This window comes from Cynocephalus volans, chromosome 1 (genome assembly GCF_027409185.1).
Source record: "Cynocephalus volans isolate mCynVol1 chromosome 1, mCynVol1.pri, whole genome shotgun sequence".
In the NCBI taxonomy this organism is placed as follows: Eukaryota; Metazoa; Chordata; class Mammalia; order Dermoptera; family Cynocephalidae; genus Cynocephalus; species Cynocephalus volans.
Genome location: NC_084460.1, coordinates 132,863,489 through 132,931,258, shown reverse-complemented (window position 1 = coordinate 132,931,258; position 67,770 = coordinate 132,863,489). Strand labels below are relative to the sequence as shown.

At 40.5% G+C, this 67,770-nt stretch overlaps 1 protein-coding gene across 1 annotated transcript; it reads left to right on the top strand.

Moving 5' to 3' along the window:
- Positions 1 to 7,470: 7,470 nt before the first annotated feature.
- On the top strand, positions 7,471 to 44,582 carry PLCXD2 (phosphatidylinositol specific phospholipase C X domain containing 2). Its single transcript, XM_063114925.1, has 4 exons — positions 7,471 to 7,788; positions 31,947 to 32,407; positions 37,458 to 37,699; positions 43,866 to 44,582. The coding sequence occupies exons 1-4, from the start codon at positions 7,617 to 7,619 to the stop codon at positions 44,023 to 44,025; spliced, it is 1,035 nt and encodes a 344-aa protein (XP_062970995.1). The 5' UTR covers positions 7,471 to 7,616; the 3' UTR covers positions 44,026 to 44,582.
- The last annotated feature ends 23,188 nt before the right edge of the window (positions 44,583 to 67,770 follow it).

Below are 67,770 nucleotides of genomic sequence, written 5' to 3'. Positions count from 1 at the left end.
ACTTTGTCTCCTGATGACCTCAAGAGCAGAGAGTTAAGCCTTAGGTGGGAAGTCTTCTGTCCTCCACTTTCTTTTAGGAGATGGTCATATTTCTTATGGCAAGAGAAATTTGGTCCATATCCCCATCCTGCTTCTCCGGCTGCTGTTGCCTCAGTTGCCTATGGCTTGGGCAAATGGACACTATTTCAAGCTCTGGCCTCAAATCCACCTGTAGTCTTCTACCTTACTGAACTGGGTTGGACCATGAGTGAACCAAGAGTTTCTTGTGCCTAAATTATTAGAGCCTTTCCCCCAGACCTGGGACTTTCATATCAGGGGACATAAATACCCAAGGATATGGGCTCGTGCCAGGAGGGACTTAAAGCCACAGGACAGACATAGCACATCTAGAATATCAACTATATCCAATTGTAACATATATATTACAAGTGTAATATATATTTATATTTATAACAAAATTTGAATGAGTTTGTAAAAACAAACAATGCCACTTGGAAGAAATGTTGTGATCAGTGCTTGTCATGTAGGGCTCTGAGCAGTGTGCATTTACTCTTCTCTACGTTTCGGGTGTCTCTGTTGGAAGAGTTGAGAATTCTGCCCTAGGGCCACACACCCACCAGTCCTCCCGCTGTGAAGGTGCTGGGAGCAGCAAAGGTGACTCCCATCCAGGCCATTCACACTCCTCCTCTGAGAGCTTCACTTAAGTGTTTTCTGAAGCTAGCTTCCTGAGGTCAGAATGTCTCATCCTGGGTGCTGAATGCAGGGAGGGGGTAGAGAAAATTTTGAACTGTTTCCAGAGGTTAGAATGTGTGACCAATATAAAGGCTTTATTAGAAAACTACTCCCCAAACCATAATGTCAAGATTTTGCCTATAGCAGCATGATTTTAGAATACCAGGTCCATATTTATATATAAGAAGTAATAGTAGTCCCAGTTACAGCAAAAGAATTCAAAGATTTGAGTGAAGGAAGGTAACAGAGGAGAGGAAGGAAAGTCTTAACTGTGTCAAGGTAAAAGCTGGCAGAGAGAAAAAACAGAGTATGGTTGGAGAGACCATAAGTCTCAACTAGTTAAATCTTCCACCAAATGCTTCAACCTCTGCTACCACATTACTGTCCTCTTGTTGTCCAGCGTGGCTTGGATGCTTCCACTCATAGGGATTCACTTCCTTCTTTCCTTCTTTATATTGCCCAACTCCAACTTCTAGAACATTCTTCATTATATGTGGCTGAAACAGAAAAATGTGTGAGATAAACTTGACTTTCTCTTTCACTTCTGCACTCAAAAAAAAAGAAAAAAAAAAAGAGGAAGCTGCAGGCAGATAGACTAAGATAAACCACCACTTCCCCCTGAGCAACTTCAGCAGTTTAGGAGAGGTGGGCGAGACCTGTGGCTGAATTGGGTTAGCTGCAGAGACTGAAGCGGACAAGAATCCTCTGAAACCAAAATCATCAAAAGGCCAAGAAACATATACTAAGGGCTTTTGACTACAGCCTAACATTCAGAGTTAGTTGATCAGGAAAAACACTAAACATTTATTATTTTTATTTTCATTAAAGTTTATTTACTTTGTTAAAAAAAAAAAAAAAGAACTATTAAAGTTGTTTGCACAAACTTGTAATTTTCATATTTAAAAAGTTGGGAAAGAATGCTAATATTTGTTCTCAATTACCCCGATATTTACTCTGTAGACAGTGTAGCATCATGCTATTTCCAACTGATGGCAGCAACCGAAAAATGCAGAGTCAGTTCGTTAAAAAGAAAGCATTCCTTTCTAAGATTAAATTTGCTAAATGATAATAAACATACAAAGGTCATTCTAATTGTGACCGAAGTTCAAAGGATTACTAATGCATTCATTAATATAACAAGGTCTCCTAATAATTGATGTAAGTCTCATAATTCCAGGAACCTCGGGGTGGGGCATCTTGGAGGAAAAAAAAAGGTAAGGGGGTCAGAGCAGTTGGTTTTCCTGCCAGTTAAGTCTAGGTCAACTATTCCTGCTAAAATACTCTTCTTTAATTGCATAAATTTATATACAACATGGATAAGAATTGCTTACTCTGCCATCTACTATTCTTTAAAAAAAAAAAAATTATTTGATATTTCAAAGACTTGATCTCAAACATTTGAGACATAAAAATCCTCTGGGGGATCTTATTTAAAAGGGAAAAAGGGCACCATTCCTAGAGGATCTGATTCAGTAGGGTTGATATTTGACCCAGGAATCGATATTTTGCTTCTAGTTGTTCCTAGTGCTGGTGATCTACATTTTTAGGGCAGTTGAAACTGAAAGGAAACGTTGTGTGTGCCTGAAATATGACTTCAGTACCAGCAGGTGGCTCTATAACATCTCAAATCAGGGACTTTGCCGCTAACTGGCTAACTAGCTGGAAAATCAAGGCTCTGAGGCCTTGATTTTCTCTCAAGTTACCTATTTTGGAAGTTAGAGGTGGGGTGTGAAGGGGGAATGGAAGAGGGTGCAGGAATGTGGTGTGGTAGAAGGAGTAAATGGATATTAAAACAAATTTTATAACCATCACTTGTTAGTCGCACCTCTCAAAAGTACTATAGTAACACTGCGCTATTATCAAAGAAAATTTGCTTTAAAGTATACCAGAAAAATTTCATGTCCAGTTAATTTAAAATACAGAGAGGCTCTTAGGGTCTTCTTGAACACCAAGATTTCAAATTTGGGAGCAACAATCTCATGGCTGGTCACTGCTGCCATTCACTCTTGTTTCATTACAGAATCCCAATTTTGAGCCATAAATGTCAGGTGGGCGTGAGGTAATATCGATATCACTATTTCTTGCTTCAGCTTCTGCTTCCCTCTTACCTGGTTTCTCAAGGACATACCACTTGGGTAGAATCAGAGAATGAGTCATAACAGCAATGACAAAATAATGGTCTTTGGCTCTAGCTGTGATCAACAGAATAACTGGATTCCAATCCCCTGACTCTGCCTCCTGATATCAGGAATGTGTATGGTGCATGATGTGATCACAAGACAGTGTGCCTCAGTACCTCCCTTAACTCAGAGGCTCCTGAAGGTCCTCAGTTGCAGCAACGATGTCAGTCTTCCTGGAGGTAATTGCTACTATTGTCATCATGTCCCCAGCACCACCCATGTTGGTGACATTTCTTCATTTCTACTCTGATCCTTATCACACAATGTTTTGGTTTGAATTGGGAGAGGGAAGTTAGAGTAACTAGAAATAACCTCTGCTGATATGAGGCCACAAAACAAAGAATGTTTTACTCCATCCCATCTTTTATTTACCTGGTTCCTCATTTCAGACCCTTACCCCCACCCATCACCCCACTTCCCAGCCAGGAAAAAAAAAAAAAAAAATTATGGATGAGACATCACTGTGGAACTAGAAGCATTACATAGCCTCACTCATCTTCAGACAATGTCTCTGGACCAGACATGTGCCCGGATCCTGATGCTGTTTGGGTTCTGTTTCTTTTCCATCTAGCACACAGCCTGGGAGTTAAGACTGCACAGGATCTTAGCTCTGGGACCAGAGACAGCCCCAGCCCAAACATCATGAAATCAGTAGGTTTCCTCTGAGGTTTTGTAGATGCCTTCAATCAAGTGAAGTCCAGGCCAGCTTATCCTGCCAACTAAAAATGCCCGTGCTGTAAGCTGTTTAGGCACTTGTTCTGGGACCCTCACTATTCATTAATGACATAAATCCAAACAAAATAAACAATTTTCAAAATATAGATACTTCGAAATATAATGTAGTCTCCAAGGATAGGGCAAAGGCTGTAGCCCACTCTTCAGGAATTCAGTAGGGTCCTTGATCAAGTAATGGAGGTACAATTTTCCAGAAAAGAAAACAAAATTGGGGTTGGTCATTTAGGTCAGTTAGGTCAGTAACACCAAGGTCCAGGGTACTATTTTTGTAGTGGTCAGCCACCAAAAAAAAAAGAAAAGAAAAGAAAAGAAAAAAGAAAAATTTGTAGATATATTCATAGAAATTGGTTTGGTTGTATATAATAAACATGGATGAAAAGTTTGAAGAGGCTTTGAAGTGATGAAAAATAGTTTCAGAGATAGTCAGGCTATCCACTCAGGTCCCTGAATTACAGGTCCTTGGAGGTGAGGAGTGAGGATGGGAGGCAAGCACCAGAGTTAAGAAAAGCCGTGCAGTTGGTCTGTGTGTGCAAGGCCTTCTCACTTTCTTGCTTAAATAATTGATTTCGGTGATTCACCTGAAAGACTTTTCTTTCCCCAACCATTCTCCATTCTGCCATAGTTACCTTCCTAAAGCACAGTGTGAATCATTTTACTCCCCTTCTGAAAAACCTGCAATGGCCTCTTCTGTCAATAGGAAAAAAAAAAAAAAAAGAAATCCAAACTTTTTAATACACTTTGGTCAGAAACAGCCTTTACCAGCCTTACAACTAAACTGGGTAACATATAATGGGAAGCCCCTGCACAGTGATGGAGAGACTTGGAGTCACAGCTCAGCCAGTAACTAGCTATGAGATCTAAACCTCTAAACCTCAGTGTCCTTTGTAAAATGGGAACAGTAATAATACCTACTCACTGGGCTCTTGTGAAGGTTAAATGAGAGTAAAAGAGTTGTATTTCTCACTTTTCCCACATGCCACTCTAATGTATTTTCTGTTTCTAACACCTACCATTCATTGTCATAGCTTTGCTTATGCTCTCTTAGCTACACATCCCTCTCCCATACCAAAACCTGTTGGGCCCATTTTTAGGAGCAAACATTATCTGTGAGCCACATGGTGCCTATGGGTGGAGGGTGAAGATGGCGCCCATGAGGCGTAACCCAAGATAGCTCCAAAAGGTTTTTATTGGTCCTCCAGTATTTCCGCACTCGTGAACCCTGCGTGATCGCTATGCTCAACATGTTAGTACAAAATGCATGCCCATGTGATCCTTTAATTGATTGGTTAGTTCATGGAAAGCCCCTACTTGCTTGCTTATATAAATTGCAGTGTAATGGCAATAAAGTGGAACTGCCCTGACAGAACCCCTGCCGCTTCTGAGTGTCTCTTTCACGGGGCTGGGTTGGCGGGCAGCAGGCTCACTTTTCCCCAAGATCCCTCGGTCCCAACACTGGGGGTAATCCTGTCGGCTCCTTCTCCTTCTGGGTCTGCCGGCGGACCCCATGCGCGCCCCCACAAAAACCCTTCACCCATTTTCCACAAGCAGAAACTTTTCTCAGGATTCAAGACCTGGCTTGAATGCCACCTTCTCTAGTAATGCATCCCTTAGCCTTGTCTGCGTCAAAATATGTACCCCTTTATCGTCTACACATGTGCCTCTCATATCCCTTCACTCAGCCTCACATTACAGTTTGTAATTCACATATTTGACTCTCTTTTCAACTAGATTGTATATTATCTGAGGATCATTAACTTTTCTTCCATTCCTGGTATCTACCAGAATGATTCTATTAGTCCGTTTCTTTTACTTATAACAAAATACTTAGAACTGGATACTTTGCAAGAAAATGAAATTTATTGCTTACATTTTAGGAGGCTGGGAAGTCCAAAGTCCAGGGAACACATTGAGGGTATTCTTTGGTGGTGGCTTTACAGCAATGCAGAGAGAGGTCTCACATGGCAGAAAATGACAGAGCAGAGAGAAACTCTCACGTGCTCTCCTTTAAAGTCCTCAGAACCACACCTCTGACCACCATTTTAATCCATTCACTATGGCATGGTCCTTCAATCTAATCACCTCTTCAAGGCCCCACTTTTTTCTTTTTTTTAAAAGATGACAGGTAAGGGGGTCTTAACCCTTGACTTGCTGTTGTCAGCACCACGCTCTCCCAAGTGAGATAACCAGCCATCCCTATATGGGATCCAAACCCGTGGCCTTGGTGTTATCAGCACCACACTCTGCCAAGTGAGCAACGGGCTGGCCCAAGGCCCCACTTTTCAACTACTATAATAGGATTTCCCACCCTCTCAACACTGTCACAGTGGGGGCCAAGTTGCCAATACCTGGAACTTTGGGGGACACAATTTAAGCTTCAGTGAGTTGGGTGGGGGTGGGGAAAACAGCATATATGATAAGCTCTATTCGTTCTGGCCTGAAGCTCTCCGGTTTCCCACCCTCACGGTCAGGGTGTTTTTCTTGATTTGCCTGTTTGCCAAGATTCGCTGTGATTTTCGACTTGTAAAGCCCTGATATCAGCCGGGACCGTACAGTTTTCCAACATAGGAAAGTATCATTTGAAAAAGCAGGGGACATTGCAGAAAGCAGGGAAATAGGGTTGTGTGCCTACAAGCTTCCGGGCTAGAGGGCCTCATTCCAAAATGGGATTTCCAAATAGTGCCACCACATGAACTGCTTCCTGAATGCTCCCAGACTTCAATTTCGTCTATTAAAGGGAATCAAATCAGCAACTCTCCCTGCCTTGTGGGGATACTGTGAATAGCAAATGGGACAAAGAATTTGAAAGAGGGTTCCAAACAATAGGACAACACAAACGTAAAGTGCCATTATTCCCTCTTCTGTAAAATGGAAATAATCACACCGAACTGCTGCGAAGGGGTGTGCAGGTGAATCTTAATCATGTGATGCTTGAAACAAACCTCCCTTGACTTTGTCATCCAAATATGAGATGTGGCTCCTTTCTCAGCGTCTTTACCTCTCATATATCTGCTGCTTCTGTGGTTTACGGGAAATGTAAGGCTTTCTGTGTAACTGTCACCGAGTGTGTGTGTGTGTGTGTGCGCGAGAGAGAGAGAAGAAAAGAAGCATTTGTGGTCGCGATGAACATCTGAGTGCCGACTGCGTGAAAGGCTGGAGGAAAGAAGACCTACGGACGGACCGTCCAAAGCTTGCACACTCCCATGTCTGCAGCGGCTGCAGCTGCTGCAGCTGCGTCTGTCTACACACAGGAAGGCGGGAGTAACGGAGGGAGGAGACTGGGGAGCGGGGGAGGCGTGGGAGCGGGGCAGAGGGACAGCCCGCGGGGACGCCGGCCAATCGGAGCGCGCTCCGCCAACGGCCAATCACGGGCCGCCTAGCCCGGCGAATCTGCCCGGCAGTGAGGGGCGGGGCTGCCGCGCCGCGGTGCCGGGGGTTAGACTTGTGAGTGCCTTTCAGGAAGCCACGGGCGGGGGGCGTCTGCGCGGAGACGCCGGCGGAGTGAGTAGCAGGCAGGCCCCGCTTATGTACCAGCCCAGTGACATATCGAGAAGCAGAAATCAGGCTAGAGACGGTGCGCCCGGGCGCGCACAAGAGTGTAGACCCACAGGCATGTCTTTATGCCCTGCGGGCACCTGTCGTGTGAGTGGCTGCGGGCGTGGCTGCCCCTCGGACGTTCAGTTTCTGTAAGATTTATCTCTAGGGGCCTATCTTCCCCATCTCCAGAGGGGAACATAAGAAGTTTAGCGGAGCTGGGACTGAGCAGATTAAGAGAGTGGAGCAGTGGCTGGGCCGGAGAGGGTGGGGACTGCGGGTGCTGGGGGTAGGGAACCACCTATTTGTCCCGTCTCCCAGTCAGAAAGGCATTTTGGAAAGACTGGCGTGACAAAGGTGTCCCTGAAATGTCTACAGAGCGCAAGCAGTAATGATCACTGAGTGAGTGGCCCTGGGCTGAGCCTGCCCAGTTTGTTAATGAAAATGATGCTAGCAGTTAGGAAGGCAAGAAGGAAACTCAGAATGGGGACCATCTGCTCCCCCAACCCCAACGGGACAAAGACATCATCGGAGGTCTGCAATGCCGACTGGATGGCCTCGCTCCCCCCTCGCCTCCACAACCTTCCCCTTTCCAATCTGGCAATCCCAGGTATTTTTCTATTCCTACTTGTTCCCACTGTGTTTAATTCTGCCATTTTAGTGTTGTTAATGGGTTGGGTTGCTTTTCTATTGTACTGAGAAAATAATTATCAGTGACTGCTTCTTATTTCCAAACTAAAAACTTAACGCTGAAGCAGCTGCTTTAAAGAGATTTAAGTACACTGCATCAATGGCAAAAAGGGACTCATAAGAATGGAAGCACCGTTGTTTTTATTTGCGTGGTTTTTTTGTTTGTTTATTTGTTTTGTTTGTAGTTGATATCCTCATTTTAAGAATATTAACCTTCCTAATGTTGGAACCAGGATATGTGAGGGGTGCATTTACTTGAGTCACTTAAAGGAAAAAGGAGAGATCAAGGGTAATGAATAAAAAAGTCATTGACGATTTTATATCTGGATGAAAACTAAAACTGAAAAATATTTCCTTTCTCACTTATCTGAGCTTGTTTATTGGAGAAAGAAACAAAAAATAGATAGGCATTAGAGAACAGGTTTAGAATCAAGACTGAGTATAAAGACACATATTTTTGTTGTTGGAAAAGCCAGAAATAGAGAATGCAAGCTCTCATCACAGGCAGTCATTAGGTGTGATGAGCTAGTGGTGTTTGAAGCTCTGTCTATATATACACAGGTGTCTGCCTGACTGATCTAGAACTGCAATCTTGAAAAGCACTTCTCCAGCCACTGTCTCTCTGTGGGAGATTTTAAACCTTGACATCACTGTCATTAGATTTGTTAAATGTGCCCTCTTCTTTCCACTCCAAAGGTGGTTAAAGCTTGGTTTCTAGAGAAGGATGTTTGGACGGTGAGCTTGGCCTAGTGTGCTGAGCAAAGTCCTACGATGCTGATACTTGGAAAGCACTCCCAGGAGCAGAAGATGGACTACTGCCAGTCCTTCTCTCACTTGGAGACATAGCAACTGAAGCTCACCCTGAGACTACCAAACTCTCAAGCATTCCCTGGATCAGTCAGTCTGCCTTTTTGGTAGCTGAAAAGATGACCTCATGCAACCCCTGATCTTTGCTTTCTATGCATGAGAAAGAGCAGCGCTGGCTTCAAATGCAGGCTTTTCCTTACTGGCCTCTTCCTTTGGAGGTCTTCCAGGTTTGCTGTCCTCATGGGACCTTGCTGCTTTTGAGCAAGGAATGGACTACTAAATTTCTTTATAGTTACCATCACCTGTGTTTTATCAGTCATTGACTGCAGCTTCTTGGGAAATGCCAGATGGTCATGCTTCAGAACAGGTCTTTTCCATGTTTAATTGACGCCTGTGGAGTCATTGCCAAAACGATGCATGGGCCACTTTTAACATTAGTCATTTGCCTTCAGGCTTTCTAATGGAATTATGTTGTTGAGTGACACGACAGGTAGTGTTTGTTTGTAAACACAATGGCATCTTAGGCAGGCCCTAAATGGCTTTGTCATTCAGGGCGTGTCCAAAGTAGGTTGAGGCTTCCTCCTTTTCTGTTGTACTTTGGAAAGCTCAAACTATTAACAGCGGCTCTGCTAGAGGCTTGGCTGTGTATTCTGTATCCATGACTAGAAAGGAGTGGGGCATTTGTTCTGTGATCTATGGGGTATCCCACAGTTACTAGAAATGCTGGGGGAGCAAACAGCTGGGCCCTACTGCTGTAACTGGAAATTCTTTAGCCACCATTGGGGACAAAGGGATTTGTTCACCCTGCTTTGTGAAGTCTGGTCCTACAAAGCAAAAAGAAAATAAACGATGGCCTTGACTCCTCAAAAGATGCTGAATTTACTTCTATGAAATGCCCTATTCCCAGCAGTAGAAGGGACATATGCATATTAAATGTAAGCTCAAGACAGGACAATCACATATTAAGTGCTAGCCATTTTTGGATTGCCCCCTGCTAGTTCTCTTTACTCTACCTCGAGCTTAGTGCTCCCTGGATAAAGGCTGGCAGTCAAGTCCTATCAAGCCTTGCTGAGAAATTCTGAAACATAAAATGCATTCAGGAAGTAGGCACCACCATCTTCCTCCCCATCCTCTCTTCCTCTTCCCCCTTAGGTCACCTTCCTCATAATAGCTATTATTTACTGAGCACTACCATGCAGCACCTGTTGGCGTGCATTACCTCAAATCCTTACACCTCCATGCAGTAACTATTAATATCCTCATTTCAGAAGTGAGGAAATTACTGTTCAGAGAGATTAAGTAATTCTCTAAAGATAACACAAATATTAAGTGGCAGAACTAGTATTTAAGCCCCTGTGTAGCTATGTAGCTACATATCACTGTGAAGATATAGATAGATACATACATGTGTACAAATTTTGAATCTAAGAGATATATATATATATATATGTATATATATATATATGGATATATATATATGTATATATATATATATATATATATATGGATATATATATGTATGTATGTGTTTAGAATTGGAACCCAGTAAGTTTTAAATTCAAATTTAGTGCTCTGACTTGTGTGTTTGTGTGCATGTGTGCTCATGAGCCTGATCTGGTATGTCTGTAAGACTTAGTCAGATCTGTCAGGATGGGAGTGGGGCAGTGGTAACATGGGAAAGGGCAGGGAAAAGGCAGGGTTTCTGACAATAGTAGCAAAAACAGGATGGAGTGAACTGTCAGATTTAAGTGCACCTGCTGCATTTGCCCAAGCCATGATGGGAGAGAACATGTGTGAATGTGCACCTCTCAGAAGGGCCTTGATGTATTATTTTACTTCCGCAACTGTTAAGAACACCTGTTAATGAACTGTGTCACCCAAGCATATTGAAAAATCTTGGAAAAGAACCTCAGAATAATTGTCATTGCTAACTGTATAGAAGCTTTTGATATCTGAGGGGTAAAAAGTCTAGAAATTACAAAAGTCAGATTTTTAAATTAAAACTTTAAACTGTACAAACATTTTCATTGATGTTAGTGAAAGCATGATATTCAGTGTGGACAAATGGACTGATAGAAAAAATACTTTTCTGTAATATACTGCTTTTCAATGAATTCTTTTTCTCTGTATGTTTTAATGCCTTTTTTTTTTTTTTTTTTTTTTTTTTTTTTTTTACTATGCTCTTTCTTTTTTATTAAAGGTAAACACTTTGGTCTATTGGGAAGACCTTGAACTTGAGGGTCTCAGAATTTGTTGTTGATTCTGGCTGTGTGATATTGAAGAAGTATCTGGACTTCTCAGGACTTAGTGTCTTCATTTGTTTTTAAGATGTTGGATGAAATGAAATATAGAGTCCTTTCCAGATTAAAATTATTTGATTAATTTGAGGGTTTTGTTTTGTTTTGTTTTGTGCTTGTTCTTTGTCCAAATGTAGAAAGAGATGGCAAGAATGTTTGGGTCATTTTAGGTCTAATGGCCATTTTTTTAATGCCTCTTCAAAATAAGAAATTATTTTTGGCATGTGCAAACAAGGACTCACAATTGCCAGAATGAAGCAGAGTCTACTTTAGCATTCTAAAAGGAGCTTCAGATTAGTTGATCTAAATGAACTTTTACCTCATTAGACCCTGAGTGCATTTTAAGAAACCTCCATGCTCAGACCTCTGGGATACCCAAAGATGAATTGGACATCAACCCTACTGTCAAAAAAGTTTATGACCGGGCTGGCCCGTGGCTCACTGGGGAGAGTGCGATGCTGATAACACTAAGGCCACGAGTTCGGATCCCATTTGGGGATGGCCGGTTGGCTCACTGGCTGAGCGTGGTGCTGACAAAACCAAGTCAAGGGTTAAGATCCCCTTACCGATCATCTTTTTAAAAAAAAAAAAAAGAAGAAGTTTATGACCTAGTGAGATAGGTATACATATATCTTCACCATACATAGTTTTTTTTAAAAAGAACTCACTGGGATGAATGTTAAAACAGTGATATAAATAATGTGTTACAGAAGCGCACAGAATGGAAAGATTAGTTCCAACTTTTAAGATTGGGAATTACTTTAAGAAAATGACATTTGACCCAAGGTTTGAAGAATGGTCAGGATTTCAAGGAATGTGATTTGGGGATCAGAGTTGAGAAGGGGGTTTTTCAGGTGAAATACACCAGTTGAGCTAAAGAATGGGAGTATATGTGGGAAATGGCTGGAGGACGCCCTCCCTGCACCTCCAAATCCCTTGTTAATACCCTTGCCATAGCCCTTCTCAACACATTGTTATTTTTTAACTGTCTGCCTTTCTTTTTTTTTTTTAAAGATGACCAGTAAGGGGATCTCAACCCTTGGCTTGGTGTTGTCAGCACCACGCTCAGCCAGTGAGCAAACCGGCCATCCCTATATAGGATCCGAACCCATGGCCTTGGTGTTATCAGCACCGCACTCTACCGAGTGAGCCACGGGGTGGCCTTTAACTGTCTGTCTTTCCCAGGGTCTGTGAATGACTTGTCAACAGTGAATACGACTTATTTCCCTTTGTAATCCTAAATCTTGGTAGAAGGTAGCAGTTAAGTCACTGTGACTGTTGAGTGAATAATTTAATGCATGGAAACATGGCTTGCAGCCACCATCATTTTCCATGATGATCAGAACTAAACTGAATAGATTGGGTAGATTCACCTTTCATAAATAGCCACATGAAGCCAGATGAAGATTTTCCATTGCATTCCTTAGTAAAGCCCTGGATAAGGCTCGTCACTGAGCCTCATTAGAAATGAAAGTTTTGAGACAGAGTGAAGTGGACAGAAGAGTAAGAAGCAGAACTTGGGTGTAACTGCTGTCCTAGGAATGACCTTTTTGCCCAGCATCTTTTCTGCGTTCCTTCTTCCCTTGTCAAATTTGAGCTTCTCGTCTTCCTACCTGGCTGCTGCCTCTCCCTCTCTCATTTCTTGTTTCCCTCTTCACCTTCCTTCCACTGACCTGGCCTGTCCCCGGCCTTGCATTCTAGGGTCAACCCTTCGCTCCCCCCTGCTCTCGAATTCCCAGACCATTCTCTGTTCTCATGTTGCTGGTGATCACTCCCTTGTCTTCTCTTCTACTTTTCTGGAACCCTGTCCTTTACCTCTGCAGTTTTGCTCTTAAACACTGGATGATTTCTATAGCTCTTCTCCCTGTGGCCCTACATTCTCTTTCCACGTGTGACATGGAGACGAAATCACTAGGGGGAGCAGGATGAAGGGGTCATTACTCAAATCCCACTTCTGGAAATTGGATCAGGTCTGGTATAACTAAAAGAGATTTGGGAACCACCCCAAAAGGGTGTAAAATAAATTGTATGACAAGAAGTTAGGATAGCATGAGCCATGAGTTGGCCCTAGAACAAGTTAATTCTCCTACAGGATTTGAGGTTGTAGAAAACTAAGCACCAAGCTGAATCTACCATAGCTGACTCAATCAAGAAAAAAAAAGAATTGTAGGAGATCAAACTGGTCTCTCAAACAGGAATGGTTTATTTCTGTTTTGTTTCTCATTTTTTCTCTGGGTAGTCATGGAGAAGTAGAAAAAGAGGCTATGACCTTGGTGTTCCCATTAGTAGGTTTCTCTCCTAAGAAAGCTCATACTTCCCTAGCCCTCCTCCCCTCACCTCAAATCACACAAAAACCACAAAGAATTCAGGAATTACACATATCTGTAAGAAGAAGATTCATGAATTGGTTAAGAATATGAATGCTAGAGCCAGACTGTCTAGATTTGAATCCCAACTCTGCCCCTCACAAGCAGTGTAACCTTGGGCAAGTTACTTAAGTTCTATGTGCTTCAGTGAACAGAGATAATAATAATAGCACTACCTCATTTGCTTGGTGTGAGAATTAAATAAATTAATTCATACAGTTTGCTTTATGGCACAAAATAGGTATTATATTATAATAATAACTATTATGTTGATGTATCTTTTAAAAAATCAATCACAACATTCATTTACTGAAAGCCTGTGCCTGGAATGGACAACAAAAAAGAGCTGCAAAATGCAATTTATACCCTCAGGTAATTTACAGTCTAGTAAAGGAGCTGGCTGTCCAATTAAAACCTGTGACGCAGTGTTCTCTGTCTGATCAGATTAGGGTAATTTGAAGGGTCACCCCCTCAAAGGGGCTTTAGAGTTAAGGGAAGGATACAGAGAGTGTCCCCAGGATGTACCAGGGGAGTCTTAAGTGGAGGGCAGTTAATCAAGAAATCCAGAAAATCCTCTTCATTTATTTACTCTATTCTGTTCACTCCATTCTGTTCAAATTACCTTAGTCCCAAATTCAACTGTCAAACTTTGTCATCTCCAGACATGCAGTGCCTTTGGGAGAATCTAGCTGTCTGTGACAGGCCCATATTGTTACCTCTGCTTCTGCTCTCCTTTCCCCATCACCTGCTCTCCTAACTCAGTCGTTTTGTTCCCAGCTCAAGAGTGAGAATATTACAAAATGCTTTCCTCTGAACTAATCATTACACATATTTTATAACTCCTTCCCCAGCTATTGGAATAGCTTTATCATCCGTCCAAAAACATGCATCACCCACACACACACACAAACACACATGCACCACCACCACCACCATCCAACACACACATGTGCACACACTCTTAACTATGACCTTAGCCTCACTCTCAAGAGGGCCAAATTCTGTTATTGTTTCCTCTTCATAAATATCCTGCCAAACATGCCCACTGACATTTAGATCCTAGGTGCACGCTGCTTTCTCCTGCATGTTCCTCTTTCAGACTCACTTCCGAAGCTGAGGACTTGATTTCCAACCCATGATCTGCCCTGACCTCCACTAGATGTGGCACGATGTTTCTCCATCTCCCTCCTGCTCTAGGAGCTTATGAGCGCAGGCACACTAAAGGTAACGTTAGTGAAATGCTTTAGCATCCTATAACTTTGCCTTTGGGAAAATTGAAAACCACTTTGCAAATGCTGACTAACCCTAATTAGAGTTTTAAACCAGGCCTGCAGAGGAGGGATTATTTATAGACATTATAATACATGAGTGTATTTGTGTGTGTGAAAAGAATTTGAACACATATCAAGAACCAAATTTAGGTGGAGGAGATGTGTGACTAAATCTGTTTGAGTATTTACATGCATGGTTAAGCAGGAGTCCTTCCACCTTCTCACTTGTGTTGTTAAACATCTGTAGGAATTTGGATTATATTGCCAAATACCCGTGAGAGTATGTAGGAGGATTACATTAGTAGATCTCCAGGTAACTCCAAGATAAAATAGGTTAGTCCACAGAGGCCTGCATTGCTATAAGAAGGATGGCCAGGTTGTATCATCTATTAAACACTGGCAGTCTTTCAAGGATTCATTGTCTCTTAAGCAGTTGAAAGTTTCTAAGAAAATGTTTTTGTTTTGTTTTTTTTTTAAATTCCAATTATTCTAGAACTGTTGGCTGTGAAGTATCATTTCTTCTCAGAGAATATTTTATCAGTGTTTTTTTCTGTACAGACCTGACAATATCAAAATAAAGGAGGAAACAGGACATGTTGTACCTGGTGATTCAGTGAGGATCAATACAGACATGGTCCCTGCCTTCAGAGAGCTTACAGTCTATATGGAGAAATGGACACTTAATCAAGCAACTGTAACACAATGTGCTAGGTAGGATGGTTGGAGAGGTATAGGTTACTGCAAGAAGAAACATATAGCAGGGGCCTTTTAACAAATGGGAGTCCAGGGAGGCCTCCTGGAGGAAGTGACAAATGAACTAAACTCTAAAGAATATATAAGAATTAGCCCTCAGAATAAGAGGAACAGGGTAAGTGTTTTCTAGGAGAGGAAACAATATGGGTGAAGACCTTGAATAGAGGGAATGGCCCATTTAACTAACCAAAATACCGCATTATAGTTGTACAATAGGTTGCAAGGAGGAAAGTGGCAAGGAGTAAAGTGGCAAGACACTCAGAGGTCTAATAAAGCATGTTAAGTTATTTAACTGTACCTTAACACTAGAAAGGGTTTTAAGCAGGTAAATCACAAGGTCAACTTTGTGTTTCGGAAAGATCACTCTGGCTGCAGCACAAAATGCATTGGAACTGGGAAGTACTGTCACCAAAGGGACCAGTTAGGTTGTTGATGAGGTCATCTAAGTGGGAGGTGAGGCTGACCTGAGGAGAGTGACAGTACAGACAGAGGCAAAGGGACAGACTCAGGAGATATTTAGGAGGAAGTATCAACAGGACTTGGGAATTAATTGGAGAGAGAAAGAGAAGGTGTAACTAGTTTGGGTGATGGCATTTCCAGAAACATGAATACAGGAGAAGGAGTAGGTGGAGGGGTGGTGGAGGGAAGCAGATATGCTTAGTCGGGGGCATGCTGAGTTTGAGGTCCTTGTGGGACATTTCAGCATCGGGAGAAGGGCATAGGTAGCAGCCAGCAGAGATGATTTCAGAGCTAAATCTTACATTTCACAACTTGCTCTCACCCACAGCTACTATTATAATCCAATATCAGATGGTTTGAGTTTAAAGCTGATATCCTTTTTTTTTTTATATTTCCACTAAGAGTGTACCTCTTTCAGGAAAGCTGAATTTCTAATCCCAGAGAGTTGACGCTTTCATGTGCTCATCCTAGTATTCTGCCTGTTCTGCATGAATTCTATCATTTCTTGTTTGCCTGTTTCCCCAACCATATTGGCAGCTCGGGGGTGGGTGTGGGGGTTTGCTGTGTGCATTACACCACAAACCAGCTATTAAATGGAAACTTTTAGTTACTTTGCCATAATCATCAAACCCCATTTATTTCACACACTGACATCCAGGGTTGCACCAAGAGACTCAATGAAAGCAGGCAAATTCTGTAGTAGAATATTTAATTAATATAACTTTTTCTCCTACCCTAAACATTTTCCTCGTTTCTCTAAACCTGAGTATTATTCTTCCTTTTGTGTTAAAAACTAAAATGTTTTAAAGAAAATATGATGATCTCGGAGCTGGGAAGGCTTATCAGGGGATGACCAAGTGCTCCTTGCAAGGGGTTACTTTACAAAAGTGATGCCATCTGTTTGGAGATAGAACAGGATGCACGTTAGCAGAATAGAGGAAGAATTTCTTATTAATGAATTATTCATACCATCTTATTTGGGGGTGAGGTCTGGGGTCTATTGGACACTTGAGGAAGAGAAAATCTTCCGAAAGAGAATAGAGACCCATTCATATGTACAGGGCTTTAAGATGCCTCCCATACATGGGATTGAAAACCCTTTACTCCCATAAATCATAGGATGTTGGAGCTGATTTGGAGAATATCTAGGACAGCAGAATACCCATAGTGCCCCCTGCAGAGCCCTGGGGAGGTTTGGTGCCCCCCTTGGTGCCTATTAGGACACCTCATTTATGTGTTTTTTATATAAATACTTCATTTGAAAATATTCCAGATCTGAAAAGTCCCCTGAAAACCTCTGATGTACTCCATTTCTTTCTAACCCATGCAGCCAGTTGGAGGCAGACCGGGACTGGCTCTCTTGATTCTCAGGCCGATGTCTGTCCTCAGACAATGGGATGCCCCTTTGGCTTCTCAGCACATAAAAAATAAGTTGATCAACATCCACTGCTTCTAAGTGTTCTGCCTCACACAGTTGCTTTGTTGCATTGTGAATAATTATGAATTCAGTAGGCAACTGGTTGAAAATTAAATTGGCCACATGGCCCTCTCAGATTATGCTGGTAGTTTGATGGTTATTAACTTTCTCCCACATGCCTCACAGAAAAAAATCAAGTCTGATAGGTGAAGTTTATCCTTTTGAGTTGGCAAGAAGTTAAAGATGTTATTCTTTGGTTTGGGAGACTCCTAAATGGTCCCCTTGATCTTAAATCTTGGACTCATGTTGGCTGATTTTGTATGAGGGTACTTCAAAAAGTTCGTGGAAAGATTCATATTATCTTTTAATTTTATTTTTCCATGAACTTTTTGAAGTATGCCTGCATATCCTAAAGATGCTTCAGCCTTTCTGCACTTGTTAATATGGAGTCAAGTTCCCTACAAATATTGCGTTTTTCCCAAGGGCCTAATTCAAGTGTGTGATATGGGAGGCCCCAAGGAGCTGTTATTAGAAGATAATTTATGCAAGCATTAGTTGCAAGAAATCTACTCTCTGGGACTTTTCTTTTTAAATTGTTCAATGAACTATTTTATTGTCGCTGCTCCTTAAGTCAGCCTTTCTGGTTTATTTTTGTCCTCTACATTTTCTGATACATTCCTCTTCATTGACCCAGATAACTCAATTTAGAAGGACAAATGGAGATAAATGGAGCTGAGGGTAAACAGGTGCTAGAGGTGAAAAGGTACAAAGTGTAAACTCTACCTGTTTGAAGAAGATGGATATGACCAAAGAGAAGTTCGGAAAAGGATCATGAGACCTAGGCTTACCTGCCTTAGGCAACTCTTTAAACATCTGTTCATTCAGGTATTCAGTGTACGTGTATTTGATACCTACTATATGGCAGAAACTTACTAAGTATGGAGATATGGGCATGAATTAGACGTAATCCTGCTTTCAAAGACTTACAGTCAGGTGGCAGAGACAGATATGGGGATAATTACCTCCCAGTGTCCTAAGTTCCTCAAGTTTAAACTGAATGCCATGGAAGCACTGAGGAGGAAAGAGCAGTTAAGTCTTCTAGGTGGAGTCAGGTAACTCACAGACTAGTGATTGTGAGTTGGGTCAAATACGAGGAATTAAATTGGTAAGGCACAAGATGATAAGATTGTCCCCAAGGACAGTAAGGGTTTTTTGGTTTTTTTTAAACCAATCTCTTGCTATATTCAATAATCATAAAGTCCACTTCTCATACATAACTTTGTAAATTAATATATTCTTATCTCAGGCCCCAGAAATATTTTAACATGCAAAACTATGATCTGTTCATATCAAACTTTTTGTAATATTAGTAGAGATTATATACCTGAGTTGCAGTACAAAATGGTTTTCTATAAAAGCTGCCTTAAATGTCATCAGCATTTAAAGACACATGTTTATTGTTATGTGTATTCTCACTATTTTTTATCTTATTTCTGTCTTCAATTTTTATTCACTTAAGAGGTAGCATAGAGAAGTAACTCAAACTGTGGTTTTTGTTGTTAATGCATGTGGGATCAAATCCTAGTTACTCATTACATGACCTTGAGTAAAAAGCTTAACCTCTCTGTCCCTTAGCATTCTTATCTGTGAAATGGAGATAATGGTGGTATTTACTTCACAGGTGTGAAGTTAGAGGAAGTGCAGTCCACAAGACTACCCTCACTCTGACATTAGTAACAAGTTTGAGGATCCTCAAGATCACACTTAAGGACTCACAAAACTCACTGAAAGCTGTTATATTCATGGTTACTGTTTATTACCATAGAAAGCTATAGATTAAAATCAGCTAAGGGAAGAGGTACATAGGGCAGAGTCCAGGAAGGTTCTGAATGTGGAGCTTCCAGTTGTCCTGTCCCCATGGAGTAATGGTCAGTGTTCCTTTCCTGACACTGATGTGTGACAATACCCATGATGTGTTGTCAGCCAGGGAAGCTCACCTGAACTTTGGTGTCCAGGGTTTTTATTGGGCCTCCTTATGGCTGAATTCAGTCTCCTGTCCCTCCAGAGGTTAAGTCTATACCTGTGTGACTCAAAGCCTCCACTATAAATCACATCCTTAGCCTTTCTCGTGTTGCCCCAAAGCCCACAGGTAAACAAAGATACTTTTATCAGGCAGGACATTCCAAGGGCTTTAAGGGATTCCTCTCAGGGGCCAAGGGCAAAAACCAGACCTCTCTTTGGGTAAGGTTAAATTCTTTACTACACACAAAGTTGTTTAAGAATTAAATAAGATAATATATGCAATGTGATTAGAACATTGCTTAGCACAAAACAACCATAATTTTTTATGTATAGCTAGTATAATTAAACCTCCTTTTTCCTTACCTAATATGTACTAGTATCATAGTAGATACTGTAAGAAAAATTTTTTAAATGAACAAGATGTAGTTCATACATCTTGTAGGAGATATACAAGAGTTCAAACAAAGCCAATAAAAGCAGAATAAGGTGAGTGCCATAGTAAAGAAATAATCAAGCTGCATTAGGGACCTGGAAAAGGGAGGGCTTACTTCTAGATGGGGGTTAGAGAACAGCTTCACTGAGAAGGGTACCTGTGAGCTGGACTGTGAAAGATGGGTAGGATTTTGACATGAGGAGGAAGAGCATTCCACACAGAGGGAAGCAAGTAAGCAAAATTAGAAGTGGGAAAACGAAGTCACCTTCAGGGAACAGAGAGGGGCTGCTGTGGCCAACTTACAGAAGTGACAGGAGAAAGAAATTGAAAAGGTCGGGAAATATAGACTTAAGCCAGACTGAGAGAGGTTTTCAACACTGTGCTGGGCACTTTACGCTTTGTTTTGTAGACTATAGGGAGCCAGTGACAATTTAGGGCCTGAAGAAAACCCTGAAAGAGAATATTCTGTCCATTTTTTGACTCCAGTCTTTGAATATGCTCTTTCCTTTGCCATAACACCCTCCCTTCCAATACCCACCCCCTTGGGTGATTACAATTCATCTTGCAAGAAACAGCATAGGTATGACGTGTGTCCATGACTTCTGTCCATTATAGGATACAACATACCCCACTGGGACTATTTCCCGGTCTCTCTGCCATACACTACTGTGTTTTGTCATCTCTATACTTGGTGTATGGCTCAAATAAGCATCTTATGGAAAAAGTGAAGGGAGGGAAGGAGGAGGAGAGAGACATAGAATCTTGAATTATCTACAAAGAATGTAATCATAAAGAACAGATGTTTCTAGTTAACTTAAGGAGAAACTAGGGCATGCAGGAAGCAAGTAATAATGCTGCCTAGGGTAAGACAAAATCTTATAACTGCATTGCAAAGTCTTCTCAAGGCATCCCAGGGCTTTAAAAATAAGAACAATTAATAATAATAATAGAAGCAAAAGAAGAATAGCTTTCTTATATAACATTTACAAAGCACTTACTAGATCCCCAATATTGCTCTACCTGATTTATATAAATCCAGTTAATGTTTACAACAATTCAGTGATATAGGTACTTATTACTGCCATTTTACAGATAAAGAAATTGAGACACATAGAGGTTAAGCAGATTGAAGAAAGAAAAAAAAAGTCCTCATAATAATACTAAAATTATAAGAACTAGTTCTTGCCAAATTCACTTAATTGCATTTGAATAAAAGGCATTAATAGAGTTGGAGATTGACCCAGTGTGGGGCTGTACCTTCAATTCCTTTTGTTGGTTGTAATAAAGGGTAGTTTCTTCTTATATCTGAGGCCATTTGTTTCCATGGCGAACTCTAATGCATGAGCACCCATGAGGATGGTTATGTTTGAAGGGTTGCCTGCTGACTTGTTCCAGCTGAACAAGTTGCTTTTTTAAAAAAAAAAAAAAGACGAGACATTTAGGAGACTTTTTATTGATTCAGAATAAAAGTAGCCAAGTGGTTTAAGCAGTCTGTGTAGTAATCACCCAGCAAGCCTCCAGCAGAGAAAAAATCTTTCTGCCTCTTCGTGGAGAGACCAGCATGAGGCTTTAGCAGGTGTATAAGCTCCTCAGAACACTCGTCTTCCAGGGTGGGGTGTGTTTTCATTCACTTTCCCCGCTGTGTGTAATGTACAAATTTCTTTTAAACCCATCATTTTGTGTAATTTAGACCTACTTATTGGATTTTCCCTCTTTCTTTTTCTTTTTCCTCTGTCAGAGCACAGGAAAGAGAAAAGACCCTTTCTTGTCCTTGAGAGGATTTAGCTAAGAAGCTTCCCTGTATCTCAGTCATTGTTCAATTTTTCAAATGAATTTTAAAATAACTGCCCTGTGAAACATTCCAGCCAAGCTAGGTGACTATGAAGGTCTTTTTCTCCCAGAGTTCCCACAATAAATCTCATACGAATGCCCGCAAAAGCAATGAAACACCAGCCTTTTGAGTAAAGAGAACTCTCAGGTAAACAGCAAACAGGAAGTGAACTACCAGCTAATGTGTTCAATGTAGCACAGACCCAGCCACCCGACAGGAAGTTGGTCCCTGTGAATCTGTGTAAGGAGAGAGAATTTCTTTAGCAATTTGATGGAATTCTCAGATGAGCCAAAAAGAAATAAATACCACCTCCAGCCTGGAATGATTTGCTTTTTGTGAATATGATGAGTTTAATTTATAAGCACATTTTCTGTTTAAGTATAGTTAAATATGAAAGAAACGTATTATTTCTTTGCAATGATTAATAGTCCTTGATTTAAAAAAGGTCATAAATTCTGTTAATGAACTGCCGGTAAGTGGAATCATTCAATTCTTAAGATAGAAGAGACCCTAAGGCTCATTTCACCCACCTTTCTAAGTTTGCAAATGGATAAACTGTACTCAGAGGATGAACTTATAAGCCCAAGTTCACACAAGTAATCAGCAGAACCAGCACTGAGATTCAAGGCTTTGGAATTACAAAGAAATTGTTTCCTCAACTGAGAGAAGGTTAGAGTGCCCTCGTGTGTCCCTACATAGAAATTTTTTAGGTCTTTACGAAATTTAAAACCATTTTAATCTCTCCATCAACATTTCTGCTTTGAGGTGAGGGCCATATATTAAGTTCTAATGACAAACCCTGTGATTACCATGTTATCGGAAGTAAATGAGCAATGAATTTAATATCATCCATGAGGTATCTTTTGTGGACTCAGGTCTGATAGAAATGGGTTTCTATCCCAGGCAGCCACATACAATCTTTGCAACCCTGAACTAATTGCAAAACCAGCCTGAGCCTCAGTTTCCTCATTTGTAAAGTGCAGGTCATCACTGCCCTGCAGGATTGTGGGAGAGGTCAAATGAGATCAGATAAGTAAAATGCTCAGCGTGGCATTCTAGTACCTAATAAGCACTCAGTCAATTGAAGTTGGTTAGTTATTTTCAGACAAGAGCCTCTGCCAGAGATCACCAACAAGTTGAAGATGAAGGTGCTAAGTTAAAAATACTGAGGAGGCAAACAGTGTCTTTAAGATGCTTTTGGTTTTTGGATGAAAAGGTTTCCATGAGCTCTGGAGGCAGAGAGATAATTAAAAATAAACAAATAAATAATGCATACTGAATATGGGATTCCTCCAAAATAAATTTATCCTTCAGATGGGGAAATTCAAATGGAGCTAAGCCAAATGGCTTTCCCACAAATGGAAACTCCTTCAGAGGTAACACCTGGTTTCAGGCACTAAGGGTCCAGAGAGGAAAGAAAAAGAAAAATAACCTCTATTATGAAGGAAAATATTTTAAAACTGGATCCTATTTATGTCATTGATCCAGTTCTTTTAGAGCTCTCTATTTATTGAGAGGCTTACCATATTAAAATCAATAGAGAACAGAGGTGAAAAACAATGGCTGGACTCATCCTTTGATTTTAATTTTCTTCAACTTTTTATGAAACAGGGCATATCGGCTAAAATGTTCAGCAAAATTGCAGTAAATCAAGTCCTTGTGCCCCAGTGAATTTTCACGGGCTCCCTCCTCCCCCCAATAATTCTCACAGCTATGCTTTTCAGACGCCTGCGAGGGAGGAGGTATCATTATTTATGATACAGGGAGACTTGACCTTTAAATGTCAGTGCAAGTGTATAGAGTCTGGCCATCCTGTCTGCATCTGCCACTAGCTTATTGGAGAATTAAGGAAAATAGCCCAGTAGTGTGTACATGGGGAAGAGGGAATGGGGAAAGGAACACATCATCTATGCCTCCATCTTTTTGTTATATAACCTGGAAAAAGTAAAGGACGGATTGGGCTGGTCTCTTTTATCTAAATACTTACTCTGGATAGAACAATCATTGGGAGGTTTATGTAGACTATGGTATTGCAAGAGCAGGTAAAAGGCTCTCAGAGCTTGCAAGCCTTGCGTCTGAGCCCCCTGGGGCTTGCTCACACTCTCTGGCAATCTGTTACCTTTAAATAAGGCAAAGGCAGCACATGAGGCTGAAGCATTTATTATTTATAGAAGTTCCTCATCAGACTTATCTATGGTTGTGGAGGAACAGAGTTGGAGCCTTTGGAGCCTTGGCAGTGACAACCTGCTGTGTTCTACGTGATTGCAGTGCTATTCTGAGCCACGTGGAGCTTAAGCCGGACTCTCTTTGTGGTCATGAATCTTTGTTGCTTTGCCTCCCATGGATTTGTCACTCCTTTGCCCCTGGGTGACAGAGCCGCCAAAGATTACTGAAAGCCCATCTCTTCTGAGCAGTGAGAAGCCCCGAAAAGGGGTTAATCTCCCGGAACCCTCAAGAGAGAGGCATTCCTTCCATTTGGGAAGTTAACCACGAATTGGGATTCTCTTCCCGCATTTATTCTCCAGACCAGGAAGTTACAGGAAGAGAACATAGGTGGGGTTTTTCCTAAGTATAGTTTAATAAGTTTAACAATAGAAGCTGGTAACATTCAGTAAGAAAAGCAAGGTGACACTCTATAATGCAGTTTTCAAAAAGTTATGTTGATCCACCAACAAAAGCTTGATCTTAGCAAACATTCTCTCTCTCTCTTTTTTTTTTTTTTTTTTTGTGACCGGTAAGGGGATCACAACACTTGGTGTGGTGTCGCCCGCACCGCGCTCAGCCATTGAGCACACCGGCCATTCCTATATAGGATCTGAACCCGCGGCGGGAGTGCCGCCGCGCTCCCAAGCGCCGCACTCTCCCGAGTGCGCCACGGGGCTGGCCCAAACATTCTCTTCTTACAGCAATTTCCCGGTATCTTTACACATCAATCAGTACACTCTATTCGTGGTATTTTTCTGATTTCTTACTTTTGTGCTTTTATAAATCATTTTTTTCCTTAGAAGGCCCCCCAAACCTATATATTTTGCTTAATGATGCTTATATTGCTAGCCCTTGCAATACGGTTTTAATTCCAGTATGCCAAGAAAAAGAATTGTTCATAAAGGGTTCTTTCTTAAGGGGTCCATCTCAATCAGAGAGAAGCCTCCTCTTATACTTTTCCACTTCTCCTCCCCTTTGTATGGCATCGCTCCGCTCCCCTGCTAGATCTGCCCCTGACTGGGCGCTCTGTTCCAGATGCTAGGTGAGATGAAGCCAAGAAGGTCCCACAGAGCAGAGCCCCTGGTGGGATGGAGCCTCAAAACAGCATTGGGCCTCTGGGATCTCCTCTTTCTTCCCCTTTGATTCTCAGCCTCCTCAGCCTTTGCTTCTAACCCCTCAACCTCTCTCCCCTTTGTTGGCAGAGCAATTGAGGTCTTTCCAAGCTTCTGCTACCTCCAAACCTGCATACCCCCACCCACTGCTTAAAACTGCTTCAAGTATGTCAAAAGCCATTAATGCCAGAGATGAATATTTTAGTTTTGCTTAGCAAACAGAGATGCAACAGTTGCCAGGACTCACTCTGCTTAGAAGAGAGTAAGAATTAAAAAGGACTTGTTTTTTCATATCACGTGTTCATGTTCAAGGTAGAGTTTACTATATGCATTGGAGAGAGCTTTTTTTTTTTTTAATATCTTGCCCATTTTGTAAGGAGTCACCGGTGAAACCGCATCAACTGGCACCACATTTGCAGTGTATCCCAGCAATGCTTTAACGTCCCAAGTAGACTGGTCCCTTGGGTCTCTGCTCTGCTGGCGTGCCCCTCGACATGGCTGTACCTGGAAGCCCACAGTGCTGACAAAGCTGACTGCTGTCATGAGTCGGGAAGATGCTGAAAAGGGGAGTGAGCTGGTGATGGCCTCCAAGGGAAGTCAGAGCCGCACAGTAGGGGATCTGAGACCACAGTAGGGACCAGAGAAGTGTCCCTGTATATTCCTTGTCACTGGTTGAGTCTGAGAGGGAATGAGCAGTTTCTAAATGGCTCTTCTGGAAACTTGGCCTTGCTGATAAGCTCCATGTGCATATTGAGACATAAGTTTTTAGTCATTTTTAAAATTAAGTGGTGGTCTCTCCAAACCTTAGCAAAATATCCAGAATTTTTAATGAAATGATCTTGAGTGGGAATATTTTGACTGCCTTCATTTTAGAAGGTTTTAAATTTTTTTTGAATTGGCTTAAAAATCACAGGTCAGTAAAATGCAAGCACTGTTTCTGAGATAACATGTCGGGGGGCCTAAATGTTATTTCTTAGCTAATTTTTTAAAAAATTGAGAGATTTCTTCATAGAAACTCTTTAAAGACAGAGTCTTCTAGGCTTTATGTAAATCAAAGCTTAAAATTCTTTTATTGTCTCAGAAAAAATCCAGTGCTTTAAAATTGCTTAACCAGTCACCAGGGCATCATCTCTGAAATTCAAAGATGGACTGACAGTATGAGGAGGAGCTACTATTTATCTAGGCCTCTCAGTTTGATCCCAGTTCCACTTGGGGTTTATTCTCTCTTCCTTTCCTCTTTAAGAGATGAGAGCAAATTACTCTTTCTTTGGCTTAAATGCTGTTTCTTTTCTCTCTGTCATCATAAGCATGATACTGCTCTCTGCTTTCAGTTGCACTGTCTTCTGACCTAGGTGAGCATTTAGTGCTATCCAGACACCTTCTGGTAGCTAGCATCATATGAACAACTTTATTAAGATAAAGTGTGAGTAGGTTTTTGGTCTTTTGTGTTTGGGTACCTTTAAAATCCTTTTGTTGTTGTTGTTGTTTTGGGACAGGGAATGGTCTTTGCAGCTAAGATCTTCTTAATTTGTCCAGAACATTTTGGGGGGTGTGTGTATTTTATATTAATTTATAAGATAAATTTGACATTCAATGCAATTTTATGCAGCAGCAGCTCCAGAGAGTAACTGAGAAGATGGCTGCACGTTTTTTTTTTTTTTTTTTTTTTTTGCAAACTGCCTGCATTACTCTGGCCTCAATTGACAGGGTAGAGGTTAATTGGGGAAGGAATATTCAAAGTACAAATTATATGACCTAAAATTTAGACTGAGATAAAACAGACAAGCCATAATTGAACACTCTGACTATTCCTAATAGAAAATACATACACATTCAGTATATGTTTTCAGCCCAAGCTTGCAATGGCCCAGACTGGAGTTTAGGATTCTCTTCCATATGGCTGCAAACCAGTACTTCAAACTCATCTCCCCCAGCCCCTCCATGTGGCCTGGCATCTGCTGGTATGCAATAGATGTAGATAGGCAGGACTCTTTCTGGACTCTGTTCATCTTCTTTTGCTGATACCTTCTGTGAAATATTCTCTCACCCATGTCTGTCTATAACATCTTAGTTTTGATAGAACTAATGGGATGAACTCCTGATAAAAATTTGGAGTTTAGATGACTCTTTCAAAGATTAACTCAAAATAATATTTGTCTTTAAAATAAATTTTGAAGAATTATTATTAATATCTGTTAAGAACTCTCTACTAATATTAGTAATAATATTTCAGTGAATTAGTAGACTTTTTTCAATTTTTTAAACATACTTTTCCAAATAAATGAAAGGTGGTTTTATTTTTCCCCCTGAATAAGAAAAGAGTTTTTTCTGGATTTCATTTCAGATGGGCCAGTTTTAGTGTCAACATATACAGAGATGTGCACATAAATACTTTGGTAACTGAGAGGACATTAGTTCTCTAGGACATTAGTAATTCACTAGAGGACACCTCTACAGATATCCCTTACTATCCGAACTCTTGTTATCTAAACATTTGCTGGAACAACTTATAAGATTTGTTTTTCCTGGAATACCCTATCTGAATCAAAAATCCCATTAGAGTGAATTCACACGCATGAACTAGCAAAACCATTTAAGCTGCAGGTACATCCAGACGAGAGGATAGCTCAGCCACTCTCCAAATAGGCTCGAGTGTGTGCATTAGTGCTCTCAACTTACCACATTATTGAGTGAAAATGTCTTCCTCAAGAAGCGAACAGCCTGTCAATAAAATGGGCAAACTCAAGCCTAAAAAGCCCTTAGATTTAAAGAAAAATGGGAGGCGATGAAACATGTTGAGAGAGGCGCGCTGACAAACATAGCCATGCTCATGTGCCTAAGAATTACGTGTTCTTATTTTCAATGTGTTGGAAGATACAGGAAATGTAAATGTTAAAATATTTTAGGGAGAGATTCTTTGTGGATGATAATATAGATGTTCGAGTGTTTTACTGATATTTGCTAAATCTGATAGGATTTTTTTGATACATTGGGAAGCCAGTATTGTTTTTTCTGTTTCAAATAACGGATAATATAGGCTTTCATGTTCCAAAAATCTGCTATCCAACATGTTTTTATCATCATAAAGAGAGGAAAAAGAAACATTACTAGTACCTGTTGATTGTTTAAGAAAGCAGGAAGAGACAAGAGTCATAATTGTGGGGGGAAGAAAAAAGGATTGCAGAAAACTAAGTTTCTAGAAACTGGAGGAAAACTCCTCCCCTTTCTAAGAGCTAAAATTAGTCCCAGGAGTATAGACATTAAAGAGGGATTTGTATGTACATATTTCCTGCTGTGTTGGAAACAATCTTGAGATGACAGCAAAATTCCCTGTCCAGAGAAGTCTGAAAACAGTCATCTAATTTTGATGCCAATTGTTTTCTAAAACCTTATTGGGTCTACTCTATAAACGGAAAATATTGGAGAGGAGGAAAAAAACATTGTTAGTCAAAAAGTATGTTAGAAAATATCATATTATTTCTATGTGCATTTGGGGGCTGTACACGTTTTGCAACTATAGACAGTGTGCCTCAACAGTGATCCTAACAGCTTTCAGATAGTTATAATTAATAATTCTACAGGTGAAGGTGACAAGTTAAAGACCTGGGATATAGCTGAAGGATGAAGTAGAGGCAGGGCTAGGGTCTCAGATTGGGGGGAAATGTGGAAGTCCAATTTCAATGAGGCAGAAGAAAATTTAACTTGTGATCAGAACATAGGAAGTTGAATTTTAAGATAATAGAAGTGGGTGATGACAAAGCTTAGGCTGTGACCAACAGAGTGGAAGCCAAGCTGTCATCTGCATGCCAGCCAATAAGATGGAGAGGAACAAGATTCAGGTACAGAAAAGAAAATCTTCCAGACACTTGGTATTTAAGATAAGGAGCTTCAGTTAATAAGCTTGTCACCCTCTGGTTTCTAACTAATAAAGAATGGATAATAATAACAATAATAATAGTTTAGCACTTACTAGGTGTCAGCATTATACTATGCACTTCGCATACATTTCAACATTCACAACAATTTTGTAGCAATATGTACTGTTGTACCCATTATACAGATAAGGAAACTGAGATATAGAGTAAGAAACTTACTCGATATGGGTTATAAATGCTGTGGAGAAGGTATAGACAGACATGGGTGAGAGAATATTTCATAGAAGGTATCAGCAAAAGAAGATGAACAGAGTCCAGAAAGAGTCCTGCCTATCTACATCTATTGCATACCAGCAGATGCCAGGCCACATGGAGGGGCTGGGAGAGATGAGTTTGAAGTACTGGTTTGCAGCCATATGGAAGAGAATCCTAAACTCCAGTCTCAGTGCTCAGAGTTTGAACCTGATTCAAGAGGTGGGAAGAAAGTGTCGTAATCAAAACTGTATCTTAAGATGACTACTTTTTTTGTATGAGCAAATTAGAAAGAGGCTGGAGTGAAAGGACAAAGGTTAGGGGTTTTTTGGTCCTGATTGTTTGACAAGTAGTGAGTGTATCAATGGGAAGAGTGGCAGTTGGAGGTTAAAGAAACAGATTTGACATATGTTGCAAAGGACAAATGTAAAGTTTTGGTAACTGATTGGATAAAGGGTGTGGGAGTGAGGGAAGCATTTTAATAATGTCCCAGGATAAGGCAGGGCCAGCGGAATGAAAAGAAGCAAAGATGTAAAGAGAGATTGTATTCCCAGGAAATGTGCATGCTTCCCTCTTCTCTAGGATGCGCTCTGTAACATGTGTGTCCCCTTATATTCAGAATGTTCCCTGTGGTCCCATCACAGCCACATTTCTGCACAGTCCTCAAATATGGAGAAAAGTGTTGGAGGTTGTTAGCACGTCTCCCTCTGGAGATGCAACTGGGCTTAGCACCAGCAAGACAACACCAGAGGGGATTGGTCTTTCCTCCATGCTTGGATAATGGCTATTCCCAGATGCCTGGGGAAGAGCTGAGTTCATTATGTGCCTTGCACTATACTATGCACGCAATCGTGAACAGCTGAGCTGTTTGTGCAATTTAAAAAGATGAGGGAACTGGCTGTTCACAATCTATATGTAATGAATTCATAATAAATCTCTCAATGAGCAGGTATAAAAATTTCCTGTTTTTGTACAGTCAAAGCAGATCATTAGGCAACTATCAAGTGAGTCTCATTAACAGAGATAACGAATGTGGAAAATCCAGTGAGACTTGCTCCACATTTCTCTTAATAATGGCAATTTTTTTAAACCTGAAATATGCTGGTAATTTTCTCACTTGCAAAATTCAATTTGCCTAAGATTAATAAATATGCTTTTTCTTAATACTTGAAAGAAAGTAAGCTGAGATGCCGGGTATGGTTCAAGCTTTGTTAAAGAAAGAAATCTGCTGGGCTGTGCTCAAAGTAGCAGGCAGTCCAGGGCTGCCCTGAAAAGGGGACAGCACCAGGTGTGCTGGTGGTAGAGCTTATATAGTGCGCCAAGGGCTGGCTGATACCATCAAGGAGGGTCATTATGCTAATATGGATCAGGGTGGAGAACTGCATCCTTGCAGAAGCAAAAGGGGTTTCTGTTTAAGTCAGGAGGCTTCTGGTAAAAGGAAGAGAGGAGGGGATGGGAGGAGGTGGGCGGTGCCATTTTGTACTTGGGCTTGTCTAAAGTGGTGCTGGTTATGTTGCAGATCTATTGATACTTACTGAATATCTTCCATGTTCAAGATGCTACATAAAAATATCATTTGTCACCTTTTTTCTTTTTTCCACTTTATTTCTGAAAATGTAAAATAGTAAAGCCATCACAGAATGATTTGTTTTCAAGAAAATGGGAATAATATAACATAAAACAGTAAAGTTTTGTAAAATCATATATTATGTGTGAAATGCCTACTTTAAAATTTAGTAAAATGGAAAATGGGTGACAATGAACTAGTATGAGTACAAGAATTTTGATTGTAATATGGGTGGTAGTGGTTAAGAACAAGGTTAATAGTGTCAGAACAGGGGCATTTTCCTCCTATATTTTGCTTGAAAAATACTCCACTTCTGTGGAGTCCCCAGCCTCAGAGCCAGTCACAGAACTAATCAAGTTAGCCTGCTGCATGCGTTGGTGGATAATAAATATAGTAATGATTGACACCAGATAGAAAACAATAACCAAATGAAAGATAATTGTTAAAGATAATTTTCACCTAAAAATAGATACTATTGAAATATTTTCTCACTATAGTTAGAAATATGCCTATTGTGGTCAATCATACTTCATAACAAGATAATCTCTGTGTCTAGGAGGATACTTACCCTCTCATTCTTTAAGGCAGAGAAATGAAACATGCATTTGGATCATTTAATAGCAGTTTTGGCTCATTAAGACATGAATTCAAAAAGAAGGATGTATAACTTACCTATGTTGAGCCCATCAAAATTTTTATCTGATCTGTCAAAAAATCATTCCTCCTGACTCAGATTTTCACAATATAAAAATAGTATATACAATTACTATTTTTAAATTTTTATTATTTTTGTATTTTAAAAGCATAAAAAGAGGCAAGTGGGGGGTTTTTTTGTTTTGTTTTGATTTTTAATTACACCTCTCTAGAATTTAAATGCCTATCCCAGCCTTATTGGGTCGGACACAGTGTTTTCACACCCTTTGATTCAATGATTGTGTGAATTCAGTGGATATGCCACAATTAAACCTTCTTCTGTGAGGGACCCTGATGCGACCTCCAGTTTGTCTCTATTAGGAATATTCTTCAGCAAACATCTTTGGTTTTCCAAACATCAGTGTTCATTTCCTCAGAATAGCTTTCCTCAAATGAAATTACTAGATCAAATGGTATGAATATTTTAAAGCTCCTATTTCCAAGCATATTTCTAAATAGCTTCCAAAGGAAGCTATTTAGAAATATTAATTTACCTTACACTAGCAATATATGAGAATTACAGTATTACCCCAGGCTTAACAAGCTGCTAATAAGACTACATTATTTTTATTAGTGTTTATTTTATTCCAGCAAGCTTGAAAATTTTTGCAACTATTCATTTAAAAAATTTTTGTGTGTTTGGTTCCTTTTCTTTTTTACCTTATCAGTTGGCAGCTCCTGTCTCATCTGCTTTCCTCACCTCTGTTCCATTGTATAGGCTCCCACGATTCATTCAGCTACTGGGTAGATGAAAAGTCCCCAGTAGGGCCTGACCAAACCCCAACTATCAAACGCCTTGCCAGGATCTCCTTGGTGAAGAAGCTGATGAAGAAATGGTCTGTGACTCAGAACCTGACATTCCGAGAACAGCTAGAAGCTGGGATCCGCTACTTTGACCTGCGTGTGTCTTCCAAACCAGGGGATGCTGACCAGGAGATCTACTTCATCCACGGGCTTTTTGGCATCAAGGTCCGGGATGGGCTGATGGAGATCGACTCGTTTCTTACACAGCACCCGCAAGAGATCGTCTTCCTGGATTTCAACCATTTCTATGCCATGGATGAGACCCATCACAAATGCCTGATTCTCCGGATTCAGGAGGCCTTTGGAAACAAGCTGTGCCCGGCATGCTCTGTGGAAAGCATGACACTGCGAACCCTGTGGGAAAAGAGGTGCCAGGTAAGAGGGAATTAGAGATGGCTTTCAAAGGCAAGAACTTAACTCTTTCTGCTTTTCCTGTATCGCCAGCTCTAAAATAGCTCCATACAGGGTTCTTAAGCTAGAAGGCATGGATTGTTTGGAACATTAAACATGTGCAAACTGGTTCCTGGGCTCTGGGATTAACATCTGCCTAATATTTAATCCTTGTCCCAGCTACCTGTTTGACATCTAAATTGACTTTGAATGGCTTGGACAGAACCAGCGAAAGCAAAGTTGTGAAATTGGGGCAGTTGAACTTACCATTCTGTCTCTCATATGGGTCATCCCACCCTCCTAGTTCCCCTCAGGGACAGTGTATTCCATCTTGCCTTCAACTCAATGTCAGATAATCCTTGCTGAGGTACTGACTGATAAGGAAGAGCATTAGCTGACAAAGGCATATAAAGTGATTCATCTCAGGACTGTTAGTTTGGGTCATAGAGGGAGAGAGAGTTAAGGAAGGAAGAACCTGTTGAAGGGAGTCCAGACTGGGAGAGCATTCCCCAGGCTGCTTACGTTAAGAAGAGCCTCCAAACCTAGGCCATGAGGGACATGCTCCAGGAAAGGAATGTGATTCTCAGATATATTACACTCTGATCCCAAAGGATGCTAGTAGGGGAGAAGAGCTTCAGGAAAGGTCAGTCTCTAATTTATACTCTCTTTACAAAAAAAGAGAAAATAAAGCAAGTATATGTTATTCAAAGTTGATCACTTGCTCAGTAGATGCATTAACCAAAACTTCTTAAAGATGCAAATATTTTTGAGCTCAAGAAGGAGCTTTTAATTGAAAATCAGTTAAAGATTATTTGCTTGCAAATATTTGTTGAATACCTAGTATGTGCCAAGCACCCTTCTAAGGACTTGGGATAAATTAGTAAATGAAACAGACTGAGATCCTTGCCCTAATGGAGCTTTTATTTGTGTAGGAAGATAGATCATAGATAATAGAGGTAATGGATTTATTACATATAATGCTAGAAAGTCATAAGAGCTATGGAAAAAGAAAAAGTCAAGTGTGGTAAGGGGGAACCAGGATTCTGTGGGTTGGAGAATTGATTGAAGTTTCCAATGGGTTGATCAGTGTAGCCTTCACTGAAGAGATGACATTTGAGGGAGTTAATCATGTGGTTATTTGGGGGCTAAGGAAGCAGCCAGTGCAGAGGCTCTGAAGCAGGAGCGGCCCTGACATCTTTGAGGAAAAGCAGGGCCGGTGGGGCAGGAGAGCAGGTGAGGACAGAGTGGCAGAGGCGGTCAGAGAGATAATGGGCTATCATGCGAGCCTTAAAGGCACTGTAAGGACTCGGGCTTTAGCCATGCATGAGGAGGGCTTGAGCACAAGGTGCTGTGGCTTGACAGGTTTTAATGGGATCTCTCTGATTGCCATGCTAGGAAGAGACCAGCGGCAAGAGGATCAGGCAGGAGCAGGGAAACCAGTGAGGAGACTGTTAGTGGCAGTGGTCAGGTTTTGAATCTATTAAAAGGTAGAGCTAATAGGGTTCCCTAATACATAGGATTCAGGATGTGAAAGAAAGTCCGGACTCAAGGATGATTCCCGGGCTCAGCCTGAGTAACTGGAAATACGAGGCTGTTTAAAAGTGCTAAATGTCTTTGACTCCATAGAGGCTTAATGAGTTAACTGTTAGTATCTGTTGATATATCTAAGCTATTTTCCTCACTAAAACTTTTGTAAGTGATATTTTGCCAAATATTTATCATACCTCTCCCCACTAAACCTACGTTTATATTTGTTCAAACTCGCAAGTCCAACTTGGAGAGACTTTTGACCCAGTAGAGTTTCTCTCTTACCATATTAGATAATAGTAATAACACAACAACTAACATTTATTGAACCTTTACAATGTTCTAGGTATATGGATTAACTCATTTAATCCTCCCAACGACACTGAGGTAGGTACCTTGTTATTATCCCCATTTTACAGATGAGGAAACTGAGGCATGGAGCAATTAAGCAACTTGCTCAAGGGAGCATTGTCAGTAAGTAGCAAGAACCAGGACTCAACCCCAGGCTGTCTGGCTCTGCAGAGTTCCCACTGCTTCAGATACTCTCTGTGGGCTGTTCACAAGTCTTGGTGGTTCTCAGAACTGGTGTCATATATTATGCTAATGAAAATACCTTATTACTGAGCCCCTATTATCAGAGGATCTCAGAGTTAACAGAATGAGAGAAAGGGATGGAGATCTATAAGAAGGCTTTTGAATACTGGGATTCAGGTAAGGTTTCATCTGATTACAGATATAATTGTATAGTTTTGTACATAGTATTCTGGATGGGTTGGCATACTGCATACTAAACTGTGTTGAAATCTGTAGGAGTAAGAGTAAGGAATACTGAATAGTATGGACAGCGAGTTTCTAGCCAGCAGTGATGATCTAGCATAGTTTTAAGTATGGGCTAATTTAACTGTGTCATCTAACTACAAACACTCCTAAAGTTAAGAGACTGTGATGACATGTCAGAAAGAGGGAGATTGTCACCATTTTAAATCCTAAGATCCCCTTACTCCTTCCTTCCCTGCATTTTTCCCTGCCATATCTCTTCTTAAAAGCTAAACAAAGAGATCTCAAACAGTCACCGGTCATCTCCCGCCTGCTGAGGCAGTGTTATAATATAGGTGGTTAAACTTTAAGTATTCATTATGTAATGGGCTGCCTTGCAGATAACCCCATGAGTATTTTATTTCTACAATTTAATAATAATAAGAAGAAGTGCACTGTCATTCAGTCAAACTTCATTTACTTAACATGCTTACAGGTATATATTTGTACACTAGTGGCTATGGGTTTTGAGGGTACAGTGAATTAGAAAATTTAATCTACATATTGGAAGTATTTAGGATCTTAATGAGAAAGTAAAAATACATAACACTAGTGAAATACAGAACAACCGATAGACAATTGCAAGACAAAACTACCTCAAGTGCATGAAGAAAGGGGTTTTGTATTAAATCAATTGAAAAGTAGAACATAACATGAATCTGCATCTCAGAGGCCCCAGTAAAGGAACAATCAGAATAATAGGAGGTCAATCAAGGAATAGTTCTTAAAAGAAATGAGATTTTAAATGTGAGTTTCAAGAGAAAAACTGAGCATGAGCTGCTGAGCTGGAGGGGAGAGTATTACAGAGAAAAATGCAGCAAAGCGAGGTGGGGAGACAGGTGCACAGCACAGGTCCTGGGCAAGAGTTGCTGCACCTAGGTTCTTGTAGTTGGTTTGCTAGGCCAGCCTCCCACTCTAAACAGAAATTCTCCCTGTAACCTGCAGGCTCAGATTGCTCAAGAAGGCTCTTGAAGAAAGGCATAAAGCCCCTTTTGTATAATTTGTACTTTTTGCACCTTTTCCAAGGCAGAGTAAAGAGCAGTACTGTCTTCTCATCTGCTGACACTCAGCCCAGCGGCCAGCAGAACAGAACATGGCCAAGCAGGCTCTGGCATGGGGCCACACAGCCTCCTGCCTCTCCCATGGTCAGTGCATCACACAGGCCAGCTTTTCTGACAGGCCCCAGGCCTTCCAAACTAGCCGACTGCACCACCAGGAGGAAAATCCTCCCCATCTCCCAGGCAATCTGCTTACAATGAGCCTGTGATTAACCTCATTAACACGCATGTTTACCACAGACATCGTTAGCAGCCAGTCAGACATTACTCAAACCATTAAAAACTACAAGAACAGCCACTACACTGCCAAGTGCAGCCAGCCTGGCGCTCCCTAGCTCTGGGCCTTCAGAAGCAGTTAGTCAGGCCCCTTAGTCATGACCTAAATGCACACTAGAAACATGACTGACATTCAGAACCCTTGTTCTTGGGTGCCTGGAGGATTACGCTCCAGGGCCAGCTATCCAAGTATTGCAGTCCAGGCAGTGTAAACACAGACTGGACATTCCTCTAGGAAGTGATCACTGGTGCCCGTGAGGGGAAAAAGTGTATTGCTTCTAGAAACCTATGCAGCAGAGCTTTGCATTGGGACAATAGAAATAGCGATTCCCTGTTCCACAGCTGCCTCCCAGAAACTAATTAATGCTGTGCATGTGGCATGCTAATTATTTTCAAAATCACCAGCATCCTGAGTGGTCCCACTGGAGGCCCATGGCCTCTGCAAAGTTTTCCTCAACTCAAGGGGCACACTCCCTCCCTCTCCTGAGAAGGGCAAACTCACCCCGAATCAGCATGCACAGTTAAATATCTGTTTACTCACAAATTAGTTCAATGTGTTCATCTCAACTCTGAGAGCTAAATGTTGGTTTCCTAAGCACAGGAGGCATAACTTCTGAACCATACTGGCCAACTCAGCCTGAGAGTTCTCAGCCTGAAGTCCAAAGATTCCCCAGGGCGGAATGGGGGGGTTGTATGGATAAAATTTTAAGTCTGTGAATTTGGATGAGAAAAAATTACATGTTCATTTTTACTAACCTTTAACTGAAAATTAACATACCCATTGATTATGAATGCAGGCAGTGACTCACAGTAATCTTAGCCATACCTGTGACTTTGTTCCCATAAACATGTCCATGGCACATTTTTTAGTTATTGCTATCTTAAAATGCCATTTGTGTTCATCACTAACTCAAAATTATGAAATTTACTAACTCAGAACAAAATATTTTTATTTAATGCATTTATCATGAAGCACATACATTAATTTATTACAAATTTATTTAATACATTAATAGCTATATTTTCATAGCATTGATTTCTTTTGTAATCCTGTCTATTTTACTTTATGCATTCACTTAAAACATAATTCTGAGAAGCAGGTTCGTAATTTTACCATACTTCCAAAGGTGTTTATGACCAAAAAAAAAAAAAAGTTAAGAATCTTTGAGTCAGACATATAGCAAGTGCTCAGTAACTCTTTGCTTAGTGACATTCTAAAAATATGTATATAACAATTCTCGAATTTCAGCATATGGTTATTTTTGTTTGCCTTTTTCCCAGCTACCAGTATAAAACCAAGGCTTTAACACTCAGCCTTTTCATGAATTGCTTTCCTTTTTCTGTTCCAAATGTTTCAGGTTCTTATTTTCTACCACTGTCCCCTCTACAAGCAATACCCCTTCCTGTGGCCAGGAAAGAAGATTCCAGCACCCTGGGCAAACACCACGAGTGTGAGCAAACTAATCCTCTTCTTGGAGACCACTCTGAGTGAGCGGGCCCCACGCGGCTCCTTCCACGTCTCCCAAGCAATTCTGACCCCCAGAGTGAAGACCATTGCCCGAGGCCTGGTTGGTGGCCTCAAGAACACTCTGGTTCATAGGTAAGAATTTGCTTTCACCCCACAGTAAGTTTTTTTTAAAAAAAAACAAAAAAAGTACCTTGATTCTATTCTGAATAAACAACAGTAAACCATATGAGGTCACTGATAAAACAATTAGAAGTCTAGAGACTGAGACATATTATTGACTCTTACTAGTTATATAGGCCTGTGTCATTCAACCTCACTGCATCCCGTCTTAAGTGGGGATGATAATGTGCTCTAGACAATGTGTCTTCCTAGAGGCCAGCTTGATATAAGAATGAAATGAAATCATCTGTAAAAAAAGGACTTTGTGTTCAGAGTACAGTACACAGATATAGCTTATTCTTATTTTTAAATACCCCTGCTCCCTTATTAGTACAGCTCTCTGCTCAGACTTTTATTAGAGTGATTTTTTTTCCCATTGCTTTCCACACATGTTCATGTGAGCCCCTGCTGGTCACAAGAATATTGCAGGGGTGCATCATGTGTCCCCAGGCCTGCGTGTCGACAGGAGGAAATGCAGCTCTGCTCAAGAGTTTGTTCCCAAATGCCAGTGCAATGTGTGGCTTCATTTCCTCTGAGCTATTGAACTAGCACAGGGCCTTCTTCTGTGTACCAGTATCCAGAGGGTCTGTCCTAACTGAGAAGCCACATGGGGGTGCTGTCTGACTGGTCCAGGGCACTGGTTATCAACTCAAACCAAGAGGAAAAAGACAAGGTATATTTTCTTACAAATGTAGAGAGGGTTTTCTCAGCAGGGAATTAACTCCCCAACAGTTAGGTGAACTTGGGACCTTAGATCTTGTTTACCTTAGTTCATCTCCCTAGAAGGAAGCCACAGAAAATATAGCCATTCTTACTGAATTTGTATAGGGGATTTCCCTCAGATTCATAGAAACTGAAATTCAGATTCATAGCACTTCCACTGAAATCAGGTGAAAGCAAGTTTTGCCTAAGCCTGAGGACAGAGCATCCATGGGATTCTAGAAGGGGACATGGACTGAAATCAGAAAGCCTGAGATTGAAGCCTGACATGGTCCTTGTTATGAGCTGAACTGTGTCCCCTTTACCCCCGAAATTCATATGTTGAAGCCCTACCCCCCAATACCTCAGAATGTCACTATACTTGGAAATAAGGCCTTTAACAAGGTTCGTCAGAGAACTAAAAATAGATCTACCTTACGACCCAGCTATCCCACTACTGGGTATATGCCCAAAGGAAATTCAATCAATATATCAAAAAGACACCAGCACTCCCATATTCGTTGCAAACCTACTCACAATAGCAAGATATGGAATCAACCTAAATGTCCATCAGCAGATAAATGGATTAAAAAACTGGTATGTATACACAATGGAATACTATTCAGCTGTAAAAAGAAATGATATCCTATCATTTGCAACAACGTGGGCAGAACTGGAAACCATCATGTTAAGTGAAGTAAGTCAAGCACAGAAAGACCAATATCACAAAATCTCACTCACATGTGGAATCTTTTTTTTTTTTCTCTCCCCCCCTCCCCGCCACCAATGTCCCCTCTGTTTGCTTGTCGTATCAACTTCAAGTAATTGTGGTTGTGTGTGTATGTGTGTGTGTGTGTGTGAATTTATATATTAATTTTAAGCTCCCACCAATAAGTGAGAACATGTGGTATTTCTCTTTCTGTGCCTGACTTGTTTCACTTAATATAATTCTCTCAAGGTCCATCCATGTTGTTGCAAATGGGAGTATTTCATTCGTTTTTATAGCTGAGTAGTATTCCATTGTGTAGATGTACCACATTTTCCATATCCACTCATCCGATGATGGGCATTTGGGATGGTTCCAACTCTTGGCTATTGTAAAGAGTGCTGCGATGAACATTGGGGAACAGGTATACCTTCGACTTGATGATTTCCCTTCCTCTGGGTATATTCCCAGCAGTGGGATAGCTGGGTCGTATGGTAGATCTATCTGCAATTGTTTGAGGAACCTCCATACCATTTTCCATAGAGGCTGCACCATTTTGCAGTCCCCACATGTGGAATCTTTAAAAAAAAAAAAAATAGTTCTCATAGAAGTAGAGAGTAGCATAATGGTTACCAGAGGCCAGGAGGAGAGGGGGTTGGGGAGGACCAGAAGTGGTGAACCAACAGATTCAAAACTATGCTGTCTACTCTAAATGAGTCATTGTGCAGTATATGCATGTATCAAAACAACATACTATACCCCACAAATATGTACAAGTGAATGTTAAATTTTTTTTTTTTTAATTAAGAATAAAAAAGTAATTAACTTAAAATGAGGCCATTAGGGCGAGCACTAATCCAATCTGACTGGTGTCCCCAAAGAAAGAGGAAATTAAGACACACAGAGACACACCAGAGGTATGTGCACACAGAGAAATGGCCGTGTGAGGGAGGACACAGTGAGAATGTGGTCATCTGCAAGACAAGGAGAGAGGCCTTAGGAGAAAACAAATCTGCTGGCACCTTGATCTTGGACTTTCAGTCTCCAGAACAGGAGAAAATTAATTTCTGTTGTTTAAGCCAACGAGTGTGTGATATTTTATGGTAGCCCTAGCAAACTAGTGCAGTCCCTTAGCAACAGGGTGGCCTTGGACAAGTTTTCTGAAGTCTCTGAGCTGTGGTTTTCTCACCAGTTAAATGGGGTTGATAGTACCTCAGAAGAATGTAGTCTTAACATGAAAATATCTGCCAAATGGTGCCTGGCACAGAATAGGCATACCATCCCTATTTGTAAAGAAAACTGGAAGACAGAGGATCAACTTTGTCTCAGGTGGGCCTCGAGGTCAAAGGAAAGTTTTTGACCTACTGCTCTGCAGCTTGTGACAATTGTTGCCTTGGGGCCTGTCACCATCCTGGTAAATGCCAGGAGTTGAGAAGATACAGCGGCTCCTCTTCACAGTGGGGTCTATGTTTCCCTTTCTTTGTTAAGTAATCCTGGTTATTTGATCCTTGCCTTGGGGAAGGTTGACACATGCAACCTGAAGCTCACACAGAGCTCTTTGTCACCTGAGACCACAGGTACATACCTTTCCCACATTTCTCTGCTCAGGCTCCAGGGATCCTCCAAGGTTGGGCTCTGGCTGCAGCTGGCTCGAGTTGCTGCCAAGGCTTGAATTCTCACTTCCCCCGATGACCGGCAGAGGGCGCCTGTATTTCATACTTAAACACTGACCAAGGATTTTAAGAATTCTTGGATGCATCAGGCTCAGTATTACTGTGTCCTTCACGTGGGCCACTGTGCATTCGTGGTCTCTGTCTCCAAGGGAGGCCTGTATTTGCAGCCCTTCATTCTCAGGCCACAACATTTTGTCACCTAAGCATCAAGATGTGACAATTTCAAGGAAGTTTTTTAACTCCCACCCCCAAATATCTCTACCTTACACTCTCCCGTTTGTGATTCCTTCTCTTGAGCCAAACATTTACAGAGCACTTACTATATCCCAGGAAACTACTCTAAATACTTCACATGTATTATTTTATTTAATTCTCCAAAAATCTGTGTGAGTTGTTATTATTGTCTCCATTTTCAGGGCAGAGACTGAAGGACAGTGAAATTCATAAGTTAAGATCATATCGAGATTATTAAGTCTTCCAGAGTCCCGCTTAAAAATGGAAGCACCACTGGGAGGGTGATGTAAGTCATAATTAGCTACTAACATAACCATGTTACTTGATTTAGGAGATGTGTTTTAGCCCATGGTTGACTATAGAGTCCCCTGAGTGAGGGAGGACATACCCAGGATGGATTATAATTGTCATGACAAGGAAAGAAGAAAGAGAAGTGTGAATTGCTGCCAGGGCCTTAACAAGGTTTTCTAGAAGACTAAGCAGCCAGGATGTATGGTAAGAGAAGAGAGGGCAGCTTCAAAGAAAAAAAGGAGAAAATGAAAAACAGAGTATTACCAAAAGAAGAGAAAGGGGCCGATTAAGATAATAAACGTCACTTATTTTCAATTTTGCTGTAAAGCAGTTCCTTCCTAAAAAATCTCTAGTCCCTTTAACCAAAACTTAAGCCCTAGTTTCTGTCTTCCTTAAAGCATTCTCAACCTATCAAGTATTTAGTAGCTGTTTTTACCATGATGCAAAATTATGAGTACACTTTATTGCTCCCTGCTGCCCATGGTTTTGTTTTTTGTTTGTTTGTTTTGGGCAGCTGTTCGGTAAGGGGATCCAAACCCCTGACCTTGGTGTTACCAACACTGCACTCTGACCAACTGAGCTAACCAGCCAGCCCCTGCCCATGGTTTTATACACTTAGTACTAACATAGACACTATCACATTGAATTATCGTTATTTATTTATATCACTAAGAAACTGGCTATCACATAGGAAGCCTTCAATTTATAAAATGAGACTAACAGACTGTGTTCATGAGTCCACAGATTAAGAATTGGTCTGTAAAGAAATCACAGAAAAAGTAAACCTTGACTCCTACTTTATACCATACACAAAAATTCATTTGAAATGGATATTAGAGCTAAACATAAAAGCTAAAACTATAAAGCTTTTAGAAGGAAACGTAGGAGAATATTTTTGTGAATTGGGAGTAAACAAAAGTTTATCACAAAAACCATTAAAAAAATTGATAAATTAGACTCCATCAAAACTAAGGAATTCAGCTCATCAAATTATGTCATTGAGAAAATTAATAGGCAATCTACAGTCTGAGAGAAAATATTCACAAAATGTATCTGATAAAAGACTAGTATCGAAGATACATAAATAACTTCTACAACTCAACAATTAAAAAGAGAAAAATAATTAAAAATGAGTGAAAGAATTGAACAGATACTTCCAAAAAAGAAGATACAGAAATGGTCATTAAGCACATCACAAGTTGTTCAACATTATTAGTCATCAGAAAAATGAAAATTAAAACCCTGTGAGATGTCTTTACACACCCACTAGAATGACTAAAATTAAAAAGACTTGACAGCGCCAAAGTTTGGGGAGGATGTGAAGCAACTAGAACTCTCATACCTGGGTGGTGGGAGTTTACGATGGGACAACCTCTTTGGGAAAACATCTGGCAGTTTCTTATAAAACTAAGTGTAAACCAGTCCTATAGTGCAGTAATTTCATCCCTTGGTATTTACCCAAAAGAAATGAAAATAAACGTCCACAAAAAGACTTGTATAAAAATGCTCATAGCAGTTTTGTTCATAGTATTTAAAAACCGGAAACAGCCTATGTATCCATCAGTAGGAAAATGGATAAACAAACTTGCAGTGTATTCATACGATGTATACTATACAGTGATAAAAAAGAACAAACTACTGATACATTCAGCAACATGGATGAATTTCAGAAGCATTAGGCTGAGTGAAAGCTCACACACAATGAATACATACTGCGTGGCTTGTATGAAGTTCTGGAACAGGCAAATCTAATCTATGAGCAGAGAAATATCTGCATAGTTGTTGTCTCTGGGAGGATGGGGCAGGCACTGGTGGGGACGGAGAATGCAGGAACTTTCTGGAGTCCTGGTAATGTTCTATATCTTAATTTGGGTTTGGGTTATGTGTGTACATTTGTCAGAATTCAGCAAATGTATACTTCGATTTGCACGCTTTATTGGAGGTAAACTTTATGTCAAAAGAAAAACAAACTGAAAACAAGTATTGAATCCTAGTTACCATATTCTTGCTGAAGTATTTAGGGGATGTGTATAGATGTTTGTAATTGGAATATGTCAAAAATATAAGACGGATTGATGGAAGGATAATGATGGGCTGATGGATAGATATGTGGTGAGCAAGTTTAGTAAAATGTTAGTAGTAGAATCTAGGTGGTGGATATACTTACTATAAAATTCTTTCAATGTTGCCATATGTTTGAAATTTTTCATGATAAAAACAAAATTAAAGAACCCACCAATAATTAGAGTTTTGATCTTAGTTTTTCAAGGTCCTGTTGACATGGTATCTCTTTGGTGTTTGGGACAAATAACCTCATCTTCCACAAAGAAACCCTGGAACATATACTTCTCTAATGGAATAAAGACCACTTCATCTCTGAAGGAGATGTAAAGCTTAAAGGGACATACCTCTGGGGGCTTGTCCTTTGATTGACATTCTTCTGTTGTACTAATGGAAATGTTTTGTTTCTGTTTCTGGAGGGGTCCCTCTGAACTCTACTGTCTGTTCTCTTCTCTCAACACTTTTGTCTTTATAGGAATCTTCCTGCCATTCTGGACTGGGTAAAAACTCAGAAGCCTGGATCCATGGGTGTCAACATCATCACATCTGACTTCGTGGACCTGGTGGACTTTGCCACAACCGTCATCGAGTTGAATGACCTCCTACAGGAGGACAGAGCTTTGGCTAAATGCTGATTTAATTTTTTATTTAACTTAATGTTGAATTTGTTGAACAGGGTAGAGTTCTGAAGGGTTTCCTGTTAGGATGGTCCCTGGGCAGTGATGGTGAAGTAAGAGGAAGAGGGCTATTTTTTTTTTTCCCTTCCTCACAGGGCCATTTGGATAAAATTACAAGGCCTTTAATTGCATTTTTCCCAAATGAGACTTTTAAAAAACTTAAGTCCAAGGGAAGAAAGCATGTTCCATGTGATCAAAGTCAGGATCTCCCCAGTGGCTTATGGTAGTGAATGGAATATGGAAATAGGATCTCCAAGTTCCACTGGAATATTGAGTGTCCCCTAAGTGGCCCAGCTCCCTATTGTCTTCCAGGTGTTGTGTTCGAGCCAGTGAGAAGACCGAACCCGAAACACATTCCTGGCCAAAAGAAATGGCTCACTGCAGGTGTGGACTGCCCTGTGGGGTGGCCCTAACACCAACCTTGGGTTCTGAGGAGGGAGGGGACCAAGCACCAGTTCTCCCTAGGATTGTTGAATGTCACTACTTCTTCCCTAAGAGAGTAAGGTGTATTTATCGCTGAGGTGTTTCAGCCACATGCTGTTCTTGCATAGCTTGTGCTGGTAACTGGTCACCTTCATTCTTCAGATAAACAGTGCGTAGTGCCCTTGGTTTTAGAAATATGTTTCTCAGTTTGAAAATATTGATTCCTTTCTATTTCTTTTGGCCCTTTCTTAAAAGTTAAAGGAACAGTGATGGGCGATCTTTTCAGTGTAGGGCCCAACAAGAGCTAGACATGCATATTTGCTGCATGCCAGATTTCTTTGTTTAAATTCTGTAGCTTTTCCCAAAATGGCTTCCAGGTAAGCACCTGCATCATTTTGGCAAAGTCTTCTTTGGAGTGGGGTCTTGGAGCCAGATATTGGAATTGCATTTTGCTGCGGACTGCTTAGGACTCAGGTCAACAGTGTGGGAAACAACGCTAAGTGGAATTCACCTTATCCATAACACTATGAAGGCAGGTGCAGGATGCACAGGAGAGTGCAATGGCATTACAGCAGGAAGCTCCAAGTGGGTTTGGAGCCTTCTGTAACTCCTTGAACACAAGACTACCTCGGGGACATTTAGGATGATATGTGTGTCAGTACGTGAGAAATACCCAATGCTAGAACGTTTCCAGTTCTTGTCTTGATTGTTCTACTTTCTTTAGTTTGTTTTGAGCCTATAATCACCACTGCATGAGGGCTTTGAAACTCGAGCGAGGATTTTTTTTTTTTTTTTTTTTTAATAAGAGGTGCTTATCTATAAAGAGCCCTCTTGTGTTTTCATTTATTTATTTATTTATTCATGTATTTATTCATTGATTAAATATCACAGTGCTTCTGATGTTAAGAGCACTCTCACAGGATCTTACCAAACCTTTCTTACCCAGGACAGATGCCGCTATGTCTTCCTCCTCTCAACAGGATTGCTTATCTCAGGGCTGTGAATGACCCGTGTCTCTGCTGGAAATGTCCTGGCTCCCCCAGTCCTGCTGGGGACAGTGTATATGTGTGGATGTGGTCCAGATCTGAAAAGCCACTACCAAGCCATGCACTGGGACAGAAGATCAAATGGGTCATGAAGAACTCTCAGTTCTTAGGTAGACCCTTCAGAAGAGTGTTGGAAAGGAAGGAGCTAAAAAGAACACTGGGCATGAGAGTATGTGCACTTTGACGCTCCTCAGCACTATCTGAGAATCCCTAAGGAAGTGTCAGCTTCTGGGTTCTTAGGAGGAAATAGAAACATGGAATCCCGAATGGATGTATGCATTTATAAAGACTGTTGGACCCTTCTCCCAGCAGTTTTCTGTTTCTATCCTTTGACACTCATAGCTGGATCTTGCGTGTTGCCTGCAGTGGGGGGTACCCTAGGTGAACTACCGAAAGCACATGCACACCCCCAATTCCTGGTCTTCCAGCCTTTACTTTCCGTAAGTAATTTAAGCCCTGACTTTGAGCTTCCACAGCTTGAGGAGGTCATAACACAAATGCCTCTGGGGGAACCTGATTTAACTTTCCCTTTCTTCCATTTGAACCCCTCCCCACAGAGGTTTCTGGGATGGTATTGTCAAATTCTGTAGGGCCTTCTCTAGATAACACTTTCTTAGTTTTCCTTCAATTCTGATATTAGATCCTACTGACAAGTTCTGAAATCCCTGGCCTACCTTCAGGCTTTTATTTTTGTGTTGCTATTGTTTTATTTTGGTTTTGTTTTTAATTCTCGGTAAATTGCTGGGGTCTAGACCATTTCCCCTCTTTCAACCCTTTGTTACTTGGCAAAGAGATAAGGAGGCAAGAGGAGAATTATTCTACTGTTTTATTTGAGCCTCAGCTTTGTCCAGGTGCTTGGTGCTATGAGGCCAGGCGTGTTGACAGGTGCCTACCCAGGATACCAGTGACACCCAAGGGCTGCTGACTGTTCAGTGAATTGTTTACTTCATTTTCTCTTTTAGTTTTTAAATATATAGTTGCACTTCACGTGGGTTGTTACATTTAAGTGCACCTCAGTGTTTGCATGGTAAAAGTCATGGAGCATGACACAGAAGCACAGAAAACTGTCCAAGGTTGCACGTGTGGAGTCCTGCTCTGCGTGGTGAGCAAGGTGCTCACTCATTCATGCTGCTTCGGTTGCCAGCGTTGCTTTCATTGTGAAAGTTCGCACAGGAGTTCCAGGAGGTAGGAGGAGGATTATTTACTATTCTCCCTTGATGAACACCCTTGAATTGGCAGAATCTCTGCCCCAAGAAAAAATTGCTTAACGTATTGTAGGGGATGTGTGCCTTCTGCTCCTTGGCCATGAGGCCAGGCAGGAGAACTCAGGCACGTAGGACAGAGGGGAAATAGACTTTAGGTCAGTAACTCATTCTGCAGCTGCCAACAATAAAAATGGTGACCCATCCACGTCATTTACTTTCACAAGTATTGGGGAACTTTCAGATCAAAACAAGGCTCTTAACACTTGCTCAGAATTAACTTCAAGATCAGCTAAAAAGCTATTTGACTGAGCCAAAGAGAACTTTAGTTTCTCAGAATCTGGGGTCATTTTTATTCAGAAATGTAACTTTTTATGAGCTCCCTGGACCATTTCTCACATGGCCGCATTTCCATGGCTTTCTGGCGAAGGTGACCATCACAGGTTTCAGTTAAGTTACACAAGTATTTAAAGGCTTGAGCTTTAGAGGTACCGCTGTGGTTTCATTGGTACAGAAGATATTCTTAGGATTGGAGAGAGAAGTCAAGATGGGTTTGATGGAAGGGAATGATAAATTATTGAAGATTAAATTTTAAATTAATGGGAGATCTCTAAGAGGGTCATATCAAAAAAAAATTTTTTATATTCACTGTATTAGACTTGATAGTATTTAAGTTTAGTTGTTTTCCTCAGTGCTGAATCTAGACCCCTGGATTTTTGAGAACAGTTAAACAACAGTCCAAACCCAGGATTATATAAACTTAAAAACAAGATGTGAGCCCGGGTAATGACAGATCTTAAGAATCTTAAGTTCTTCTTTCATGACCTCATATTCATATAAAAAAAAAAAAGTGTGTTTCTGTTCAAGAAGACAATGTAGCAGGACATTCTGGAATTAAATACAGTTTTGTGGCGTGTCAGGATTTTCTATCCCTGGTTTTCAGAATCTTACGATTAGAAAGTCCTCTACAAAGAGACATTATTACAACCCAGCTAGAAGGCTTAGCACAAAACTAAAGGTGGAGAAAAAAGAAATTTAGATTGAAATGAAACTACTTTTTTTCTTGGGAAGCAAGAAGGCTACATGAAATCAGGCCATGTTACAGATTTAGTTCATGCCACAGTTGAAGATTTTTTAATGTTTTTTATTGACAGACTACAAATTTTTACTGTTATGTTCTGGGAAACAGGCTAATGAATGAAGCACAGCCATGAGACTCCCTGCTTCAGCTGAGTAAGTGACCCTGTGCTAAGTCTTCCCTGATTCTCCCATCTGTAATAAAGATGCTGTCTGCTACTTGAGTGCTGTGTGTTTTACAAATCTCGGTGGACTAGCTCCCCCAAATATAAGGTTTTTAATGTTTAGATTAAATGCCTTATACCCAGGGGGTGCACAGTTGTGGAAATTCTTCCTTCTGTTTCATGTATGCAGAATGGTACTTGGGCTCACTTCCCATAAGTGGGGTGTAGGATGACAGACTTGTCCAGGAATGGTGCCTTTGGTGACCTGCATCATGAAATACGTAGAACTCAAAGAAATCTGCCAACATGTATGTGGGCTTCTGAAAGGTGGGCTTCCCAATACACACTAAATGGCCTTCTTATGCCGAGAGGAAACAAATAGAAATTGATAGCATCAAATATCCAAACTGACAGGAAGTTTGTTTCATATGCCTCAGGCTGCTCTCTGGTGTTTACCACCATTGCTTTGTCACTCGAGCATTGCCTTGGGACACATAGGAGTGAACTGATTGGGTGATCCATGATTTAGCAAGAAACTTTACCTTTCATTCCAAATCAATAGTGACCAACTCTTTACTGCCCCAAGAGACTCACTATCTCTGTATTCCCCCGCTTCCTACTAGAAATAGTGACACAAATAGCGCTATGTCTCTGAACTGGCTCTAACCCAGAAGAACACAATGCAAAATGCTATTGACGGTCGTAGACACTAGAAATGTCCTGAGGTAACACTTTCTGTCCTACAGTGGATATAGTGGTCTAGTATCTTCTCCCACAAAATTTGTTCTTAGAACTTTTCAAACTCATTTCTAAGCCAAATAGGTTAGACAAAATATTTTCCTTCTTTTCTGGGAATTCATTCCCACGGTCTATTGAGGCAACCCCATCAACAGTCAGGCATTGTCACTGTCATTCCTTCTCGTCTCCTTCATAGAATACCACTTTCTCCTCATGTCTCCTGGATAGCCTTCCTCATTCGCTGATCACTATTGGTCACAGGATGTTGGCAAAACTTAACAGTGAAAGGCACATACATTCAGTGATGTCCAACACACGCATCACAGTGATTCTTGCTTCCTAACCTCTCAAGTGCATCCCCGCTCCCACCCAATCATTAGAACTATCCCTGACTGGAGCCCAGAACTTGGGACCAATACTTAATTCAAATAGCAGGGGCTCGTTCATGAGCTTTACACCCAACAGGAAGCACAGCACTTTGAAAAGGCAAATAGGCCATCGGTAGCTTTGTACACTTGCAATTTTACATTTGTTATTAGCTTATAGCATGAACAACACTTCAGTCATGAATCTATAGTAACAATATGATAAATCTTGGAACATATTCTAGAAATAATGGTACCTTGCTGCTATTATACTTACTAATTTACACCCCAATATTAATATTAACTACAGATTGTGTATGCATTATTTGTATTGTGTATATGCCAACTAATACTTCACTGATCAGCAATTAGAAAAGAAAATTGTCATAGTGAAAATAAATCTTGGTCAATTCAGATGATACATGAATCTGAAAACTGTTCTCATAGATATTGCGTTTTGTCCTCTATTGCTTGTTTTACACTACAGTGCATGTTGTTTTCTAGGTAAAAATAATAGTAATAAATTATACCAATTTTTAAGGTTAAGATTAAAATTTTGCATATATGCTGCTTGATACTCTGAAATGTATTTTGTGGCTTAATAATCTTATTCATACACATTTCACTTGGCTTTTTCCCCCCTAGGAAATGTTCAAATATGTCTCTCCTTTTTTGTAACCTTGATTAAACTGCTTAACTCAACATAGAATGTTGTAAAGCCAGAATACCTCATTTTAACTGTGAAAAAAAAAATGTAATAGATATGATGATGTGTTTTCCTGTAATTTGATTTGGACTACCTAAATAGGTTTGAACCTAATAATAAATATAAAACTTTGACAGGCATTTTTCCTTTGTTTGGAGGAACATTTTATTATTAGCCCTCTTCTAATTTTGTTTTAAAGAGCTGTAGACTCAGCATCAATAAAATACCTTGTTAGATGATATTAGATGAAAACCCTCTCAGCCATGTCTAGCACGTATCGGGATTAGCTAAACATGCCTGCAGTCCCCAAGATGAGCAGTGCATGAAATGCGTACGCACCCTGTCACTTCTGCTCTTCCAAGCTTCATCCTGGCCTTACTGACATCCACATTGTTACCTGACCACCATCTCTGTCCCACATTGAGTGACTGCTAAATGCCCAGAAATAGAGCAAAGTTGGCGTCATGTATTTGAGATACAAAGAATAAATAAAGATGGAACTGCAGTTTCTGTTGCAATGAAGATTCCAATATTTTCCTCATGCTTTTTAATAGATTCTTTTTAACAGAATGTCTAAGACCACTTAATTTCAATGAATTCTGTCCTTGCCCTCTCTACAAAAATAATAGGTCAGAGTGAAAGTCCTTTGTGTAAGTTTAGCAGAGATCAAATTAATTCTAAATAATTATTCATTTCATATAGTCAAATGTTGGAACAGGTAATTAGGAATAATTACATGTCTGTTCAAGTTACCATAGCAGTTTAAGAACATAGTCATACTTTTCTGCCTGTATTTATAGCTAGTGTTTAGTAAGTCTACAATACTGTCCTCTGGTTGGTTTTAATGAGCACCACTTTCAGTCATTCTCATTTATTTTTTAATAATAATTCACATGATGTAGATAGGGCTGTGTCCAAACATAAGCAAAGCAGGTGTAATTGCAAAAGTACTACAGGCCTGCCTCAATTGCTGAACATTAACTTGGGTTGAGACATTGCCTCTGTGACAATGGAGCTCTTACATTATACATAAACTCTTTAATACCTAATTGCAAATTAATTTATCATAATACTACTATGTTATAAACATTCTGTTTAGCACAGAAGCTAAAATGGGCATTTTAGAGATGCACAGACCTGAGTTCCTATCCCAACTCCATCACATCCTGGCTGTGTTACCTCAGGCAAATTAAAATCTCTACATATATAGAACATAGAGCTAATAAAACCTACTATGAAGGGTTATTGAGAAGACCAAATAAGAAAATGTATGGAAAGCATCTTAGCACAGAGCATGGTGCATACTAAATATTCAATCGTAGCTATTACTCTTGTTACCAGGGGCAGGGACTTTGCACCCACCTACTCCAAATAGCACCCAGCACAATCCCTTCAACTGCTTACCTTTGTGTTGACTGGTGAATGAGTTAGCAGGAACTAATTAATGAGAGATAAAGCAGGTAAATTCAGACAGTGAAAGAGAACGTGAAATCTCTGTGTGGCAGATTCACGGGGGCTCTACAGCAGAAGGTCAAGGCAGCTGGGTTATGCTGAGTGATTAGACTGGGTCATTCTCTCACACACACATACACACGCACGTGTGCGTGCACACACAGTAGGTAAGGGGGATGGTAGACAAGGGCAAAGAGAAGAACAGGGTGTGAGGAAGGCACTAGAGAAAAGTCCTAGAGCATGGCTACTGGTGGTTTCCACCTCTGGAAGCTTCCTAATCTGGAGGTGAGGTGCTCATATCAATATATAATTCTGGACCTGATCCCTGGAGATTTTAATTCTTCATAGCTCAGGAGGAGTAGCTGGAAATATATATACTCTTTTGTTTTATTTGTGACAGCTGTCCTGTACAGGGATCTAAATCCTTGACCTTGGTGTTGTCAGCACCATGCTCTAACAAGTTGAGCTAACCAGCCAGCCCTGGAAATATATATTTTCATATGTAGCCACTTAGGGAATTACTGGATCAAATATGCATTGCTCAGAGAGTAGGATTCATGCCACTGGTGTATGCAGGATGACATGGGGTAGAAGATGACCACATCCTTAATCAGCATTAAGATAACTTAATCAATCAAGCACTTAATCGATTCTGATTAGTCAGGAGGGAAGTCTCAGTTTAGGAATGAAACCTCTCTGTCTCTCGCTTATCAACCAAAAACAAAAAGGCAATGGTAAATTGCTAACATTTAACATCACTTTGTTTGTATTGTATTTATTTTCTGATTACCTTCTCTTGGTAGCAAATGATCACGGGTTTTCAATAGTGATGTAAAATTTCCTTTCAAAATAAATTTATTTAAATTTTTTAAAGACTCCACTGTGAAGAAGCTACGGGAATGACCTAAGTTCACGGTCCTTTCCAGGTTTTGGTTGATTCCATCACGCACTTTTGCCTAGAACAGGCTTTGTCTGTGCTCTTCCTACACATTCTTTACTAACTAAATATATAAATAAACTGCTATATGAGATAGAAAATCATCTCTTTTTTCATAAGGGAACTTCCTTCATGTTTCCTGTAGAAGTCTATGCTCAAATAGTCTCTCTCTACGTGGTCCTGTGGAACAATTTCAACTAGGGAAAGAAAGTTTTCAGAGTCACACGGCTCTGCAGAGAGCAAACCCCATTTCTTCAACTTTGAAAATGATTGCTTTTCTGTGAATCCCTGAGATTAGGATGACTGAATGTCCTGGATTTTTGTTGTTATTTTTTTCCCAAAGGAATTCTTCCTGATCAGCAGTATGTTTCATTGTTTACCCCTCTGCAAATTCGCTCACTGTGACCAAAAGAGTGTTATTATTTTTAAGACTTGAAACCTTTCATTCTCAGAGAGGGTGGGAGGTTGTAAGAAAAGGACAGTGGCCAAAGCCCATGTGCCTCAAACTTCACCCATGATGGCCTGGACAAGTGCCAGTAAAACCAGTGCACTAGTCAGACCAGGTTGTTTTCACAGCTGGGCAGTGTTTTGGATAGCCTGGGTGGGGAGGGGGCACACAGAAGTGTCAGCCTCTGTCTGGTAGCATCATGCAATTGAGAGAAGCCTTGGGAAGGCAGATGGCTTTAGTCTAAGGGCCAAGCATCTAAAGAATAGTATTCATCCTGTAGAGAAAGCCCTAAGAAGCAAAATTCTTATTGCAAGAGGAGGCCACCGAAAGCTGTTCTTTGTTTAACCTGAGAAACTGTTTAGCTGCTTTTTGGCCTAAAGACTTCCCTGCCTTGATCTTCACTGTGCCTTTGCTCAATGCAGGTCTGGGGATTCTCACTTCTAGGGCCTTAGTGAAGTGTAAGGGGTTCTGGAAGAAGATACTAGTCTGCCTTTTGCAAAACAACCTGCGAATGTAGAACAAACTTGCCACATAACAGAGAGGCCAGTGGACTACTTCAGGAGGGCCAAAACTCCCTAGAATGACACACAAAATCTTAGATGTATGTGCACTCTTTTCTGGTAGTGGATCCATAACTTTCATTGGATTCTCAAAGGAATCTACGGTCCTAAAAAGTTATAAGCCACTGCCTTTCAAGTGCTTTGGAGAATGAATTATCATTGAAATTTGTTAAACAAGCAAGATTGGCTAATTTAGGCTAGCGCTAGAAAGCTTTGGTCCTTCTTATTAAAAAAAAAAAATCTAAATTAAGATTAGTGTGGATTTATGTATTATATATGCTCTCTTTCAAGAGATAAGGTTGGATAAAACAAGATTAAAAAAAAAAAAAACTACTAAGTCAAGTCCAAAGTATCCTAAGAGATCGTTAGATGGTATCCAGCAAGAGAGGGTGGTCAGGAAGCCAGAGGAACCAGGTAGACAAGAGATGGCAGGTTCACTATGGACAGATCTGGGCATCACATTTCAGGGGGAAATGGGTAAATTGGAGCCTTTCTACAGAAGGGCAACTTGGAGAGGAAAGGGCCCAGAAGTCATGTCACATGAGAAACTGGGGATGTTGGAACAGGAAAAATTGGGAGAAAGGTGACAGGAACGTCTTCAAATATTTTCCAATTGTTACATACTAAGATTTTCGAATCTTATGACTTTAGATGTGGAAGGGATCAAAGAACTTTTGTGCCAGGTGCTAATGTTTTAGGAGAGAAAACTGAAAGCCAGAGAGAACTGACTGGCCAAGGCAGAGCTGAGACCAGAATCTGGGTCCTCATTCCCTCCCCAGTGTTGTTTCCCACCATTGCCAACTGCTCCTCTGAGTGTCTTTTGTGCAAGGAAGAATAGAATCAATGAGTTGCCATTTCAAGAAGGTACAGCCTAGCTTAATGAAGAGTATTCTTATGTAAAATGGGATGCCAAGTGAGATAGTGAACTCACCTCACCAAGAGTATTTCTGAGGGAGTGTGTATTAGTTTTTTATTGCTGCTATAACAAACTGCTACAATCATGCTAGCTTACAACAACACAAATTTATTACCTTGCAAGTCTGGAGTCTGAAGTGTACGATGGGTCAGCAGGGCTGTGTTCCTTCTGGAGGCCCTAGAGGAGAATCCATTTCCTTGCCTTTTCAGCTTCTGGAAGCTGCCTGAATTCCTTGGCTCATGGCCCCTTCCTCCATATTCAAAGCCAGCAACATAGCATCTTCAATTTCTGACTCTGTTTCTGTCATCATACCTCCTCTGATTCTGGCCTTTTCTAAGGACCCTTGTCCCTGGGTCCTTACACTGGGCCAGCCTGGGTAATTAAGGATAATTTCCTATCTCAAGACCCTTAGTTAGATCACATCTACAAAGTCTTTTTTACCATGTAAGGTAACATATGCACAGGTTCTAGAGATTAGGATATAGACACCTTTGGAAAAGCCATTATTCAACCCATCAGAGAATGTATCATAGAAAGTTTGTTGATGCTGACACTGGTTTTAGAGTAGACCTGAGTTCAGATCCTAGCTTCAGCACCCACTAGTGGCATGACCATTACCCATGTGAGCCTCAATTCCCTCATAAACTAGGAATAAAATCTCAAGGTTATCATGAGGATTTGTGGTAATGTACATGATATACGTAACATGTGCACTCTCAGTAAATGGTAGCCATATTTACTCAAAAAATTGCCGTATGATTCTCACCAGACAGGAATTCAATAGAAGAAACTCCATTACTAAATGGGAGATTTGATAAAATGACCTCAAAACTCCCTTTTGAGATTGTTAAAAATGTAAAAGAGTAAAATTTTCCTCCCTCTATATATTATTCTCAGGGTCTCTTGTCCACTTCACAGATCCAGTTATAAGATAAGCACTTTTCTGGATAGTCGGTGGCTATCAGACTCTGCTTTCTGCCCCCCACAATCCTGCTGTCTGATTTTGTCACCCAGTGCTCTGGTCAGATCTGAGCAGATCAGATCTGTTCCGGTGTGTGATGATTGGCTAGACCAGGCGGCTGAGACCAGCACAGACTCCCTCCTTCACATCTGTCAACATACCTTGCTGCAAGAAAGCCACTGCCTGTGACTACCATCTGCAGGACCAGAGACAGCAGGGAAGGAAACAGAGATCTCGGTTTCATGCTTGGAGAAAAGTAGAAGCCTGTGCTGATGCTTCTTTCTCATGCCTCAGACTCTTCAGCAAGGGTTGGAACAGGCATGGGCCATCGCTGCTGAGTCTGGAAGGAAGCTGAGGGAAGAATCTGGATTGAAAAGCAGCATTCAAGGTAGGCGATCTGTCTGGTCATAGGCTTTTCTCTCAAGATCACAAAGCAAGCGCCTTGCACGGTTTGTGACCAGAGTGTCTCTGATGACAGTTGGCTGAAGGAGATGTGGTAGATATGCGTGTGTTGGGAGAATTCAATCATTTGTCCATAAGCATGTCCTGGAAAGCAGGCTATATTATCCTTCCATCTTCTTTCTCCTCTGAAAATTGTTGTTGATCCTCTACATATTTCAAAACCTTGCAAGATTTTATTTTTATCTTTCATTATAACAAATAATGTTTGTGATTTATTGGAAGTATTCCATTCATGGTGGTTCCACAAACATAGCTTTATTCCAGAATTTTGCCTGCATGACTTCTTTCCACTTTCACGATATTCCAGAGAGAACTATGTTTGTGTAATTCTGAGGAACACACTGTCCATTCAAAGGGCCATCAACCTCAAATGATAGGATCTTCCAGGGAGCCATGTACATTTTTCTGCTTTGGAACCTAGAGAGTTAAAAGTCCTGAAATTACTGGAGCAGAATCAAGCCTGTTTACCTAAGCTTATCACACCGGCAGCCAGGTCAATCATTTACTGACAAGGCTGTTTCCTGCCCTTCACGGAGGACCACCAAAGTCCTTGCCCAGCTGAGTCCTTCTGTGTCAGACACAAGGCGTTATTAAAGGTACCCTTCTCTGAAGCCATAGCCCATATCCCCTTCTGACCAGAGTAAGTTTTTATTCTACCCAAAAAAGTAAATGTCACAAGAACCCTCCCAGCTCAATGACTGATAAATAAGAGCAAGACTCATACACAAACCTTATGTCTGATATCACCTCAGGCACAAGAGTTCGTGGCTTTGGAGAGTTTCCCCTCTCACTGGAGGTCTGTAGGGAAGGAGTAGACTAACTACGAAACAAGTTATTAAGTGATTCGTGAGGGAGAATCATGTTATGAAGTAACCACAAAAAAAAAAAACATGGAGAGTTTCCCCTTCAAGACTACACATTCTGGAAATATGTTATTTTTAACAAACATGATCCACTGTTCTTTAGGTCTAAATATAACTCCTCCAATTGCAGAAACATTGTCATATTGTCCCCATATACTCCTGTGCAATGGTTCCGGACTCCAATAATGATTAGTTAGAAGCCTGATGATAGGGAGGCCCCAATTTTCTGAACTTCCTTTAGGAAAGTGGTTGGCCCATGTAATAAACAAGGCATTGTTTGACACTATTTTTGTCAATCATTTATGGAACTGAAGTGAATCTCCTCAGGTGAGGTTTGTGGCTAGAGTTTTTAGTGACTGACACAGTTAACTAGATGAGGGAATTGAGGCCATTGTAGACATTAGTGCTATGTGTGATTTTGGGTAAGTCTGAGGCTATCATCCAAGAAAGTTGTGGAGAATTATAGAAAACTGATAAATTTCTGTGAAGATATTAAGTCCTGTAAACTGTTGAGTGTGTGTCTGGTTGGTATCCAGAGTATGTCTATAGATAACACAAGTGAGGGAGGTGGTTTTGAAGAGGGCAAAGACTGTTGAGGGCGTTCAGATGGCATTGGCCAGATTTATCCACAATGCTGTGGGCTGCCTTAGGGACTCACAGGTCTCACCTATCCTTCTGTGCAGCATTTGGCTCAAGGCCAACAACACACTGGAAGCCCCTGAGGGTATATCAGGCTCTTCTTTTCATTTTGTGTATATTCTTCAGATTGACTAGATTAGATAAGCATTATTATTCCTTTTACCTGTCAGGAAGTTAGAATACAGAGATTGATTAATTTGCCCAAGATCATGCAATGAACCAGAGTCTGAGCCAGGATTCTACTCACCTCTGCCTGTTTCCAACCTATTTTTTTCCCCATGAGGTCATGGAGTTGAGCACATGGAGAAGCAGACTTGGGGGTCACTGAAGTAAGCAAGGCTAACACAGTCGGAGGCTTCCTGCTGACCCTTGGATATGTCATAACCAAGGCCTGCTGGGTCCCACTGTAACCAAAAGGCCAGCATTAGACTAGAGTGGACCTTCCTTGAAGGGCGTTAAGGGAAAAACAGACAGGGAGCAACAGGAAGTGCTTCTGTGGTTGCAGTCACTGGGATCTTCCCGGTCTTGTATATTTCCTAAGTAAACCAGTTAATTCTCAGGCTACATCTCTGCCCCTTTCTATTCTGTAGACTCAAATTCATGAGCCCAAACTAAAATATAATATCTGAACTATTTCCAGAAAAAGAAATGACCCCATCCCAATCCTTCTCTGGGAACTCAAGAATTTAGTTATTATCTCTCTTCTCACCTCAGCTAATATTCACTCATCTGAATCCAAGGGATTTGGGCACAAGAAGACATAAAGCAGGAGGAACCATCAACAGTCCATCCCATCAAGGCTCCCTGTATCTGAAACCCAAAGAGACAAGTCCCAATGGCTTGTTGGTGTCATTTAAGCAGTAAATGAGTAATGTACAGTAACAAGCCTTCCTTTGCCTCCACCCCCACTTTTGTTTAGATATATCCTAAAAATTCCATTAGCTGTCTGGCAGAAATTCCAAAGCAGCCACAATTCTTGAGCATTTACAAGATCAAGATAAAGAAATGCCATTGTGAAATGTGGTCAGCTAAACATCTTTGAACAAAGGGTTTCTTATTTTTACGGACCTGCCTCATACCGACCTCAAGAGTGTGATAGCAAAGCATTAGGAATGGGGATTGCATCACCATGCCCTCCCGTAGCTTTTCAAATCCCCTGACCCCACATGAACTGTACTCACATGCTGTCATTCCTATTAACTGAAACACTGGGAGAAAGAGGAAAAGTTGAAGCTGAAACACAAGGACCCATAACAACATTTCACCTTGATCAGTGCTTATTATGATCAGGAACTGAACTGTCACCTTTTTTTCTACACTTTTTTCATTTAATTTCCATTACAAACCTGTACAATCCTCCTACATCACAGAGCTGGTAAGATGAGGTGAGATTTGAGTTGGGGTCTGTCCGACTCCAAAACCCATGTTCTTTAGCAGTCTGTTCTGGACAACATATTCACCCAACAGTATGCATACTGTCTGCATTCTAAGTATAAAAGGGTAAGGAGTCCTTTCTAAATTATTTGCTTGGATCCTCAAAGTATATATTTATTCCTCCTTCCTGCCCCCACCAGATGTTCGTGATCCAATACAGGTATAAACTCAAAATAATAGTAGTTTTCCCCTCCTTCAAGAAAGTAAACACAAAGCACACATAGACACATGCACACACACACACAATAACAATTGCCCACAAGTAAACACTTTCATCACTTTCTGAAGCTGTGAGAGAAAATTGTTCTTGTCTCCTGGATCACAAATATTGTTTTGTTTGTTTGATTCTAATGTAATGTAAAAGAAACAGATTTTTCATTCATTATGCCAAGATTTTTAAAAAATTCGTTTCTGCAGTGAAATTTCAGTCTTTGAGAAAGTTAAATTTTTCAAAACTTTTTAGTATGGCAAGGGTTTGATTTAATCTGCGTCCCATCCCTGTAAGACGAGTACTGTTTTCAGATGATATCCTTTCAGATAAGGAACCTGAGACTCAACACCGGTGAGTGCCCTTTTCAATCTCACTCAGCTAATAAGTCCCATAGGTCTTGGTTCTCCAACTTCTTTGCTCTTTTCTTCTAAAGCACAAGCAGTTCTCGGGATTCCTAAGGCCTACAAATAGTAGGAATGGGGTCCACAAGCTATTTGCATAAATTATAAATGCCAAATGACGACACATCCTGTTCTCAGGCTACAGAGACCCCCTCAGATATTGGTTGCTTTGCTTTGGGCTAGAATTCTATCAGGTCAGTGTTGTAATGCTGTTACTCTAATTAGATTTCCATAGACTGATGAAAATGAAAACACTAATTGTTACTTAATAAAGTCTGCCTTAAAGACAAAAATCTTTCAAGCCTAGGTACCCATGAGCACAGTAAGGTATCAAAGGAGTTGCCAGGAAAAAGGTAAGAAACCACCTCCTATAATCTGTTGTGTGCCTATAGGACAGTACACCTGGGTGAGCGTTAGAGCTCCTGTGATGTCTGTTGATATACACAGGTTCTCTCCTGGTTATGAGATGGATGTCTCATGGGTCAATCAGTTGCCAAGTAGTTGGGAATCTAAGGAAGTCCTTCTACAAATTGGGAATCCATTGGAAGTATAGTTTTAACCCCCGTAGAAACCAGCTATAGTTACAGGAGGAATTATTGTGCCCTACAAATTCCCTTTCAGTCCTAAGATGTTCTGAGGGGTCAGAGAGTCCAGCATAAGCTGTGCATCTGGAGGAGATGAACTGTTTTCTTATTCTCAGTGCTTCACTGGGGATTGCTTTAGTTGGCCACCTGTGTCTCCATCCCATGTGACAGTCTTATTGTCCACATCCTTGCCTTGGGGTTAATGTGCATCTCATCATACCTTTTGTCCCCATTTCTGTGCCCTCAGAGGTTCTAAGGATCTGGTGCAGGACCTATAAGTTTTGAGCAATGAGCAAACAGAGAGAATGAAACTTCTGCCCTTGCCCCACACCAACCTGAAAATTGTTCCCTCCTCTCTGCAGTTTCAAGGTCAAGTTTCCCATGGGAGCAGTAAAGGAACCAAAGGTCACAAAAAGCTGGCAATTCCCTGTGCCTTGGAGGTGTTCCCAGAAAGTAAAAATGAAAATGAGACTGTGTTCACATAAGACCTCTGTATTTGAAGGACAGGATTCAAACAGTCTGAATTTGCAGTTTCACTGTGCACTGAGGTAACCCCCACAAAGCTCTTTTTTTCCTCTCTCTAAAGCCAAAGCAATAACAAAAATAATTCCTATAGAGAACTCTAACTAGGCAGAATTCTTTTTTGTCATCACTGGGTTGATGTTTTCAAGGATTCATTTCTTAAGATAAGCTTTATATAGTGCGTTTGGCTGGAGCCCATGTGTATTTCTGTGGAACGATGGCTTTCATCCATGTGGCCTTTTTGTGGTGATGTCACTAGGTTTCACAAGGTAAGCAGCTGAAAACCTGTGGTTAGAACGTTAGCAGGCTGCAAGAGAAGAGAAAACCCAGAGGCCAACCAAAAGATGTGGCATTGAATGTGCAGGTGGCAGGCTTCTCCATGACCCGAGGAAAACCAGTATCCCAATCTGATTCTCCCAATTCCAAGAACATGTACACTCAATTTCAAACACATGTATACTATAAAATTTAGCTCTGCTTCCTTGATAGGTACCCTTAGCAAGGGCAAGAACCAATGGCTAGACTTCCCAGAACCTGTTTTCTACCAAAATTCATCTCATTTTGCTTCTCTTTGAAAAATACCTCTTTCGCTTTCCATAAGAGGTATTGTTACAGAATACAGTTGTGTCAGTACCTTGCAGCCCAACAAATAGAATGTAAAACAGCCCAACAAAGGCATCCTGGTCCTGACTTCACTGTTGTCTTTCTCTGTGGGTTTGAGTCAATTTTTAGACTTCTTGGTGGTGGCTCGGTTTCAGTTCTTCATTCATCTGCATCCTCACCGTGAAAACGACAAACATTTATTGACAGATTATCTTCAGTTCAGCCATAGTCACTTACTCTTTCCCAGAAATATCTTAGACACTGTTTCTGAAACAGAATTAAATCATCTTGCCCCTCTCCAGAGATGAGATAGTTTTAAAATTACCAGGTGAACCAAACCACAGCCTGTTCAGAGTCCTCTGCATGTGTTTGTGTGTATGTGCTTTTAATTATTTATACAGTAATCTGAAGATCATGGATTCTCAGTAAATATTTCTTGGTGATAATAAACTGGTAATCAACTGTGAGTTTAGTAGAGAAAGTGATTTAAAAAAAAAAAAAAAAAAGACTTCGGAATTGCCAGGGAAGACTAAAGAAAGAACTGGAATTATTAGCGGTGGTGTGGAGAGAATAGTGCACTAAGGGTCTGCTTGCTCTTTGCCATCCTGTAACAGAATAGCACAGTAGATCAGAGTTTTTTGTGATTGTGCTCCTAGTACAGGCCAAGCACGCAACACTGAGCAAGTGCCTTCACCTCTCTTGGCATCAATGTCCTCATTTTCAAAATACAGGCAGAAGGTTGGGAGTGTATCTCCTAAGGTCTCTGTTAGTTTTAGTATTCCATCTTCTATAAAAAACTAACAAAGATCAGAAAGTTCTTTTAAAAATACAGGAATGATTTTAATCTCTCTAAGACAATCATTCCTATCTCTTAGGTAAATAAACTGAGGAAGACAAAAGACTGCTCAAGAGATCTCAGGTACATAACCTTGAAGATGTTATAAATTGGAGAGGCTAGGCATCGATCTTTGCTAGAGAAGGAGCCTACTCTGCCCTGAGAATGCAGGGAATCAATCTGAGTTATCCTGCCCAGCCGCAATCCTGGCCCGGGCACTCAGCTTGCCACACCTACATGTCTCTAATGCAAGCTCCAGCGAGTGGGGAGTCATGACTAATACCCTCCCTTTATAAATAAACAGAAGCCCTTAGAGTTGACGTTACTTGCCCAAGGTTACAGAAACATGGCAGAGAGTCAGATGGAACTGTGTGTGTTTGGAGGAGGGGGAGCAGATGACATTATAAGCAAAAAGCAGAAGAGTGGGGGACAGATCCATGCCTCCTCTAAAAACAAAAAACAATGGTCGAGGCTGCAGAAGAGTTTTAAGTCTGCTCTGGATCCTGAGACCACCCCTGCCTACCTGCCCCTCCCTGAGCCACCCCAGCTGCCCTGCCCAGGGTTACTCACCCAGGTTGTTACTAACTGGGTGCCCATGCTCACGTCCCTTCTTGTAAAGAGAAGGCACATCAAGGAAGTGAGACTGCATCAAAGATCTTCCCTGAGGCCCTGAACTGAAAGGGCAGTTTTCTTTGGAGAGACTGATTTCCCTCTTATAATCTGCAGAAACGAATGGTCATCAGGATGACTGCCAGAATTATGACCTTCCATTCCAAGCATTATTTTTTTAGCTCTACGGTTATATCACTCCTCTCTGCTCTACTTCTCCACATAAAAAGGAAAGAATAATGCGTGCTCACTGTGATATTGTATGAGAGAAAGCAGCCCAGGGCAGTATTGTTCAAAGGAAGCTGCTAATTGCACTAAACGTCAAGGTATGGCTGGAAGTTCCAGTAAATAAAGTGTGATCGAATCACAGCCCATTCTGGTTTACTTTGTGACCCAAGACTCATGCCCAGGGAGCTCTAAGGCCCTAAAGAACCAACTCACAAGTGATGGCAAATAACCTCTGGTCAAAAAAGACAAATGCTGAAAGAAAGAAGCTGTCAATGATCTTACTCTCAGTGACACTTAGAGGCTGCATCACCTAGCTGCCTATTTTAGTTTCCTTTTAAAGATGAGAGAGGGAGAGACAACATCGCCAGGGGATATCCAATAATTTTCTGGGGAGAGGTGTAATGCCATGAATTCAGTAAGAATAGACTGGTTTCCTGGCAAGTTCTTCAAGTGACTTTCTACTGTACTCAACAAAAATCTTGCTGAGAATTCCCACTTCTCGGTTTTCATTCTGTTCCCAATATCTAATTGACTTCATAAGTAGACTCTTGAAGAGAAGGATAGGTAACAGGAAACACACTAAATAATGCTTGGTTGACACTATCCACTATCATATTGGCTACAATCACTTTTTAGAAGCCAGAAGACAAACAAACAATCACCAAAAGTCACCCTTGGGTTGCCCACCATATACATTCAATTAAGGCAGGATAGGACGAAAATAGGCTTGTGATTCAACCACGTGCTATCTATTAATGAGGCCAGAGAATTAGAATGGCCCATGATTCCAACAATCATTATCAATGTCAAATTTAGCTCAAATACAGACCCCAATGCCTCAATGCTTTCCCATCAAGATAAAAAACAAAAACAAATAAAGACAAACAACAAAAACAGGCTAGCTGCAAATAGGAGACAATCTCATACATACTCTAATGCTAATGATGAAGTACCAGCTGGCACCTTTGTAAGTTCTTCCACAGAGTCAGTGAGCACAGCATTGCTTCTCAAATTGAACTGAATAATAATAGGACTGGACTGTCTAGCCCTGACAGTTTTCTAGCAGGAGAAAAAGGATTTCAGAGCGTGAGGTAAAATGGAATTGTTTTCCTACTTTCAAAAAGCCATCTGGCCACTCACACCTACCCATAGCCCTCACCCAGCCCATTGAGAGTCTACGCAGTGAGACACCATTGGTCTCCTGTCTGTGTCCTGGTGTCGGCTCCACAGTGGAGGTAAGGCAGAGCTTATCCAGCACAGGCTTTCTAGAAGGTGCAGGACTGTTCCATATAATCCCACTTTTCACTGCCCCCTGAGCCAAAAAGGAAGAAGGCAGCATTTTGAACAGAGGAGACTTTCATGCCATAAATCTTTAGGCATTTGGGGGCACCAAGAGTCTTGCTATGACTGAGGTGGAACCAAAATAATTTATAAGTAGTGTGTGTGTGTGTGTGTGTGTGTGTGTGTGCGTGCGTGCTGTATGAAAAGAATTTTAATAGCAGAAGGGCATTAGATCAATTTTGCAATAAGAAAAATCTTTTGTCTGAACTATTCCTGGGTGTGTGTTACATAAAATCTAAGTACTTGTTTAATGTCTGGAATTAATTATTAAATGTCTGTTCAAAACATTAGCCTTAAAAACTTCTGTTGATAGCATACTCCTTTCTCCAAAATTGCTACAACAAATTTTGATCATTTTTAGAAAAGGCATACTATAAGAATGTAAAAAAATATGGCATGTAAAAAATTCTTTTTTATGTTTAAATGTATCTCAGGGTAGGTTAATTATACTGAACTGTCTTCAAGTAACTCTTAGTACACTAAATTTTATATCCCATTACCATTCGTCCTCTTTTAAATGGTATTATAAGTAAGATTAATCAATGAAATTCAAGTAAACTGATCAATGGACACAGTGGCCTAAGCATTATTTGATTTGATTGTGTGCTTAGCCTACTCTCCAAACGTATTTTTTTCTTCTGTGCTGCAGACACACATTCTGACCATGTCTGGTTTTGCTTAATCTTTGGCTATTCTCCTAAAGAGATTGTCTGAGGGTCACCATATTTCTTCTTTTAACCACTATCTGATAAACCTCCAACTGGGATATTACTATTCTTTACATGCATTTGTATCAAAAGCTATTAACTCCCACTTCCCCCAAGCCAAGGTCACAACAGCATGTTGGAATCAAATATTTTTCATTGTTGTAACGTAGATACAATAAGAAGACATTTACAGAGTGCCTAATGCATGTTTGCCACCATGCTACGTGCTATACATTCAGAGATGAGTAGTTCACTAAAGGAAGGCCAGCATCTAGTAGAGCAGATGAACAGGTCACGGAGCCACAGCATCGTGAGAAGATCCAGGGGTGGCGATAACTGCACACAATGCAGAAAAGTTCCAGTTGGATGCTCTGGAAGATTCTCAGAGGAGTTGAGGTCCAACTGGTGTTCTAAAGAAAAGAAAATTAGGATCTGCATACTGCCTTTTTACGAATTTAGACTTTGAAGAAAAAGCGGCTTCTTTGTAGGAATTGTCTGAATATCCTAAGGAGGAGAAATTACAGGAGTAGAGAACTCTGTAATAGTCATGGCTAAGGAAGTTTTGATCCCCGGAGAAGGAAGGTAAAAGGAAGGTCTGTAGAGATCCGTCTAATGAAAAGGTGGGAACAAGATCAACCAGAACTTTGCCCTGAATCAGAATCTGTGCCTAATTCACATCCCTTGAACCTGGAGACTTAACTTAGAAACATTCTCTGTAGCCCAGGCCTCACATGCTCTTCTGTACCCTTAAAGACCTTTTGCATGGTGGACAGTCTTGTTATAAATCTGATCTCTACTCAAGTCATAACTTGAAACTAATTTATCCTGAGAACAACTTTAAACAGAAATGATGAACAATGAATAAAGCTGAAGAAACTGCAGTGAGGTCTTCTGATGTCAGAGCTGGCACCAGGTAAGAAGCTCAAGGTTAAAGAATAGGAATGACCTACCTAGCACCCATCCCAACAGCCTAGATTAACATCCAGATCCAACTTTGACTTTAATACTGCACTATTTAAGTAGGATATAAGTCAGAAGGGTAAGCTTAGTAAATTTCGACCTTAGTAGCCTGGCTGGAAATCCTTCTTAAGTTGGCTTAGATAACATTTAGTGTGTAAGTGAAAACTTTTATCATCTTAAATCATTCGCCTGTTTCCTGAAGTAGGGCCAGTAGATTATTGTCCGATTCCTTTAGAAACTCAGATCATACATCAAACTCCTAATAGACCAACTTCTCTGTTAGCTTCATTCTTTCATCCACTGAAGGAAGAAATATGTATAAAAGTTAATTAAGATAGATTTAACTATATAAATATTTAAAACTTCTTTTAGAAATACTATTAACAAAGGTAAAAATAGAAACAGTGAATCAGGAAAGTATATTTGCAACATAAATAACAGGCAAAAGTTTACTGTCCCTAAAAGTACAGATAATCCTCTTCTTACAGTGGGGTTACATCCCAATAAACCCACCATAAAGTCAACAAATCATAAGTCAAATCATCATAAGTCGTGGACCATGTGTACTTACAAATTCTTATAAGCTAGAGGCAATACTCCATTAGAAAGTTGGACAAAAGATGAACTGGCAATTCACAAAAGAGGAAAAGTACCTGACCTATAATCATATAAAGATGTTCAGCCACACTTACAATGAAACGAAGGCAAATTGAAGCAGTAAGATAATGTTTCCTTTTCATGCCATTGGCAAAAGCTGGGTAATGAATATTCATAGGTATGTGATGAGCAAGCACATTTGCACATTGCTGCTAGTGAGTGTCAATTGCTACAACTTCTTTTTTAAGAACAGTTTGTCAAACTACAACAACAGGTTGAACTTTCAGAAGGAGAGAACAAACCTAAGGATACTAGAGATGGGGAGAGGGAAAGAGGAGGTTTGGGAAGTGATGGGTCAGGTAAAGGGCATAAAGAAATATCATGATTTGTAAAAATGAATATGCTAATAATAAATTTAAAAATTTTAAATTAAAAAAAAGGAAAACTCCCCAAAACTGAAAACATAAAAAAAAAACATATGTAATTTTCAAGTCTCTTCTGTTAGATTATACTACCTGTACAACTTTGTTGAATAAATAAAATACCAATATATAAGCACATTAAAAAAAAAAGAACAGTTTGGGCCGAGCCCATGGCGCACTCAGGAGAGTGCGGCGCTGGGAGCGCGGCGACGCTCCCACCGCGGGTTGGAATCCTATATAGGACTGGCCGGTGCACTCACTCGCTGAGTGCCGGTCACGAAAAAGACAAAAACAAACAAACAAACAAACAAACAAAAGAACAGTTTGTCAAAACATATCTAAAAATGCTTTAATGTGGGTAACTTTTGATTTAGCAAATATACTTCTAGGACTTATTTTTAGAAAATAGTAAGAGTGCAGCACATAAAAAGTTCACCATAGTACATAGATATTTATGTAAGGTTTGTTTATAACAGCAAATTTTGAAAACAGCCTAAGTGTTCATCAGAGAGCAATTGTATCTAAATAAATACGTACACACACACACATATTGTGCAGCCATTTGTAATGATAAGATCTATGTAGCAGAAGTAATTCAGAGTTTGAACTCTGTAGCCAATAGATCTGTGTTTAAATTTTAACTCTGCCAATTACTAGCTGTGTGACCTTGGGCAAACCATTTGACCTCTGTAAACCTCGGTAATCTCATTTTAAAGAAATGAGGTTTACACTAGAACCTATGTCCTAAGATTGAGGTGAATTAGATGAGAGCAGGAATGTAAAGCTCTTAGCACAATGCCTGACACACAATAAGGGTAGAACCACCGTGAGCCATTGTTAGTGACAGAGCCTGTTGATTCTACACTGCTATGTGAGGCAAATCAGCATAAAAATATCACTGTTGGCTTCTGAACAAGATGGCAAACAAGCCCCATGGCTTTGCCTCTTGATCCTCCCAAGACTTTATTGAAATAAAAGTTTGTTGTTGTTTTTTTTTAAAGAGTAGCAAGCTCATGAAGAAAGAGGAAAGGGATTATCAACAAATTGCTGGAAAGTAGAAAACAAGTAGAGGAACAAAATGCAGAGCAAAAAGAATTGCATCTGTTAAACAATGAAGACACTATTTAAAAAAAAAAAACAATCTGAATAAGAAAGTTCCCTTAGTGATTAAAATTATCACTGTTATGGAAGAATCTATGGACAGACTGAAAAATAATGTTGAAGAAGCTTTTCAAAATTTAGGAGTAAAATGATTTAGGTGGAAATATTAAAAAATTATTAAATAGTAAT

Excerpts from the sequence above, each read along its gene's own strand:
- PLCXD2 (XM_063114925.1), top strand. The coding sequence starts at position 7,617 with ATGAAAATGATGCTAGCAGTTAGGAAGGCAAGAAGGAAACTCAGAATG. Across the intron at positions 7,789-31,946 it reads TTCCAATCTGGCAATCCCAG|GCTCCCACGATTCATTCAGC; the intron begins GTATTTTTCTAT and ends TCCATTGTATAG. Across the intron at positions 32,408-37,457 it reads TGTGGGAAAAGAGGTGCCAG|GTTCTTATTTTCTACCACTG; the intron begins GTAAGAGGGAAT and ends CAAATGTTTCAG.